Source organism: Cnephaeus nilssonii (assembly GCF_951640355.1).
Source record: "Cnephaeus nilssonii genome assembly, chromosome: 5".
Classification (NCBI taxonomy): domain Eukaryota; kingdom Metazoa; phylum Chordata; class Mammalia; order Chiroptera; family Vespertilionidae; genus Cnephaeus; species Cnephaeus nilssonii.
Genome location: NC_137076.1, coordinates 104,463,159 through 104,533,276, shown reverse-complemented (window position 1 = coordinate 104,533,276; position 70,118 = coordinate 104,463,159). Strand labels below are relative to the sequence as shown.

Genomic DNA, 70,118 nt, shown 5'->3' with positions numbered 1-70,118 from the left:
GTGTGGTTTCTGTCTCCCGAACGGGTAGTGAAGTAATGTTTGCCATTAAAAGGGTTCAGCCAAAATGAAAAAATAAAGATACACAGGTCACATACATGTAACTCTAACACACACACAGATACGCAGACGTGTATGTCTGATAATAGGGCAGCGGCAAGGAGGTGGAGAATAAGGACTCTCAGATCCTGCTGGCCGGGCTCCAAGTCGGTGGAGCTGCGGTGGAGACAGAATCCTCAGTATCTAGTGACATCTGGACACACAGGCCTACACACACGCGCGCACACACACACACACACACACACACGCACACGCACGCACGCCGCGTCTCACGCCCGCCCTCGGAGAGGCACTCCCTGCACAACAGCACGAAGAGCCTGCACGTGAAGATTCGCGGAGAGTTACCTCAGGAACAACCTGAAGACCCGGCCGCAGGGCACCAGACAAACCAGTGCGTGGCCATGCTGTGGTGCCAGCAGTGGCTACGAGAATGGAGGAGGCAGAAGCCAGGAGACCCCGTGGCGAGGACCCGGCCAGCCTGCAGACCTTGGTCCACGATGCCAGGCCCGAGAGAAGAACCCACGGTCCTTGGAGGAAGGCACGGTGCAGGCTGAGGCAGGGCGGATACGGGACGAACTCGGAGCATCCTGTAAGGCCAGGAGTAAGGGCGTCTCAAACAAGCGATGGGCACAGGTCACAAGGACACAAGAAGGGGTGTCCGCTGGCCAAAGCTGGGACAATTTGAAGGCCAAGATAACTGAGGATAGTAAACTGTAGTCACTGAAAAATCAGAACTGCTGAGTCCATAATAGCCGTAAGTGAACACACCCATTGGGGAGCAGGGGGAACCCTCGCTTCCAGCGGGGTGTCCAGCCCACTGGTACCCCTGGAGGGATGGTCGCAGCTGGCAAATCAGTGTTTGCAGCCATGTCATAAAGATCGGCTCAGGCAAACGCCTCCTGTGGCTGCTGGGTCTGGATGGGGATGCCGAGGAGGAGCAGGTATTTGCATCGTCCGACACGCTTTCCCACGGACTGCGTATTCATTGCAAGGGGAAAAGACAGTCACTTTACAGCACACAGACCAGAGCACACCTTGGCCAGGTGATCGAGGGCAGGTGGGCATTGTGAGCGTGCAGATGAGGTGCCCTGAAGGCTCGTCGCCTACGAATCCTGGCTGAAAACGCCCCAAATCTACTCATCCATCTACTAATGAGAGGACATCAGAAAACCTCAAGTAAGACACAGTCCATTTTATACAGTGATAGTATCCTTCAAAAACGCCATCACTGTAAAATACAGAAAATGACTGTGAAAAATACTCCATATTAGTAGAAAAAACAAAAGATCTGACCTTAGACGGGCTCCTAGATTGGAGGGGAGATACTACGAAGGACGCTATTCCGTTAATGACAGAAATGGAGTCCAGGTGGTGGACCGTATGTCCATATTGAACGTAGAGAAGTTGACAACTGCCACGACTATTGAGAGAATATGTTTACTTTTAGGAAACGTTCAGGGAAGTATTTAGGGACATGAACCACAGCACTCATCCTCAAATGACTCAGAAAAGAAAATTACAGTATTTGTAATAAAGCGATATTACACACATTAGATATGGACACAATATGCACACGCATATAAGCAAATCGGGCAAAATAATAAGTCTGGAGAAAGGGTATTTGAAGGTTCTTTGAATCATTCTTATTCTTGCCACTTTTCTGTTTCAAAATAAGAAGTTACTGCTTCAGAAGAAAAAGCTGGGGGATGAACGGTGTAGCTTTAGACACATGCATAGGAAGAGCTCAGAGATACCACTGAGGGACAGAGGAACGGCCACGGATAACTCGCTCCGGCCACCTTTCCCACGGCGCACCCTTGTGTCCATAGTGACGCCTACGCCCGGACCATGCGTTCTGCCTCTGGGGAGAGAAGAGGGCGCCAGGACAGCAACTGCGGAGTCCCGCAGCTCCTCAGCCGTCTTCGCACTTTCTGTGAGTATTGATGAACTGCTCACCCGAGAAGAAATAACACGTTCAAGGTCGCAATGCCCTTCCTCTCGATGCCCGTCAGTGCCCAGCCGGCGGCTCCGGCTCTCTGAGTGAGACGCGCTCATTGACGTGGCTGAGCCCACTAAGAGTGACCGTCCCCGAAACTCTCCGGCGTTGGGGTTTGGGACATCTGGCCAGACCGTGGCAGCCACACGGGGTGTTTAGGAAAACCTGGGCTCAGAGGGAGACAGAGCTGATCCGAACCGTGCCTACGACTGACACCAGACAAGAGGCAGCCGGCTCCGAATCTCAGTTCCCTCACCTGAAGGAGGGGAGACGGCAATAGGGAGCTGGACGGCCGTGAGCCTCAGCTACCGCGGACCTCAGAGGCGCCTAAGCGTGGAGCCCGCCTGGAGCTCGGGCCGCCGTGGGACAGCTGTCCACTGTTACTCATCTGCCTTAGTTAGTCATTTGCTTTAGGGACCCAGAAGGAGGGTCCTCCCTCCCGCAGTCGCTGGTCCCACTGCGCCTCCGCCCCCCGGAACGTTCTGTACGCGAGCACCTCACACGCATCAGGGGGCGGGAGGGTGAACCTTGGCACAGAAAGCCTGGGGCAGCGTGTCCGTCTGCAGCGAGGCCCCCGGGTTGCTTTGGAATTATCACGTAAGCAAACACGGCCTCTGTCACCCTGCAGAGACCTGTCAATGCCAAGAGGTGACGGGGACCCACGTGCCCCTGAGCAATGGGGTGAGAGGGCACTGGGACGTGGCTCAGAGCCAGGGGTGCTGTGGAGGAACAGGTGTTATTTAACAACCAGGCCCTGGTCAAAAATGTTTGGGAAATGCAAAGCAGGCCACACTAGGCAGGCTCATTCGCTTGCAGGACTTACCACCTCCTTTAATATGCTAATGCACCTCGTGAATTTCCCACAGACTATCCAATTTGCATAGACTCCAACCTCAGGCCTTGCTCCCCTAGAAGATGCTTTGGAAAATGCTGCTCGAAGCTGTTTCCCCGCGGTCAGTGCCTGGTGAGAACAGCACTTAGTGGAAATTCAACACTAGAACGTGTTCACTAACCCTCGGGGGCGAGGGGAGGAAGGAATCCCAGAGCGTGAGGGTCACTCTCATCCCCCTGGCTTCCCCCCTCCCTTTGCCCTGCCGGCCCAGGGCACATCCGCAGAGAACCCTGAGAAAAACCCCGGTGGTGACCCCAGACTGGAAAGACAGCCCCAAAGCCCTCACCCAGGTCCTTTCAGCTTCGCCTGGTCCCTGCATTCCTTCAGCGCTGTGCATCCCAGGTGGGACGAACGGTGGGACGAACAGCTGAAGTCCCCGGGACCCCGCCCAGGGCCGCCTCATGGGCCACAGGGAGGAACGCCCACCTCTGCCCCCGCTGACCACAGCGTTAAGCCAATGTCCCCTACGACCAGGCTGAGGAGACCAAGAGCCACATCCGTGCTGGTGATGACCTCAAAAGCAGGCCTCATCCCGAGTAAGGAAATCTGTCCTTTTAGCCCGGGCAGTAGCCACGCCCCCTTTTGGGGGGTAACCACACACTTTCTCTGGGGGCGTTTTCTGCCCCCGCCTCTCCCTCCCACAGGCCCCCACTGCACGCAGCCCCGGTGGGCCTGGCAGTCCAGGCGCCCTCGGCTCTCACGCCCGAGGAATGGGTACTGGACCCAGGTCAGCTGGGCCCTGTCTCACGCAGGAATCTGGAAGCTGGAGCAACACAGGCCAAAGGAGGCTCGGCGTGCTGTGCTTGGCGGGAAAGCTACGAGGGATGGCCTTCCGGATCCGCCACCAGGTCCCGGCACCCTGTCCCCTCCTCTGCGTGAGCGGCACGCAGCTTTTCCTCTGACCCCGGAGTGCGCTCCATGTCCCGCTGAGAAATTCCCAGAAAGCCTCTGGAATGGCAGCTGAGACCCTGCCCAACGCACTGAGCAAGACAACCTCCGCAAACTCCTCCTCGCCTTTCCCAGAACCCCTGGGCTGAGACCTGAACGTGACCTAAAGCCTCCCTAACGGCCTGACCACATGTCACAGAAAAAAAAAGACACTCTTATCGTGAACGGTCAGCCCAGTGACCTCCAGTTCACGGGCCGCGGCAGCCAGGTTCCCACCGGCCTGTATTTCCGGAGCAGATTCCCAAACAACTTCCATTTCCCACGGAGACACAGCCTGAGCTCTGGCTAGACACTCGAAATGGTGACTATTTCTCCTCCCTCCTGCGCCCAACAGGCCCTCGGCCACCATTTCTCCCCAGAGCCAGAGCGCGAGCGAGTCCAGGGGGCGTGTGCGGCCCCCAAAATGTTCCCAGCCCGCCACCCACCCCAGCCCTTCGCTCCCCTGGGAGGGCAGCTCCCATCTGGGGTGGCGCCAGCAGCTCACCAGGGAGCCCCGCGGCACGCCAAGGACATTCCTATTCCGCGTGTGGCCCCGGCATATCTCATTTCATCGGCAAAGCACCAATTTACTCCGGAGAGAGATGTTTTGGGCACATTTGTAGTAGCCAGCGAGCAATACTTCCTTATATGCAGAACACAAAGCCAGGCATCACACCCACCCCAGCGTGGGGGTTGAACACTCACTCACCCCGATCGCCTCTCTGGCTGCGAGTCTGACCTCGGAGTCACGGCTGCACCGGAACGCGGAGATGCTACCGGACACAGGGCCCTGGGCTCCCCGGGGGAGGGCGGGCCACGCCTCCATCTCTCGGGTCGCGCTGAGTCTGTGGGTCACTGCATGCACGCGAGGCTGCGCCCTGTGGACGAGGAAGGACAACGGAGTCGGTGCCGTTCTCTGCGGCTGCCTTGCATTCCAGAGCGAGGGCGGGCAGGGAGCCAGACCAGCCTCCCCTCGCCCAGGGAGCCGGAGTCCTGCTGCCCTGCCCTCCCCAGCTGGCCAGCCCCGGCCTCTGCTCAGCCTCCCCTGCGCTCCGGACTCCTTCCTCATTTCAGGAAGGAGTTATCATTTATTATCATTTAACGGCAACTGGCACTGATTTTTCTATTTATGATCGAGGTATAATTTTGCACTTCAAATGCATTTGTTGATATCACACAGTAAGTTCCCACCCCACCCCTCCTCCACCCGGCCTGAGCCAGGTGCCCACAGCCCGGCCCGGCCCACAGCGCTCCCCCTGTCACGGGCTCCCCCGCGCAGCTCTGAGACCATTTCCCAGTCTCTCCCCCACTGGACAACGGCGAGCAACTGGAGAGCAAGGCCTGCGCTTCCTCTCCATGTCCCCGGGCCGAGCACAGCGCCGCGTCCACAGCAGACGCCCGAGGAAGAGCGTGGAGCTGAAGACACAAGGGAAGCCGGGACACAGCGGCGCTCAGCCCCCGGCCCGGGGGGAGCGGCTCCGTCCGGGGGACACTGCCCCTGCCTGTGCGGTCCCACCGCCCAGGGAGAGCCGCCTGGCCTGCCTTCCACCTTCCCCGCGGCCAGCAGTCAGCGCCCGTGTCCAGAACAGAGTGTTGGACGCGTGGTGCCTTTAGAGGCTAGCGTAGCATCTGAGATCAAGGCATCCCGAAGCAGCCAGCCAGTTCAAATCCTGCCTCCCCTACTCCCCAGCGGTGTGCATGGGGGCACGTTAACATCCTAGGCCTCGACCTCACCGGTGAGGTGGGGGTCACGGTAACGTGACATCGGAAGAGGGGGGGAATCTGCGTAAAACTGCCTCCACTGTGCCAGGGCTGGTTCCCAGTACCGAAAGGGGGGTAGGCGGAAGCCAGGCATCGCCGTCAGTACCGCGGCACTGAGGAATTAGCCTCTCCTCAAACCTCCTGATTACGTCAAGGGAGAAGTCACAATTAAATGCTAACATGACTTCCACAGGTCTCTAAAGCAGGCGTCCTCAAACTACAGCCCACGGGCCACATGCGGGTGTTTTTTGCCGTTTTGTTCTTTTACTTCAAAATAAGATATGTGCAGTGTGCATAGGAATTTGTTCATAGTTTTTTTTAAACTATAGTCCGGCCCTCCAACGGTCTGAGGGACAGTGAACTGGCCCCCTGTTTAAAATGTTTGAGGACCCCTGCTCTAAAGCTTGCCCCCTCCCTTAGCACAAAGAGAAAGAAAGCTTCAAGTTCAAGTCTCTGGCGGGCAAGAAAATCTAGCCAAGATCAGGAAGCGACGTCGCCTTTCTCGTGCGATTGTTATCATTTATTATCATTTAATGGCAACTGGCACTGATTTTTCTATTTACGATTGAGGTATAATTTTGCACTTAAAATGCATTTGTTGATATCACACAGTAAGTTCAAAGGGAAAAGAATGAATGAAAAGTTATTACGAATTGTGTGTGCTGCCGAGAGATGTGTAACGAACTGAAATGGAGAATACCAGGGAAACCTATTCCGAGACGGTCGAGGGAGGCCTTTCCGAGGTGACCTACTGCGGAGCCTGAACGAGGAGGTGAAGGTGCTAGCCATGGAAAGTGAAGGGGGGTATTCCAGGCAGAGGAAGCAGTGCAAAGGCCCTGGGGTTGGACATGGAATTGTGTATTCATGGAACTGAACGATGAGACTGTCTGGAAGCAAGAGGGTCCAAGAAAAAGCATCCCTCAGAGGGAGGCTGGGGAGAGGCCCGCCCGGTGGGGTAGGGTCTTACAGGTACCTTCTAAGACCAGGCCTCAGTCCCCTCATCTGTAAAATGGGAGTAAGAGGGTGCATTGGGAAGTGGTGGGTACGCTCACTGGCTGGAGAATGGGCTGAAGATGTTCGGACATGTCGACCTGCCCCAGAATCCCGAGGCGCTTGTTACCATGGAGGCTGCTGGGCCCGACCCCGGACATTCTGATGCCATAGGCCTGGGCGAGGCCCAGATGGAGGCGCGGCAGGCAAATTCCCAGGTGGAAATGCGGCTACTGGTCCGGGACCCCACGCTGAGACCCCTGGGGTTAGAGAGAACAATAAAGAAGCGAGAGATGGGACAGGATGCTGTTGGGATGCTGCCCAATGGGTAAGAGCTGGTGGAGTGAAATGATGTCAGTGAGACAGAGAAAAGTGGTCCAGAATGGTTCGGATTTGGAGGTGCCACGGACAAGACGAGCCGATGGGCCGGATGTTGGGGAGGAGGGAAAAGGAGAAATCGAAGGGGCACTCCTAGGTCTCGGGCTTGAGCAATGAGGCAAGGAGAGTGGCGGGAACTGGGATGGGAACACTTGGGGCAGAGCGAATTTGGAGATGAGGGCTGAGACATTCTACCTTCGAGATCCCACATGGCTATGTCAGAAGGACGGCGGTCATCTCCCTCGTCCTTTCCACTGTACCCCCAGATCTGGCCCAGAGCCTCCTGGAAGGTCACAAATCTTCAGAAAACCTGTGTTAAAGGTTGAAGAATAAGTGTGGGCTGAGGACACGCACTCACCACAGACATTGGGGTGCGCATATGCCTCTGTGCGTGAGGAGGCCACGGACACTCCCTCTACTGAGCGGCACCACGGACCGGCTGAACCATGAGCTACATCCTGCCCGTGGCCTGTGCGGTGACGTGGGAGGTTGGGGGAAAGGACAGAAGATGGACGTGAGCCACCCAGTCCCTGGCCGGGCTCTTCCTTCAGATGTCAGCCATCACCCTGGAGCCCGCCTGGAGCGGGTTTTGAGATGGAAGATTTGAACCGTAAGCTTCATGCGGATGACGGCCAGAGGAATCTGGTTAACTTGGGTTTTGTATAAAATAAATCATGGGAAAATCAAGCTACGCAACTCGGGGAAACGGGAAGGATAGATGGGGACGCAGGCCGAGGAGGAACAGGACACACAGGAAAAGTGGCTGCACCGAGACCACCTACCCCCTCGGGGTAGAAGCGGCCAGCCTCCAGAACGCGACCTCCCGGGCCAGCCTCCACCCCGCACCCTCCGGCACGTGGACCCCCAGCCTCCCCACTTAGCAGCTTGTAAAGGGAAAGGCTGTCATCCCAGCCAGGGGTTCTGGTGACATCATACGCCACAGAACCACAAGCTCCAGTCACCAGAAGCCCCAAGATGGAATTACACCCTTTTTTCCTAATCCAGGCAGCTCTGGTCACTGCTTTTCTCACGATATAATAGAGGGAGCAACAGCTTAACCATTTGTGGGAGGCCTTTCCCTACCGCCATAGGCCCTGTCTCCTGGCCCGATTCTCCTCTCCCACCCGCCCGCTGTGCGCCTTCCTCGTAAGGGGTCTCCTTCAGGGACGCCCCCGCTTTGCCAGGCCACCACCCCGTTAGGCCACTCCTCTCTCCTCTTCCCCCCAGATCTCTCCTCCTCTGCCCTCTCCGCCGATGAGCCAGCAGAGCCCTGGCCTCTATCTTGAATCTGCTTTGCAAGAGAAGCCCCATCTGGGCCCAGGGCGAGGTCCTGGAGAACAGGTCCCATGCTGTGTCTAAAGTGTGTCCCCCAAAGTAGCTAGAAAGTAAAGTCATGGTTAAATGAATCAGGAAGTTTACAGCTTAGAGGAGCATCGTTCTGAAAGCAAATGATCGCTTCCCAGAGCCTCCTAATTTGCATCAAGTTTGGTTTAGCACAAAGTCTACCTGAGGATCACCTCACCTTGCCCCTGCTTAAGCCCAAGTTGTGCTTACGTTCCTGTGGGAATCTCGCCGACGGGGAAACGCCACAGAGGGCGGTGATGACAACGGCCATTATTGATGAGCGTCCCCTACGTCTCAGGTTCTTGTGTTGACCTTCATCGCGTCCACAGGGATACTATTTTCCTCATTTTAGGGGCGAGGGAAACCGAGGCTCAGCGATGTGGACCACTTTGCCCCAAGTCCTGCTAAGTAAAGCCCTTGGATTTGACCCCCATATGACTCAACAGCTTCTGTATACGTGCTCTGTGTCCCTCCGAATAACACACTTTGAGAATAAGTGTGACTGCAAAAAGACTTTAACGAGTGATCTTCAAGTAACATGATTTTTTTTTAATTTCAGAAGTGATGAAAATTCTCCACTATTTTAGGGTACAATACGAGTCAAAAACACATTCCAATGTTCCGCGTATGAGAAAAGCAAAGTGAATGATTTCAGAAGGATTGATTTCCCCAAACAAAACAACTGGGGGTCCACGTGGATATGATTCGGCAGAAGCGAGCCGAGCCTGTGGCCCTTTTTATAAAGTGTCCTCCACAAACACCAGGCCAGTTCTGGAGAGGCAGCTTCCAAATCACAAAAAATAAACGCGCACGTTCCCTTAGAGTCCGCCCCCTACATCTCGGGACACGCAGCTGTGGGGTGGAAATAACAAGACATGCACCTATCGCTGATCCGGTCACCGCGCAGCAGGCAGCCGCTATCGCCAGGGGCAGCTACCCGGCCTGGTACTTCCCGGAGGCAGCCACCACAGAGAGGAGAGGCAGCTACAGGGCCGGACTGTCACCAGCGTCTACCAGGACACGGCCACTTCAGTGACAGGGAACAATAATAATAAGGTGGGAAACACAATATGGTCTTGAATTGAGCCTAACTGGTTATTTTATTTTGTTTGTTTTTTTAAATATATTTTCATTGATTTCAGAGAGGAAGGGAGAGGGAGAGAGAACAGAAACATCAATGATGAGAGTGAATCATTGATCGGCTGCCTCCGGCATGCCCCACACGGGGGATCGAGCCCACAACCCAAACGTGACCTCCTGGTTCATAGGTCGACGCTTAACCACTGAGCCACGCCGGCCGAGCTTGCTTATACATTTTAAGGTGATCCACATCCTTTTTGGAATAAGGTGTGGAATAAATGTAAACATATACAAAATAAATAAATGAATAAATAATTTTTAAAGATGGCAGCTTCCAAAAGCGCTCACATGTATACGTCTGCCCAGGCTCATGTGGCCCGCGGTGCAAACCCTGGGCACCTGGGAGGGTCCCCGGTGGGAGGGTCGGGTGCCTGGGCCCCTAGGAGGGGACTCCTGATGGCTTGAGGGGGTGAGCTGCAGAGAATGGATCTGCAGGGGTTAGCGACTTCAGGACTTTGGACACTGTTACAGCGGAACAGGAGGCTCCCGTCAAGCGCATCAGAGTCAGCCACGTGTTCGGCGTCGCTGAGAGCCCGGCCGGCCGGAGGAAGGTTGGGCTGGAGCAGAGTGCGCTCCGCGGGGACCAGCAGGTGCCGGTGGTTTGAGGACGGGGCGTGAGGCGGCGACCCCATCTTCCTCCTCCAGATCAGGGACAGGAAACGCCAGCTTCCAGGGAGCGCCAGGGGGCCACACAGGCGGCATGTGTCCCGTGGAGTTACAGAGGGGAAAGGAGCGCCCCACCAACAAGCAGGCGTCTTGCTTCTCCCACTTCTACGTGAGATGACCAGCCCGGTGCAGCTCGGTGGTTGAGCATCAGCCAAGGATCCAAGAGGTTGCTGGTTCGATTCCCGGTCAGGGCACATGCCCAGGTTGTGGGCTCAATCCTCCATGGGGGGCGTGCAGGAGGCAGCCGATCGATGTTTCTCTCTCTCTCTTTCCCTCTCTGAAATCAATAAAAAAAATTTAAAAAACAAAGTGAGATGACATACCTCCTCGTGCTGGAGGACAGTGTGCTCATTCCCAGCACGAACATTTAACTACCAAGGTCACCCCGATCGGTGCCCCGCATGACGGAAAGTCGGCCTCCTCTCCTAAATATAGGAAGGCAATGGATTTGGGAACAGCTTGTGGGTTTTTCTCACAGACTGATCGTCCAGGACCCCACAGGCGCGGCCCACATCCACGGACCTGCGGCCCAGCCAGCCTCCATCAACGGCACAGAAAGCACCAAACCTTCGAGACTGGCACCCCAGGGGTCCCCTGAGGCAGTGGTTAGGAGTGCAGGCTCTGGGGCCAGACCGCCTAGGTCCACGCATGGCTATTGGCAAAGAGGAGGCGCCCAAGTCAGCCAGCTCATAACGAAAGAAGGAGCGTCGGCAGGGACGAGGCTAAAACAAGAGTTTCCGAAGCAGGATGACGTTAACATCACAATGCGATGGCCTCAGATGTTTTTGTCAACATCAACCTTCTTTATAATAAGTCTCCAGTTATATCTCGCACTTCCTTCTTAGGGTTTGGTTTTTTAAAAATGGCACCAAAAACATCAACACTTGACCCTTACTCCGTAGGTACGAAGCGTATTGCGCCGTTGCCACTATAAACTACATTTGGTTTTGGGTGCGGCACGTTTTCCCAATGAAGTGGGGGGAAGGGTCCTCTCACTGGGGACTTGGTCTGAATCCCCCTGAGATGAGCAAGAATTCATCAACACATGGGCCGCGCCCGTGCGTCCTGTGCTGAGCGGTGCCTGTCCCCGTCTTTGCCCGCTTTCCTATCTTCTTTCCTTACTGGTTTGTGCGTGTTCTTTTCATAGTCCAAACACTACCCCGTTGTGTGTGCATTGTAAGTATCTCCTCTGAGTAAGTTCCTTATTCACGGTATCTTTTCAGGAACGAAGCTTTGGCCACGGACTTTATGTTTGTTTTAGATTCCGTCAGAGATTTCAGCCCCTGCTTTCGGCAGGTTTGCCTGAAGAGTGGGTCTCTCCCAGCACCGATGATCTTCAGCTAAGAGTTGTGGTTCCAAGTCAAACTGCCTGCCTTCAAGTCAGGGCAAGGTGCTGGTCAGGCCCTAACCGGTGTGGCTCAGTGGATAGAGCGTCAGCCTGTGGACTCAAGGGTCCCAGGTTCGATTCCAGTCAAGGGCATGTACCTTGGTTGCAGGCACATCCCCAGTAGGGGGTGTGCAGGAGGCAGCTGATTGATGTTTTCTTTCTCATCGATGTTTCTAACTCTCCATCCCTCTCCCTTCCTCTTTGTAAAAAACCAATAAAATATATATTTTTACAAAAAAAAAAAAAGATGCTGATCAGTTTTTACGCTTCTTTCTTTCAACATTCCTAACCAGCACCAGGGAACCACCAACACCTTTTCCTGGGGTGGTCCAAGTCGGGTGTATTTAACAGGCTCGGGGTTCCCTTACGTGATATGGTTTGTCTTAAAACCTGTCACTTCTGTTCCTTTGAGTTCCTTGTTGGTAATTAGGAAACAATCTAGTTGCATCAGCAGCATACTTGAAGACCATCAATCAGGTTAGCCATGTTCTTTCTTTTTTTAATATGTTTCTTATTGATTTCAGAGAGAGGGAGAGAAAGAAACATCGATGATGAGAGAGAATCTCTGATCGGCTGCCTCCTGCACGCCCCCTACTGGGGATCAAGCCTGCAACCCGGGCATGTGCCCTGACCGGGAATCGAACCGTGTCCTCCTGGTTCATAGATCGATACTCAAACAATGAGCTACACCAGCTGGGCGGGTTAGCCATTTTCTAAGATAATATCTATCAAAAACCCCCGATCATGTCTTTAGTTCGCAGTGCAGAAAATAATGTTATCTTTATGAAAATCCTATCTACATGGAATTTCATTCACCATCGTGCATTCAAAAAATAATTTTTTTTTCCTCCATCTAAGAGAAAGCCAAAGTTAGAGCTTTACCTCCTACCATATAAAACAATTAATTCCTAACAGAGGAGTGGTGTAAGTGTAAAAATAAAATAATATCAAAGAGCGTGGTCACCAAGTCTATGAAGTCCTTCCTGGCAAACAGGCACAACTGTTAGAAACCGCGCCCCCCTCCCCCCGCCACCCCCCCCCCCCCCCCCCCGCCACAGAAATGAGGAGGCAGATCCAACCGTATAACCTTTTACCTTCTTTAGGGTGTGAGCTTCTTAACCCCATTGAAAGTGAATAGGCAAGAAGGACATGGAGCCACCAACGCCAAGAAAGGGAGGGTCCGGCTCGGTTAGCTTCATTTGCTCCTTGTCATTAGAACCAGGCTCTTCCTCTTCCACTCCGAGACCCTGAGCTCTGGCTTCCGGCCTTGGGCGCGACCCAGGATGCTCTAGCTGCTGCACCTTGTCCTTCCACAACCATGTCCGGAGGCAAAAGAAGGAAGGACAGCACTCCGTGGGCCCCGTTTTAAGATCAGGAGCCCATCCGGCGCCACCTTCCCTTCTCAGAGCCCCCAGGAGGCCCACGTCGGCAGGTGTCCACTCCCACATCTCACTGGCCGTCGTCCCATCACAAGCCTAGGCCCGAAGCGCCGATGGAGTGGGATGGGAGGGATCACCAGGGGAGATCACCATGTACCACCCGGGGAGAAGCCCAGCTCCCACCCGAGCCAATGGCTGCCCCCGTCAGCAAGGAAGAAGGGGAATGGCCATTGGACCTGCCATCGACGGTATGAAGTCTCCTCCTCAGAATAAATAATTACGAAGTTTAAAATGAGTGCCACGCCGCACTCTCGACGCTCCTGGTCTACTGCAAACGTTAGCAAGCTTTTTCTGTAAAAGGCGAGATGATAAACATCTTAGGAGTTCAAGGACATTTGTCCTCTTGCACAACGACTCGCTCTGCCCTCATGGCCCAAAGCAGCCACAGAGAGCACGTAAACGAAGGGGCGTGGCTGTGCTCCAATAACAGATTTTATTTACCAGAACAGCGGCTGGAGTTTTTAACCCCTTGTCTAGTGGAAGGAGAAACACCCTGGCCTGCAGGCACGTGTTGCTTGGCAAACATCCATTTAAGCGACTCTCACTTTCCATTTGGCCACAGTCCGCACTACTCCCTACTGTCTCACGCCACGTGCTTTTCACATTTGCTGCCACGATTCCTGAGAAAGGCAAAGGCTTTCGCCCAGAGTTCCGACAAACACCCACTGGCTTATTTGCGGCATGCTTAGAGACAGATGTTTTGGGTACGTAAGTTTCATTAATGCCACACAATGAAACCGTTTGTTCCTCTGTGGTCCTTGGGACACACTCGCATGATTTAACTAAATTATTCGGGCGCCGATTTTTCTAGGCATGTAGTCTAGAGGCGCCCTGGGATAATCCTTTCTCGGGAGTGATCCGCAGCCCGGAGTGGTCCCTGCTGACACTCCGTGGTCACCCCGTCTCCACATTCTGCTGACGGGCCGCATCCCATGGTCTATGAGCTCAGTGGAATCCCTCGATAGAATTATACCCTTTTATTGAGTCCTGAACCACATATTATCGCGAATACCAAGCCAGTTCAAATGGGCCATCCCCTCCGCCTTCACAGTCGACAGAGCCTTCGGCGCGCGCCCTTCTCTTCAAAGGATGTGTTTTCTCTGGCACCGAAACCTGATGTGCCCGGGCCTGGGGCGCACCCCCTCCAAGCCAGGCTGCCCAACCAACCTTGGTGTCTGGGGTCACTCAGACAAGGACCCCTGGGAAGCTGAATGTCTCCCTTTCCGTAAGAAAGGATTAGCAAGGAAAATGAAAAGCGTGGACTCAACTTCAGAGGGGACGCTTACACCCCTCCGAAAGAGCAGCAGCTCCCTATCACCTGACATCTTCCGGGGACGTCAATCAAGCACTGGAGAAGCGTGCTTTTCACCCCAGCGAAGCAAAGGCTCTCCAGAGGGGAGCGTCCGCCCCGGATCCTAAATAACGAAACACGCCACTTGTTTTCATTCATCCAATACCTACTCAGCACCTGCCGTGTCAGGTACTGGGCTGAGCCCCGCAGACACAGTGGAGACCGGAAAAGACCCGGATCTGGCGTGTAGTGCGGCGTGGAGGGGGCCCAGGGGTCGGTAATAACCAGGTTTCCCACTCCATGATGTGAAAGCAAGTCAGCGTAACGCATATAAACAGAAAGGGCGGGACGCAGTGTGTATGAGTTGCCCGTAGCTGCTGTAACAAATCAGGGGGCTTAAACAATAGGGATTTGTGCTCTCACAGTTCTGGAGGCTGGAAGTTCAAAATCAAGGTGTGGGCAGAGCCACATTTCTCCCGAGGAGGTTCCCGTGGCCCCGGGTGTGCCTGGCTTAGGGCCTCCTCACTCCAGTCTCGCCTCCCATCTTCGTATGGCCTTCTCCCCGTCTATTTCTCCTCTGCCTCTTACACCGACATTTGTCATTGGGTTTAGGGTCCAACCAGGTCATCCAGGATGATCTCACTTTGGAATCTTAACCTTAATTTGCAAAAGAACAAACAAAAAAAAAAAACCTTATTCAAAATAAGGTCACATTCCCAGGTTTCAGGACCTATCTTTTGGGGACCAACACTCAAACCACTATACTGTCAGAGGTAATAATGGGGCAATAACGTAGCCTCGTTTAGATCGGAGAGGGCCTCTGAGGAGGTGAAATCTTAGCTGAGACCTGAAGGATGAGGGAGAGCCCACCACGCGGAAGGGAGGGGGACTGTGGGTGGGGAGAAAGGCCTCGCTGATGAGGGCACAGCCTGTGCAGAGGCCCTGGGCGCAGCCGGCTGCACTGTCCTCCGGGAGCAGAAAGGCCCGTGTGGCCAGAGAGGGCGAGGGAAGGGGCCCGAGGTCCCTGGGAGGGGCGGGCAGGGCTTATCCTGAAGCCGCAGCAGGGAAATGGGACGTTTCTTCCAGTGCCAGGAAGGGCCTGCAGCGTCTCAAGCACAAGACTAGCAGGATGAAACGGACATTTCACCTGGAAGACATTTCCAACAGCCTCGCTGGCCGGGTGTACACGGGAGCTGCTGTTTTCATTGCAGCCTTAGCAAGAACGAAGGCTGAGCATGTGCTCATTACACCCCCCGAGGCCTTCACGCAATGAAGACACGCACATAACCGACCACGAGCCGGGCAGCCCGTGTCCAGTGTTGTCTGATGTCACAGAGAGCAGCCTGGAGATCAAGCGTAATTCAGAGGCATTCCCGTCGTTACCAGCATCTCTGCTAGAACACCGAAGGGGAGCTGAATCCGAAACCAGACCAACAGTACCCCCTCTTTCCTCATTGCTCTCCTCAGCTCCCAGCTCTCCTGACCCCCAGCTTCCCCGCCAGCTTCCTCCCCACACCCAGTCTTGACTAACTCCCCATCAAAACCCCCGCAAAGCCCCAGCCCAAGGTTCTCGATACGTCACCCCCATCCCTCCTTAATGGACCACAGTCCCCGTTAGCAGAGGGAGGAGGTAAGCCTGAGCAGCCAGGAGAGAACCAAAATCCACTATATTCTCTATAGAGAGAGAGCTGGTGTCCTATATAACAAAAGGCTAATATGCAAATCGACCGAACAGCGGAATGACCAGTCGCTATGACGTGCACTGACCACCAGGGGGCAGATGCTCAATGCAGGAGCTGCGCCCTGGTGATCAGTGCACTCCCACAGGGGGAGCGCTGCTCAGCCAGAAGCCGGGCTCACGGCTGGCAAGCACAGCGACGGTGGTGGGAGCCTCTCCCGCCTCCACGGCAGGCGGACATCCCCTGAGGGGTCCCGGACTGCGAGAGGGCGCAGGCCAGGCTGAGGGAAACCACCCCCACCCCCACCCCAGTGCACGAATGTTGTGCACCAGGCCTCTAGTAACATATAAGGACAGGTGCTGTGAGGTACAGATGCAGAGAGAGGTATCTGGACAGGGGGTGAGGGCAGGAGTGTGAATACAATTTTTATGTCTTATCTGTTTTACGTTCACACACAAATGTTTACAGTTTTCATTCCAACCTCCCTGGGGGTGGGAACTACATCTGATGCCTCTGCCCACCCCACCCTGCAGAGCGCCCTGCCTGCACAGAGCCTGCCGCCACCCTGAGCCCGAGCTCCGCGGCCCAGCACCCTCCCTCAGCACTCCCAGGTCTCTGAGCTGAAACTGCCTGGTCCTAATTAAGTTCTGGCGACATCTGTCATGAGTGATTGGTGACATTTTTCCATCCACTCATCACTCCTAAAAATGGACTCATTCCTGCAAACGAGAAATCAGGAGACTGTCAGCCGGAGCATAGGTGAGGGAGGGTGCGGGAGTCTTGGGAGGGGTGCGGGGGGGCACAGGGAAGGGGAGGAGCAGCTGCCGCACTGGGTACCCTGCTCCGGACACAGCTGGCACGGAGGCCAGAGCCCCTCCACCGGAAGCTCGTGGGTCAGTGATGCGATTCTAAAAGAGACAGAGGAAAGCAGAGGAGTGGCTCAGTAGTCGAGCATCGATCTATGAACCAGGAGGTCACGGTTCGATTCCCGATCAGGGCCCATGCCCAGGTTGCGCGCTCTATCCCCAGTGGGGGGCGTGCAGGAGGCAGATGATCAATGATTCTCTCTCATCATTGATGTTTCTATTTCTCGCTCTCTCCTTCCCTCTCTGAAATAAATAAAAAAATATTTTAAAAAATAAGTACATAATTAAAATTAAAAAATAGATCCCTCCTCAAATAGAAACATATTTTAATCACCTATGTAGGGTGCCACAGGGCAGCTGCTCTCCAATGACTCCTCGTCCTACACCTAATGGAACTTGGATGCACTGTGTGGGCCGTGCACATTTTTGGCTGACCTCTAAAAGTTTGACCATACGTTGAAATAGTACAAAGGATGCCGTCCCCACTGTATTGTAAATATTGACAGTTTATATACATACAAAGCTGTGACATCAGTCTTGGGGGTGTTTCCCACGGAATCTAAATGCCATGGAAATGTGATACCCGCCGTCAGCTGTTTTAAAAACGCACGAGCCAGACCTTCTTCATAAGACAGAAGAGCACATTTTTCCTCCTGGAAATCTTACTTGCTTTTTCTTGCAGAATTTTATTCTAATGCCATTTTTATGACAGAAAGTATTTCATTAATCACCCTACGATAATTCGATGCAGGAACTGTATATAAACGCAAATGCTGGTTTACTTTTTAATTTCTGCAACCGTTAGACTCTGAGCATTTAAATGTTTTCCTCTGGATTGAGCTACCCTCGCGATAATTATTGGCACACAGTTATTATTGATATACTAGAGTCCCGGTGCACAAAATTCGTGCACTCGGAGTGGGGGTCCCCCTCCACCTGGCCTGTGTCCTCGGGGGATGTCCGACTGATGGCTTAGGCCCACTCCCCATGAGCCTGGCTTCTGGCTGAGGAGTGCTCCCCCTGTGGGGGCGCACTGACCACCATGGGGCATCTCTGCATTGAGCATCTGCCCCCTGGTGGTCAATGCATGTCATAGCGACTGGTTGTTCCGCTGTTCAGTGAATTTGCATATTAGCCTTTTATTACATAGGATTAAAAATATTGGTGTGTACGTGTTAAATAAACACAACTTATTCAAACTGCCTTCCTCGGGCTGAGGGAGGGCATGAAGATTTCACAGACCCCACTACCCTTTTCTTCCTGAAAACTCTTGAGCGTTTTTAAAATTTCTCACATGCCTGCCAACAATAAATAATGTTAATGGTTCTGTAACACAGAAAAAAATTTTCATTGAAATGTGTCTATACGCATAATTTCTACAATCTTTTGTTTTTTAATCCTTCCTTTACTTTGTTATTATTTTTTAAATGTATTTTTATTGTTGACAGTATTACAGATATCTCGCAATTCCCCTCCCCCTAGACCCCACTATTTGAATGTCACTGTCTGACACTCCGCGGCGAGGGAGGCCTGAGTCTTTCCGGGCGAAATGAGAGAACAGCGTCGGGAAGGAGAAGGAGAGGAGAACTGGGCTCCAGGGCAGGTGCGTCAGGCAGGTGCGTCTGTGAAAAGGACCCCTCAATGGATTCCTTTGAAACTCCCTTTGCTCCCCTCACCTGGGAAACCTCCCCTACACCTGCAGGGAGGCCAGGTTGGAAGATCAAGTCGCAGGCAAGTCAGGTAAGAACAAGACGTGATTTCAGTCTTTCGGGCGTTTGCCTCCGCACCTGAGACCAGGAGCAGCAACAGGTCTAAAGGACTGCGCAGGGTCATGGCTACACTGGGCAGCAGAGGGGCCCCGGAGACCTGCCCTCCTGCCCCCCAGAACCTGTGGCCATGTCACTGTACATGGCAAAGGAGATGAAGGCTGTGAATGAGCTGACCTCCCATTAGGTCAGCCTGGATTATCCAGGGGCCCAGGGCCATCAGCAGGGTCCGTGGGGGGTGGGGGGGGGAGAGGGAGGCGGAGAGGTGCTGGCTGTATGGACGGAGGGCGGCGGCCTCCCTCTGCGGAACAGCGGGAGCTCATTCTGCTTCCGAGGCCGCCAGGTAGACCCAGCCCTGCTGCCACCCAGGTCGGATTTCTAACCCGCACAACGGCAAGTTAGCGCACTGGCGTTGTCTGGAGCCTCCAGCTTGTGGTTCTTTGTTCCAGCAGCTGCAGGGACCTCCTACCAGAGAGAAACGCTCCCCACCCGGGGGACCCGGAGTCCTGGCAGCTCAGGGAGAGGCGTGACTCCTGCGTGCGGACCCAGCGCCTTCCAGCGTGGCCTGGGGCCTCCCCAGCCGTCTGCCACTACTGTCCCCACGGCCACCCTTGTCGTCTGTGGGGCCCCAGCGTGTCTGAAGTCTAATCCGCACACAACATTGTAAGGTGTACTTATCCCCATTTCACAGCTGAGGAAACTGAGGCTCAGAGACGTGGGGGATTTGCAACTGGCCATGGCTATTCCATGCCCCATCCGACTGCATCCTCCCTGCCCCTCCTACAAGTGCCCGGCTGGGCAGCCCTCCCCGCCCCCTCTTCCCCCCCCCCCCCGCCCCGTGTGCCGCTCCAGCCCCCTGCCATCCCAGGGCCACCCTCCACTGACACCGCGTCCCCGGGAGAAGCCACATTTCACCTGACCAAAAGTATGATGTTCTTTTTAAGTCATTTTAAAACATTATGGACAGGTGAACATTGTGAAATGGGAGGGGGCTGTTTGCCAAAAGAATGTGTATAACAATTCCCTTTCCGTGTAAATCCGTACGTCTACACGTGTGTCTGATCCGGGAGAATGTACACCAAGATGCTGGGAGAGGGTGATTCTTACTCTTTCTGATGGCCTGGGTGTTCTAAGTATCCTCCTATATAATAAGAGAGGAATATGCTAATTATCCATTACGCCCTGAGGCGTAACGACCTACCGCGTAATGACCGACTGCATAACGACCAGATCACCGATCAGCAGGAGGGTGGGGCAGTGAACTACAAGTGGGCAGCAGAGACCTACAGGAGGGGGCAGGGCAGCAAGGGGGGGGGAGGGGAGAAGGGGGCAAGAGGAGCTACAGGAGGGCGGGGCAGCAGGCGGAGAGCTACAAGAGGGTGGCAGCGACCTACTGGTGCACAGATTCGTGTGCAGGGCTACTAGTCTATAATAATAAAAGCGTAACATGCTAATTAGACTGGACAGCCGAATGACCTTCCGGACGTCATTCCGGATGAAGTAATGGCGGGGGGGTGGGGGGGCCGAGGTAGAGGCAGTTAGGGGCAATCAGACAGGCAGGCAAGCAGTTAGGGGCAATCAGGCAGGCAGTCAGAGTGGTTAGGGGTGATCAAGCAGGCAGGTGAGAGGTTAGGGGTGATGAGGCAGGCAGGCGAGGGGTTAGGGGCGATGAGGCAGGCAAGTGAGCGGTTAGGGGTGATCAGTCAAGCAGACTGGTTAGGGGTGATCAGGCAGGCAGAGTGGTTAGGGGTAATCAGGCAGGCAGAGAAGTTAGAGGTGATCAGGCAGGCAGGCAGAGTGGTTAGGGTGATCAGGCAGGCAGGTGAGAGGTTAGGGGTGATGAGGCAGGCAGGCGAGTGGTTAGGAGCGATGAGGCAGGCAAGTGAGCGGTTAGGGGTGATCAGTCAAGCAGACTGGTTAGGGGTGATCAGGCAGGCAGAGTGGTTAGGGGTAATCAGGCAGGCAGAGAAGTTAGAGGTGATCAGGCAGGCAGGCAGAGTGGTTAGGGTGATCAGGCAGGCAGGTGAGCGGTTAGGGGCAATGAGGCAGGCAGGCAAGCGGTTAGGGGTGATCAGGCAGGCAGAGAAGTTAGGGGTGATCAGGCAGGCATCCGGCCTGCGGGATCAGGCCTAAACTGGCAGTCTGACATCCCCCGAGGGGTCCCGGATTGAGAGAAGGTGCAGACTGGGCTGAGGGACCCCACCCTCACCCCCGTGCATGAATTTCATGCACCGGGCCTCTAGTTTTATAATAAATCTGCATTGTTTTTGAAAAAAGGGGGAAACTGAAGTAATTATTTTTTTAAAGAAATGGTTTTTAATAAGTTAAGATGCTCGGAATTCTAACAAAAGTATTTTGGTACCTAATCCTTTATTGGCGAGGGTTGCTAAGGAACCGTGTGAAGCAAACTAGGAATAATCCGAACGAGCCCGGTAGGGTGAAGACAGAGCAGGCAGGCAGGCAACGCCGATGGCGCGGAGGAAGGACATGCGGGGCCTGGGTCTCGTCTTACTGGCTCCTGCTCCTCCCGCTCACAGGGAAAAGGAAGACGGTGTTCCCAAAAGCACAGGCCCTCGCGTCACTGAGGGCAAGAGGGTCAAGGCCAAGGAGCTGCATCTCCGGACAAGGCAGGGCCGGAGGGAACTAGTATCATCAGTGCTGACTGGATACTCAGCCTGGGCCAGGCCCTGGGCTCACTGCTGTTATTAACCCCGATTTACAGACAAGGAGACTGAGGCACAGAGGTAGGTGGCTCGCCCAGTCACACAGCCAAGAGCGTCAGAGGTGGAACTCGGAGCCAGACAGCTGGCTCTAAGGGGCCGTGAGGTGACCCCACACCCAGAGAGAGCCAGTGAGAGCTTTCAGCTGATAGGAGCCAAGAACGAGCCTCGGGGGCTGGGGGAGGCAGGAGCGGGTCAGGGGTCAGACACAGGGCAACGAAGGAGACTGGACTCTGGGCGGTGAACACACAATGCAAAACGCGGTCGTGTGTCCTAGGACTGGACATCTGAAACCTACATAATTCTATTAACCAGTGTCACCCCAACAAACCCCCTAAAAGAAAGGAAATACTAGCTAGACCCAGGGCAGCTTTCAGAGCCCAAGTGAGAGTGAGAGGAGGGAGCAGCCGCCCTCCGCAGAGCAGAGTGGGAAATGGAGAAGGGAGAGAAGACGGTTATCGTGAGCGGCCACAGAGAAAAGTGTGAGATCTTAGGTTGCCATTTATTTTACTAAGTTCTGCTCACTTTGTCATTTCTATAAATAGGGGGTTGTTTGACTTTTGCATTCGCCTGCTGGATAGAGAAGCTGCGTGGTGCATGTCCACAGGTGTGCAATGTGTGCACAAGTGTGCAACCATGTGTGAGTGTGCTCGTGCGCGTGTGATGTGTGCATGAGTGTGCATCCACATATGTGTGCTCATGCGTGTGATGTGTGCATCCATGTGTGTGTGCTCATGCATGTGCGATGTGTGCATGAGTGTGCGTCCATGTGTGCATATGCTTGTGCATGTGCATGGGTGGAGTGTGCATGCACATGTGCCCGTGTATGTGGATACGTGTGCCCATGAGTATGTGCAGGGGGCGCATGCGTACATCTGCACATGCCAGTGACACGCCTGTGTGCAATGGGTGGACGAGCCCCGTGAGGAGCCTGGCTGCGGCCATCGCCGAAGCACTTGTGTTTTCCCAGCGGCCACCTGGCCTGAATCCTCACCGGAATTAACCGGCCTCCCGGAGCCGGCCCTGCACCCGCCTCAAAGGGGCCGCGGCCGCCCCCGCCGTCTCCCCTGCGCCCACAGAGCCCGGAGGACAGAGCGGCTCAGTCCCGGGTGCTGACAAGCTGGCAGCCGGCGGGGCTGTGGCCGGCAGCGGCGGGACGGCCAGCGGCCCCTCCTTCTGGCCGGCACTCGCCTGGCCCACATTCCTCCCACTGGACAGGAGAAAAGCTCGCTTACGGCACCCGCCCTGCTGCTGCCCGGGCGTCATGCCAGCGCTGCCACACAGAGCCCAGGCGCCGGGCCGGTCCCCACGCCCCTCTCCGGACGGGCCAGACGAGTTCAGGGCATGCTCCCGAGCGGGGCTCTTCAGCCGTGACCGTGGCCGCACCGCACGCCTGTCCCTCTCCCGTACTGTACCTGACCCACGGGCAGGGTCCCACTTCGGGAGCCTTTCTCGGAACCAGGCAAGAGGCAGAAAAGCGGGCCTGGCAGAGACTTCCTGGTGAGCGGGTCCTCCTGGCCTAACCCGACACTGTCCTTCCCCTCCGAGCACACGCAGGTCCCGCAGCGAAGCGCGTGCAGCCTTCCCCAGCTCAGACCCGCGACGCCTTCCCCAGGGCAGCTCAGGGGAGAGCAAGACTCACCCCGACGACAGGCAGGCTGTCCTCAGACGTCTGTAACCCAAGTCCCCCCCCCCCCCCCCCCCGGAGGTCCCGTCCCACCTGCGCAGCCAGAGAGCTCCGGGCCACCTCCGAAGCCAGGCGAGCGGGGTGCGACCTGGAGAGGAACCGCAGGCCAGTGCGCACGGAGCATCGGGCACCCTGTAGAGCAGCCAGGAGGGAGGCTCGGCTCCCCCAGGAGGGAAAGTGCGGGTCAGAACCGGCCGGGAGGGAGAGCGGGTCGTGCAGAGCAGCCGGCGGCCCATCGTTAGAGCAGGAGGGGGCGCTGAGTGCACAGGAGTGCCGCTGAGGACCAAAGCCACCCTCCACCGCAGACACCTGATGGCGTCTGCTCTGCCCCAGGCCCCGGCTGCGCGTTTTCTGGATGTGAGCAGGTGCCGGAAGCCAGTCGGCGTCCCAAACAAAGTGGTAAGGGGGCCCCAGCCCCCTCGGACCATGTCTGTCCCCCTCTGAGCAAGCCAGCACCCCTTCTCCTCCCAGGCTTCACCCGCCCCCGGGAGACCATCAAGGCCCAGCCTCCTTGCTTCAGAGACGAGGGGCCGAGGGGCAGGCCCCACCACACGCGCGGGGCGGCGGCAGGGCAGGCACTCAGGTCTCCCTGGGCCCGGCTCTCCGGTGGCACATTGACACGCAAGGACCCATCGCGGGCACGAGTCTGGACGCAGAGAATGCTGCCTGGCTCCCGGTGCCCCTCAAACTGCGTTCGATAAGACAGACCCCACAAAGCACCCAGTCACAAGAGGGGTGCCATCCCAGGCCGGAGCTGACCCCACTTCCCATTGTACAAGGGAACGTGCTCGCTGAACCCTCACCCCCAGGCAGCCAGGGTTCCAGGGCCTCCCCCCACTTCTGGGGCCTGTGTGCCAAGTTCTGGGCCATCGAGCGTGAAGTCATCGTTTTTGTTTTGTTTGTTTTATTGATTTCAGAGAGGAAGGGAGAGGAAGAGAGAGAGAGAGAAACATCACTGAAGAGAGAGAATCAAAGGTAGGCCACCTCCTGCACGCCCCACACTGGGGATCAAGCCCCCAACCTAGGCATGTGCCCTGACCGGGAATCGAACTGTGACTTCCTGGTTCATAGGTCGACACGCAAGCCCTGAGCCACGCCGGCCGGGCGGGTGTGGAGGTTAAATGCCTGAACGCCATGCTGGTGAGGCCAGGCGTTACCCACAGGATGGTGGTACAGGAGGCGGGGGCCATAAGGGCCTGGAGGGCTGGCAGAGACCCGATGTGCATTGTGGGAGGGGCCCAGAGCCACGCCTGGAGCCGAGAGGGAGCCGAGCCGGGCCCCTGTGCGTTCAGGTGCAGGGCGTGGGCCAGACGGCGGGGTGGACAGCGGCCGCGCGTCCTAGAGATTCTTTCTGGAACAAAACGCGACGATCCTGTCGCCGGATGGGGGTGATGGCTGCACACTGTGAACGTACTTCCTGCCACTGAACCATACCCTTAAAAATGGTTAAAATGGTACGTGTTGTGTTTGTATATTTTACCACAATAAAAATATCTACCTCATCCTGGCCGGTTTGGCTCAGTGGATAGAGCGTCGGCCTGCGGACTGAAAGGTCCCAGGTTCGATTCCAGTCAAGGGCATGTACCTTGGTTGCGGGCACATCCCCAGTAGGGGGTGTGCAAGAGGCAGCTGATCGATGTTTCTCTCTCATCGATGTTTCTAACTCTCTATCCCTCTCTCTTCCTCTCTGTAAAAAATCAATAAAATATATTTTTTTTAAAAAATATCTACCTCCCCTCCCAGGTTATACTTCTCATTTGTCCAAAGGACAGAAGGCGCCCTGGCTGGTGTGGCTCAGTGGTTGGAGAGCCATCCTGGACACCAAAAGGTTGTCGGTTCGATTCCCAGGCAGGGCACCTGCCTAGGTCCAGGTTTAGTCCCCAGTCGGGGTGGGGATGGGAGGCAATCATGGCTGTTTCTCTCTCATATCTTCTCTCTCTCTCTCTCTCTCTCTCTCTCTCTCTTTCTCTCTCTCTCTCAAAAACAATGAATAAAAACATTTTTAACAAAGGACTTTTTCTTAAAAAGGACAAAAGGAATAAATTCCAGGACTGCCCTCCCTGGGTCTCAAATCCTGTGAAGAATGAAGATGGGTAACCTCATGGAGGGCATTCACTGCGTCCAGATACTGTACAAAGTCCTTGTATCAACTCCCCGCAGCCCTACCAGGTCGATGCTCTGATTACGCCCATTTCACAGATGAGAAAAAGCAGCACAGAACCTCAGTGACCACCCCTGAGACAGCGTGTGGCAACATCCAGGATCTGCACCCAGACGGGCTGACTGCAGAGCCTGCGTGCTGGCCACCACCCCTGTCCACGGAGACACTAACTCTAAACAAGAACAACAAAATGTGGTCGACGGACCAGCCACCCCCCTCCTCGACAGCTTGGCTCCCCAGGGAACAGAAATCCAGACAGCTGGCTGAATTTTTTTTTTCCATTTTCATCCAGATGTTTGGCATCACAGAAACAAGACGATGTGCCCGCGACCCGGAGCCACTAGGGAACTGGAATCTGGCCCTGATAGAAGCACCGCCATCGTGCAAGGGCGTCCTCTCATGAATTAACATCCTCCCCCAAAATGTCTGCCTGGCCGCCCAGGCCACTGGGTGCTTGAGGACCCTTTTCCGACAGTTCAGGTCAGGCAGTCGTCAGCAGACATCCTGCGTGTTCTCCATCCAGGATCTGCTGAAGTCACATCGGATTCTTTTTTTTTTTTGCATCACAAATAACAAAAGTCATGCATATTTTAACTTTCTCTCTGGGATTAAATACATAATTTTGGCAAATTACTCAGAATTACGGGCTAGCAGCATCTGGTTCAGATATCCTCGAGTCAATTATTGGCACGGCCTCTGCCGCATTTTTTAATTTTAACCAAAGCGTTCTCGGAGGAGACGTGTGTTTTCTGTCCCGTCTGCATGTAATCAGCTTGCGAGGGCCGTGGAGTTTTAAACGGGGGTTTCAGGAAGGAGTCGGCATACCTGGGCACCGCCCGCAGGCCTGGCAGCGCCGCGTCCCGCCGGGCGCTGGGGGGGGCGGCGCGTCCGTCCCTGTCTGCGGCTCCTGGGACGAGCGCGCCCGCAGGTACTGTGTGTCCACGCTCCTCGCCCCGCGCTCGGCTCCCAAATTACATGCCTCGCTTTCATGTCAAGTCCAATATAGCTTCCTTAGCAGTTTCTCTCCCTCCGTGCTCCACATCAAGAGGACCCAATTACTTTTATAAATACTTGTTTAAAAATATCCCCGTTTCCTGCTGCCTCGCATTCTGAAGGCTGTGCGGCATTTTAGACTCTTATAAACCGCTCCAACCGTTCCTGTTTTACCAACAGCGTGTGCGTTTCTGTAAACCCTCAGTACAACTCCCCATCGGGGACTGGTTCCCCTGCCCCGATAACTCCTTCCCCCGTAAAAACAACAGAAATGAGAGGAATTTGGGCCGTTTCAAAGTCCTCTGCAGCGCCCTTCTGTGCTCAAGGCCCCGCCTCGCCCACCCACCAGGGTGGCGGTTTGGGTTAGAAGAGGGAGCCTGCGGCTTGTCAATTACAAGCCACCCAGAGGAAGGTAAAGCAGTGGGTCTGGTTCTGCAGTGGGTCTTTCAGAGAAAATTCCAGAAGGGCCTTGGCTTTTGTGAACCCTGAAAAGCTCCTTCGCTCAAGGCAGGGACTTCCAGACCGAATGTCCACCGGGGTCGCCAGGCCACGTGTGCGTGGTGCAGGCTGGCCTCCGGTCGCGGCCACTGTCCTCCCCGCCACTCAGCCGTCCGCGTGCCTCAGGCGCCTGTGTGGTTCCCACTTGGGACTACGTGGAGACGCCCCCGGGGTGGCCACGTGAGAACTAAACGTTGCCCACCTCGGGGCTCCGTGGACACGTCTGCCTTGGGCTCCGCGCCGTTTGCGGGAAAGGGGAAGGGGTGACACGCCAGAGGGCACGGCCGTGGCCTGTGTCCCCACGGTCCCGGTCAGCGAGCAGCTCCTCCGAGGCCTCCTACGGAGACTCGGCCAGGGACGAACGGGCCCGGCGGGGCCCAAGGCGGGGCCCACGCGGCCACGCTCCGCATGTGCCAAGCAGATTCTGAGCGCCGCGCGAGGTTTATCTTTGCCCGTGCTTATGGAAACATTATTCAGGAACACTGTGCACGCACAAAAATAAACCTTTAAAAATACCATTTGGACGACACACAGGCGAAGGGAGATATTTCTCTTTCTGCTCCAGCAGTCCATCAAGGCTGTTTCAAAAAGCCAATGTGGTAGCGACTGGCACACGGGAGCCCGCAGGCCAACCAGTGCCCAGTTCTGACCCTCACAGCTTCCCCCAGAGGCAGCACCCCGCCCCCCACACACACACACACACCAAGGTGAGGGAGGAGGCAGCTCGCCAAGCATTCCCTGCCCTCTGAGGACCTGCCGATGCCCAAAGCAACAGCGGGTCACGGTTCTTGCTCACATGTGGCTGTGGGCCAGACAATAGCCACTGCCACACCCCCTCTGTAATCACCGAGGAAAAGAATGGCTATTCAGTGTCTGCAGGTGCCAAGCACGGAGCGAAGCATTTTGACATGCTATCTGATTTAATTCCTATGAAGTACATAGTATTATCCCCAGACTTAGGTTGAGCAGACTAGAGCTCAGAGAGGCTAAGTAACCAGGCCCCCATCACACAGCTATTCTGAGATAGCTATCAAGACTGAGATTTGAGCCAAAACCGGTTTGGCTCAGTGGATAGAGCGTCGGTCTGCGGACTGGAAGGTCCCAGGTTCGATTCCGGTCAAGGGCATGTACATTGGTTGCAGGCACATCCCCTGGTGGGGCGTGTGCAGGAGGCAGCTGGTCGATGTCTCTCTCTCATCGATGTTTCTAGCTTTCTATCCCTCTCCCTTCCTCTCTGTGAAAAATCAATAAAATATATTTTAAAAAAAAAAAAGACTGAGATTTGAACCCCAGGACATCTAGACCCAAAGCCCCTACCCTCCCCACCCACCAAAAACTGTGTCGCACACACATTCCCGAGATTAGCTCTTCTTGCCCGTCCTCATCTCCGCCATCAGCTAACTGACATCCAGGGACAGCAGCGTCCTCTTTCACGTCTCTCCTAAACACCCACCAGCAGTCGGGCCCACAGTGAAGGTCATGGCTTGGTGAGGGCACCCCCATTCTGCTCACAAGGTCTCCCCTTCCGGCCAGCCTCTGCCTTCCCCTGGGAGGGGGCTGTGTTCTTTTTTACATGTTCTTCTCCTCATCGATCACTAGCTTCTTGCTTTAGTTTTATGTGCCTAATTTATCTTGGTACCCACTTGTTTTTGTTTGTAACCTCGCCAAAAACAAGAAGAATCAGAAAATATTCTTGGGCTTTCTTTTAGATTATAATCTTATCTTTGTTCTTTCCTATTTCTTTCCTCTGAAATCTTTTTGTTTTCTCTCTTTTACTTTTCTCTCTCCTCAGTTCTTCTGCCTTTCTCAAGGTTTTAAGGTCTTAGGGAGAAAAAGTACACACACACACACTCTTAGGGAGAAAAAGTACGTACACACACACACACACACACACTTGACACTTGTGAATGAATAAGACTGAATGTGTCCCCATCCAAAATTCATATTTGAAACCCTAACCCCAATGTGATGGTATTTCAAGGTGGGTCTTTGGGAGATAATTATAGATTATGAGGGTGGGGCCCTCGTGATGGGATTAGTGCCCTTATTTAAAAAAAGAAGGTAACACAAGATTCCCTCACTCCTCCTCTCTCTTTGTGCACGTGCCAAGGAAGGCCATGTGACTATGTAACCAGGAAGCGGGCCTTCACCAAGAACCCGACCATGCTAGCCAGCACCCTGACCTCCAACTTCCAGCCTCCAGAACTGTGAGACATAAATGTTTGTTGTCTAAGCCACCCAGTCAATGATATCCGGGGATAGCAGCCCCAACAGACTTAATAGTTAAGTTCTAAAGTCTTCAAACAAAGTGAAAATCTTGGATGGTCAAAATGAACCTCAAAAGTCCCATGTATCACACACTAAATACAGTATCCAGGTCATGTGTCCTGTCCAGTAATTTGTTTCCCCTCTGAATGTTGAGAAGCACCAAGCACCACTTGGGGGGAGAATAAACAGAGGGGTTATGATGACGTCTCTCACTCAGACTTTAAAGCAATCATCTGCCCGGGTGGGTGGCTCAGTTGGTTGGAGTTTCATCCTTTAGACCCAAAGGTTGTGGGTTCAATTCCCGATCAGGGGCGTATACAAGAGACAACGGATTGATGCCTCTCTCTCTCTCTCTCCTCTCTCTCTCTCTCTCTCTCTCTCTCTCTCTCTCTCTCTCTCTCTCTCTCTCTTTCACACACACACACACCAATAAACATATCCTAGGGTGAGGATAAAAAAAATTATCTACTCTTAATGCTGAGGAAGGTGGGTGGGGAAAGGGCTGGGAATGGCTGGAGACTTCTCCGCTGATCCTCCTGAAGGGGTTACTGGGTTTTTGTTTTAATGTAACCTTAGGCCCCAGCACACTAGAAAAAGGGATCATCATCGTTTACCATTAGGAGCCTTTTCCATTTTTATGACTAACTTATAGGATAAAGGGATAGTTTAAAACCTTATTAGAAAAGTTATTAATTTAAACATAGCGGATTCTCATGGCAGATCTCCTGGGCTTTGAAGGTATACAAACCCAAAACGGGCAATGTTCTGTGAATGTAACTGGCTGTTCACCAGTGGTCATGGGTGAACCGGGGACAGAGCCATCCCATAAACCCGGCGTCCAGATCCCAGGTAAATCGCTAGCAAGCTCTAGCCGGTCATTCGTCCTGGCTCTTCTCCCACGTGCGTCGTAAAACCAGTTACTTCTGCCCCTGTGATGGCTCCTAAGGTCGTGAAAGAGAAGGCGGTCATCGTCTTCTCTCCATAACTGCAGAGCATTTTCATTTTTAAATTCATGAACACCAGTCAGAGCGGTCAGCCCGGTCATTTTGTTTTCATTTCCATGTCACCTGTTTCCTTTTGACCCCTGTGTAAGCACATCTGCCTGCATCTGAAGCTAAGAGACCACTGGCCCCATTCCTTCAGCAAAGCAGGACGGTCCAGGCTGCTGTGGTAAAATAGTAACTGGTAAAATCCTTTTTGTTGAGCTGGATGAGAAAGTCCTACTTTCTTTTTCTCCCCAGAAATATGTTGTCTATTCATCCATTCTGGAGTCCTTGAGAAAATTCAGCCTGAGACTTGACTTATGGAATCCATTTTACTCTTCTCTTCAGAGTGAGCATCGCCGCTGACTTACCTACCGACTGTCAAACATTTTCCTGTGTCACTTTCCTTCTCTTTCCCATTTTGAGCAGGAAATAAAAATGTCTATCTTCTCAGCTGTCTGCAATGAAAGCAATACTAACACTATTGATGGTGTCCTGTGTCTTCTTTGTTTTAAAGGGAGAGGGAGACAGAAACATCAGTGATGAGAACCATTGATCAGCTGCCTCCTACACGCCCCCTACTGGGGATCAAACCTGCGACCCAGGTATGTCTCTGACTGGGAATCGAACTGTGACCTCCTGGTTCATAGGTCAACGCTCACCCACGGAGCCGGGCCCTGTGTCTCCTTTTACACCTTCCTGAAAGACACCCTGGTGCTCTCAGCAACGTAACAAGAAAACTAAAGGATTCTCCAGCATTCCTCCATTTCTCATTATTTTAATGTTTTAGCATAATTGGCAATAATTGATGAATAACGAAATAATTCCCACGATGACAAAATGAAAACTGTTTCAAGATAATAAGAAAAATGAGATTACTAACACCCCATGGAAAATCTTAGATTTATAAGCGGTTCCAATGGTCCCATGTGGCAAATTCCAGATAGGATGAGTTTTACTCTGTTTTTGTTAAAAAATAAAAGGGAAATGATGAACAACATAGACTGATGAACAAGAACAGACCCAGAAACAAGGAGGAATGGATCAGACTGTCGGGCCTCAGAGGGAGGGTAGGGAAGGGTGGGGATATAGGGGAGAGATCAACCAAAGGACTTGTGTGCATGCATATGAGCCTAACCAGTGGTTAAGGACAACAGGGAGGTGGAGGCATGCGTGGGGAGGGGTGTGGGATGGGAATGGGGGGATGAGGACAAATATGTGATACCTTAATCAATAAAGAAATTTTAAAAAATAAAAATAAATGTTCTCTTTGATCTTTGGGAGATTCCTTTTTAAAAGGACAGAAGTCATCAAATCTCAACCTTTACAAATAATTAGAACTTCTCAGAAGGAAAAAATAAAACACTAAGACTGAGGTCGAAAAACAAAAAACAAAACTAAGCTTGGAGTCCACGAAGATTTGGTCAGACAGCTCCCTCCACAAGGCCGGTTAAGTCACATTCATAGATTTGGTGATTTCGCGGAAGATTTTCAAAATCGGGAAAACTGCTCTTCCTTCATCCACTTGAAATCCAACGGTTCTCAGATCAAATCTGAACCTGTCGCAGAGAGCTGCATGGCATCCCAACACCACGTGGCCCACCCCTGGGCTCCACCCGCCTCTCCCTACCCCTAACCAACCCCCACCCCCCCACCCCCACCTCCGCCGCCATGGGGACCAGGTGGCCCGCCCGGGACATGTCCCTGCTGGAGTTCCACTCCGCACACGGTGAGGAAACAAGACGTAGGACCCAGGGAGCAGGGGGAGGCCTCAGAGCAAGGCACACACACCACTCAGCCCACAGCAGACGCCCAGTGACTGCAGCTGTCCCGCTCTCTCCGGCAAATGGAAGTATGTGGAGGAGACGGCTCCCTTCCCCTGGGGTTTTTACAAATCGTCCTCATCTTCCGTGTTTTCCGTCCGTCCAGGGGTGCGGTCTGACTATCTGTCACTGGCACAGAGGAAGGGGTCCATTCACAGAAGGGGTGCGCTCCCAAACGCGGGGCGTCGGTCCTTTGGGGAAACTCAGAACAGAGCTCCCTCCCATGAGCAACACTGTAAGTGACGGCCAGGCTCTCCAGCCGCCCAGCCCCACAGAGGCCTTCCTCACTCAGAAGGCTGTCCACGCCCCGACCCGCACCGCCCCGACCCGCACCGTCAGCGCTGGCAGGAGGCGACTCTGTTGCGGCCCTGACAAACCAGCTCCCACCTGAAGGGACCCCCTTCCTCCTGAACTCCACTCCTGAACCCGCCGGTGTAACGAGAGGAGACAGAGGGGAAGATGGGGCTTCCGAGGGAGAGACCCCGGCCTTCAGGCAGCCCGGAGCGGTCACAGCAGTGTGCTGGTTGGTCTTTTCCGATTTCACAGGGATGCCTTTTCTCATTCCCTCCACACAGGCGTGATGCGAAGGAACCGTGAGGAGGTAGATGGGGGCTCACGTGGGAAGGTAGCAAAGAATGAGGAGGAAAAGCCAAGAATTGGACAGGGATTTCCCTGGTGGGCGATTACATCGTGTGGCTGTGAGAAGTTTGCCTACATCACACGGACTGGTCTGCTAAGGAAACCGAGGAGAAGGCGGGAGACGCAATATTAGTGCCCCAGGCCCTGGAGTCAGGGAGAGAGGAGAGTCCACTGTTGGTCAGACAGTTCCCTCGCTGACCATGAGGTGGTGCCATCAGCCCAGACAGTCACCCCAAGCGGGCAGGGCCTGCAGTAGGAGGAACTCACCCCACGTTACCCACCCAGGCTCTGGCACTCACAGAAAACCTGGAGTAGGTAGCACCCATTGCCCCCCCCCCACACCGCCCCCCAACAACTGTTGCATCCCCCACGGCCCCACCTGCTCACGCCTGTGCCGTCGAGCATCCCAACCCACGTGGAGTCGAAATGAAGACTTCATTCCTCTCTTCCGTATCCTTCCGACGCCAGCACGTTTCCTAATTCCAAAAGGGAAGCTGAGCTAAGAGCTCCCTGCCGTCTCCTCCTTAAATGCCGTCATCATGAGGACAAGGTCTTGCATGGTGAGCACAGATCGGTCCCAAAGGCCTTGACAACAGGGCCCCGGACGCCCTTGCCCGCCTTACCTTCCAGTTTAACACCAAACTCAACCCTAAACCAGACACAAGCCACCTCCCCTCCAGCATTGATCCCCGCTGACCCTCCCTCCTGGGATGCCCCCTCTCTTTCCCTTACACCTGCCTCCTTGTCAGCATCCTCTTCCTTTCCAAGTCCAGTCCAGGTTCCCTCTGCCCCAAGAACTGCTCGTGAAGTGCCTAGCTCCGTGGTCAGCAAACTGCGGCTCTTTGGCCCCTTGAGTGTGGCTCTTCCACAAAATACCACGGCCTGGGCGAGTCTATTTTGAAGAAGTGGCATTAGAAGAAGTTTAAGTTTAAAAAATTTGGCTCTCAAACGAAATTTCAATCGTTGTACTGTTGATATTTGGCTCTGTGGACTAATGAGTTTGCCGACCACTGGCCTCGCTGATTTTAACTGGTGAATCGGAGTTAGCGAGCCAAGTGTGGGTCCCACCCATCAGCCACAGAAGCCCTGGGGTGTCCCGAGGCAGGCCTGCCTCATCCCTCTAAGGCTGGTTGGGTCTTACACTGAGGAGGGCTGACCCCGGCAGACTCCCTGCTGAATCTCAGGGCAACCCCAGCTGGCCTGGCCCGGCTCCTCCCAAGTCTCCATTCCCGTGGAGGGCGGACACCGAAGCCGGAAGCTCCGTGTGTGGCACAGTGTCTGTTCTCAATTGGCGTTTGCTTTAGAATAACTACAGTGTTACTATGATTACTGTCCCCCTCCACTCCCACTCTCATCAGCCGCTCTCTGCCAAACCAGGCCTGGTTCTAGAGCTGACAGAATGAGGGCGCGAGATCATAACCAGTTCACCATTCTGGGCTACCCTACCCCCGCCCCCCGCCCCCAGGCCTGGGGCCTAGACTGACTCTACAGCATTTTCTCTGCTCCAATGGGACTGGCTGGGACGTATTCTCCTCTGCCTGGCAGGCCCTGGCCAAGTGGCCCGGAGAGAAAACCGCAGGAACTCGCGCCTGTACTTCCAACTCCTCACAGTCTAGCTGCCATTTGCCTTTTACTTCTCCAGGGGCGGTCGCTCAGGTGGGAGACACACATGTCCCTGGGAGGCGGGGGCACAGCCTCGGGGTGAGTGTGTTAATTCTGAGGGCAGCCCCAGGGTGTGGCGGTGGCAAAGGCAGTGCAGCGCCCAGACGGTGAGGAAGCAGGAGCCGGGAGGCCTCGGTGCCTCAGCACCTTCCATCCAGTGGACACGTGAGGGTCTGCATCCAGCAAAGGAGGCCTGGCCCCCGTCTGACCTCTCCTACTGCTGTGGCTCCAAGAACCGGGTGGCCAGACGCCTTGTTAATGCCCATAGCGCTCATGGTCTCCCTACGAAGCGGGCAAGGAAGCCTCCCCAAGCGATCCGGGGCTCCTGGAGCTGGTGAGAGGCCAGGAGGCGGTTTGTTAGGCTCTGCAGGAGCTGGTTTTTCAGGAATAAAGGAAGCCACGTTCGCTGTGCAGACAAAAGCAGGTTGGCAGACGGGAACCACCTGCGTTCATGCAGGGTGCCCACCTGCTGCCACAGCGGATCCGAGGCTGCAGGAAGGCATTGCTCTTGGAATCATGGGCGTGGTGGCCCGTTTCTTGCCACAGCTGCAGACTCGGACCTGCAAAGTGGCCGTTAACTGGGGCTCTGGCAGTCGGGCAGGGGTGGTGGGCAGTGGCCCGGGGAGAGCCCATTCGGAAGGGGCCTTCCCCCGCCCCCTCCTCTCCTTCCGCCCGATTCAGGCCGCTGGACTCGCTGGTCAGCTGCAGCCAGCGGTGGCCACACGGCTCCCCCTCGCCCTCCTCCGCCTCCGCCTCGCCTACGCCAGAGCGAGAGCAGCCGGGACTCTGGGAGGGGAGCTCCCCAAGCGGCACGGCGCCCGGAGGACGACCCGGCCGGCACGTCTCCGCACCCCCTCCCCCGCCTCGTCACATGGCGGCCCAAAGAGGCACGCAGCGCGTCCCGCCGTGGAGACCCGGGACCAGGCGCCGTGGGCGGTGGGTGATGAAACCTGCCCGGCGCATTACCGCAGAGGGAGGCGGGGAGGCGGGGAGGCGGGGAGGCGGGCGGGGGGTGGGAGCAGGGGCTCACCTGTTCTCCTGCCGGAGGGCGGGGCCGCGCCGCCCCCAGCCCTGCGCGCCCCCAGAGCCGCACCGTCGACCGCGGGGCCCCGAGCAGTTCCTGTCCCCGGCTGGCGCCGGCGCCGGGAGACGTGAGCGTGCACACGTACACACACGGAGGGGGCAGAGGCTCCCTCCGAGGCGCCCAACTTTCTCCCCGCTTCCGTGCGCCCCTGGAGGAGGCGGGGGAGGGGGGCGGGCGTGCTTGGGGAGAGAGCTCCAACAAGAAGAGAGAAGATGGGGAGATTTTCATGGGTTTCGTTGGGGGTGGGGATTGTTTTATTTTTTTAACTATTTCCACGAGATGGCTGGAGAGTCCAGGGAACCCGGAGCGGGATGGCGAGTAGCGCTCGGGGAAAATGGAAGTGTTTGTCAAGCTCCGACCTCCAGGGCGAGCGATGCTCCGCGGGGCTAACTCAGAGCCGCCGGGGCCGCCCTGCCCCCACGTGGAAGCGATGCCAGTCCCGTCTGTCACCTGGACCCCAGCAGCCGGCCCGAATCCGTCTGGATTGGGGGAGAGGCGAGAAAGGGGCGCCCTCGGTGCGGCACGACCCGCCACAGGGGCCAGGAAGAAAGGGGAAGGCGGGGCAGTTGCTCGGGCCAAGTCCTGTATCTGGTGCTTCTGCCCTTAAATAGTTGGAGGGGTTTTAATGCGAAGCGTCACAACGCCAGGAGCTCCCCTATGTGCTCAGGGTGCCCTCAGCACCCCTGTGCCCAGGAAACGCCTCCCCTCCAGTCTGTCCCGGTCCGGGGCTGGGTCCCTCTCCCCCGGCGGAGAGGAAACTTCCCCCGTCTGGGGCGGGTGCGCAGCAGGCCGGGGCCGGGGACGCTTTCCCAGGCAGACCTCCCCCTCCCGCCTCTCTTCAGTTGCAACCGGAGCTGCTTTTGTCTTTCAGCCGGTTTGGCCATTGCCCGGGAGCCCCCGCACACGCGCACGCCTCTCCGGCCGCGCTCACACACACACACACACACACACACACACGCACACACACGCACACGCGTGGCGGCCGGCGGGTCCGCAACTTTGTGGCGCGCGCCCCGCGGAGCCCGGCCGCCGCGCGGAGTAGTTGGGCGCAGGCCCCGCCCCCGCCGTGGTGTCAAACGGGCCGGGGTCTCGGATTGGTGCAGCCGCCGGGACAACACCTGCTCGACTCCTTCATTCAAGTGACACCAGAGCTTCCAGGGACCTTGGAGGCTCCATCCCCGCCGTCGCCCGGCACTCGCGGCGCTGCTCGCGGCCTGGTCACATGCTCTCCGGAGAGCTACGGGAGGGCGCTGGGTAACCTCTAGCCAGCCGCGGCCGCGAGGAGGAGGCGGCAGGCGAGCGAGGAGGAAAAGTGGGAGGAGGGGGGGGAGCGGCGCCGGAGGAGGAAGAGGGGGAGGGGAGCACGAAGATCCCAGGTCTCCCGGCGGGAGGTTTACCCCCGGGAACGATGTGTGCCGAGCGGCTGGGCCAGTTCGTGACCCTCGCTTTGGTGCTGGCCACCTTTGACCCGGCGCGCGGGACCGACGCTACCCACCCGCCCGAGGGTCCTCAGGACCGAGGCTCCCAGCAGAAAGGCCGCCTGTCCCTGCAGAACACAGGTAAGGACGCGCGCCCCCGTGGCGGGGGGCTGCTGGGGGGCCCCGCCAGGCACCCGCGCAGCGCTCCAGGGGTGCTTCGCCCGGCACGGGGCGCCCACCTAGGGCCGTGCAGAACTCTCGGGGCGGCGCGGGCCGTGCAAAGCGGAGCGTGAGGCGAGGCAGGTCGGCGCCGGGCTCCGCACGCCCGGAATCCGCACGTGCCGGCCGGGTGATGAAATCGCCGGGGCAGGACTTGTTGCTGTCTGCCCTCCCCGGGCCGAGGGTAAACGAGGCAGCGCCTGCCGCGGCCAGTGCCGACCCCGGGCTCCGCTGGCCGGTGCCGAGCTTCCTGCTCCGCCCTGGCCGCCCCGCGGGAGGCACGGAGGGTGCCCCAGCCGGGCTGCCCCCTGCACCGGGAGACCTGCTCTTCCCCTCTGGCCGGCCGGCTGCGGCAGCACCGCGTCTGCCCCTCCTCAAAAGATGCCTGACATCCCAGAACTTTGTAGGCAAGATGTTGCTTGGCGAACTTTCCTTGGGGGCGGGGAGGGGGGGGGCGCATTGCTTTCGGAACGCGGGTGGGGGTAGCGCAAAGCCTACTTCTGCGGCCACCGTCCCCCGTCGGGGGCAGGTCAGCAAGAAATGGTGCCACGGCCCCACCGTGCGCCCCCCTGCTCAGCCGGCTCCGGGCTCACCGGCGTGCAGAGCACAGGGCTGGCCCTTCCCCAGCTCCGGGAGAGAAGGGAAATCTGCCTGGTCTCCTAGGCTGTAGGCGGTCCCCCCTTCATTAGGGGACCTGCGACCCCGGCAGCTACCGGCCTGAGCTCACCGCACGAGCAGAAATGCACGGCGTGCCCGTTAGGAACTCCCGGAGCGAGCGGATCGCGGCCCTGCGCGCTCCTGCCTGGCGCGGGGGAGGGATCACCGGGGACGCACAGCCCCTCCTGGGACCCTCGCCCACCCTGCCCCCCTCACCAGCTCTTTCCCTGAAAATGGAACGTAATCTCGGGAGTTGGTGACCCTCAACAAATACACGCCCCTCCTTCTCTCCGTAGCTTTACACTGAATGCGGATTATCCACTCCTACCCCTTCCTTCTTCCAAAATACACTTTTTGGATGTAATTTTGTGGTTGAAGACCATGCCATTGAGGGGGTGGGGGGAGCAGAAGCTTGGAGCGGCAGCTTGACAGTTAACTCCCTCAGTCTGCCCTTTCAGGCGGAGGACCTGGGGCCACATGTTGCAAAGGAGGGAGCGAACTCCTGGACCCAGTCGTGGTCTCGGGAAGTCTAGGGGATTAAGTGACATCGCAGCCGGATCTCTATGTCAAAGGAGTCTCTGGCCCATGCTGCCGATCAGCGATCCCCTCTCAGCATTGATGTTTCTCTCTCCCCCTTCCTCTCTGAAATCAATAACAATATACAAAAAGTAACTAAACACAAGGAGTCTCTGGCTACTCGGTTGCGCTCCTGCAGGCTAGCCCCCATCTGACTCTGCGCCATGCTCAGCCTGCTCCCAAACCAGTTTCCCTTGCCTGGTGGTGCTGAGGCCATGGTTTGGAGGCGCTGCCTTGGTAGGAATTTGGTTTTGATTTTTCGGTGGTTGAATCATAAAGCTGAATTGAAAGTGCTCTTTGGATGCTCTCATTTGGGGGTCAGGAAGGAAATGACTGGGGTTTAATAGCAGCCGCTTCAAGCTCCCAAGCAGAGACGGGCATTTCATTGGTGGCCTGCAGAGGGGCAAGCTACTCATTTAAAATCAGACTTTGTCTGTGGCTTTAGAAAGCTGAACTACCTTCTGTCCCCAAGCTAAGAACCCCCACCAACACTTTAATGAGATGGGGAGGGTGAAAAATGAGGTGCTCAGACCCAACTTCCGGTTGTGGTCTTTGTAACATAGGTTTGGCTAATTTTTTTACAAATATTTACAACTACCGGCTATTTCTCATAAGTAGAATAAATGGTGACATTTTCTTTCCCTGCCTTTTTAGATCCTGAGATATTCATTCTAACTTTTTTTTCCCCTTAATTTTTTTTTTTTTTTTGTCGTTACTTTTATTTCAACTAACCTGTCTGCGTCCCGCAGCATGGCTGAGGATTTTGTATAGATCTGTGTGTAATTCTCATTTCAGCGGGAATCCAGCACTGCTTGGTCAGCGCTGGCGATGTGGGCTGTGGCGTGTTTGAGTGTTTCGAGAACAACTCGTGTGAAATCCGGGGCTTGCATGGGATTTGCATGACTTTTCTGCACAACGCTGGAAAATTTGACGCCCAGGTAAAAACCACATAGAGCCCCGCGAGTGTCTGGGGTTGGTGTAGCACGAATGACGTGGTGATTGGAAAGACTTGCCAAACAGATTGCCTTAGCGGCTCAGCCGTGGTGCGGTGCGTTTTATCACCTGCAAGCGGCGTTCTAGGTGAACGGCGGGGGGGGCAGTGTCTCCCACCCCTGCCCTGGACGGCTGCTCTCTGGAGCTGTCATCTAGGCCAGTGGTCGGCAAACTCATGAGTCCACAGAGCCAAAGACCAACAGGACAACGATTGAAATTTCTTTGGAGAGCCAAATTTTTTAAACTGAACCTTCTTCTAACGCCACTTCTTCAACATAGACTCGCCCAGGCCGTGGTATTTTGTGGAAGAGCCACACTCAGGGGCCAAAGAGCCGCATGTGGCTCGCGAGCCGCAGTTTGCCGACCACGGACCTAAGGCTTCTCGGCCAAGAAGACAAAGGTCGTGATAAACATCCGTAAGGCCCCCAGGGCCTGCTCTGCAAGGCCCATCACGTCAGGAGCACGAGGTTGAGGGGGGAAGGGCAGAGACGTCGATTATATATTCCAAAAGCTCTTCTACAGGAGACCCAGCACCGGGAGAAATCCATCCCCCCCCCCCCCCCCCCGCCGTGGGTGTGGGAGCAGGCAGCATGGAGAAGCCGGGGCCCCCAGAACAGCAGGCTTATCGTCCCCCTAAGCCGCAGCCCCTCCGCTCCCAACCTGAAAAGTAGAAACGCTGTGTGCGGCTGGCAGTGTTACCCGGTGTTTTGCTCTATATAATAAATATAGGCAGGGCCTGACCCACTTTGGTGGTGCCAGCTCCCAAGGGCCAACGCCGTCGCGCGGGGCCGAAAAGAACCCGCAGGCAACCTTATGGCTCCGGTGCTGACCACCCGGATGCGGTTCAGATGGCGTGAGGCTCACCTTCCTCGTGTCCTCGCCCGCCTATCGACCGGGGGTGGGGAACGTCCGGCCCGCGGGCCGTATAAGGCCCGGGAAATCATTTGGTCTGGCCCTGCCGAGGGGTGAGTTCATTAAATGTTTGACCACATACAGCAGGCTAATTTTTAAGGTGATGTTATAAATATCCGAATGGCCCTTGGCAGAAAAAAGGTTCCCCACCCCTGCTCCAGGCCCACCGTGACACCCTCTGTCATTCTCTCTCATGAACCTCCTCTCCCACTTCCCTGGAGGGTGAGGACAACGTTTGGATGAGGCCACCGGTTTCGGGTGATTTACGAACCTCGCCATCACCATCCCCTGACATCCTGTGGAGAGCCTGACAAAGCAGTGCCTGGGAGCCAGAAAGGGACGCGGCCGGCTGCAGCCTACCCCGCAGAGGATGTGGGGTGGCCGGAGGGGAAACAGAGAGAGGCCGTGCCTCTGAGCTCCTGGAGGCTCCCTGCTCACGCGTCCCTGCTGGGTTAACTGCCATTAGGCAACGCAATGGGAAATCCGGAGGAACCATCCCACGGATGTCAGGGAGGGACGCGGAGAGAGAACAGATTGCCGCAGCCCTCGGGTACATCCGTCTCCCCTCTGGTTCTCTGGCAGGAGTGTGTTCTCAGGTTAGAACCTCCCTTTCAAGTCCCTTCTCAGTGCAGAACGACTCCGTGAGCTGGCACGCCCTGCCCTCCATCCCACGTGACGCCCACCGGAGAGGCAGGGAGAGGGGGTCGGACGGGTGGTGTGCAGTGACTAGATGCTCTCTGTAGACATTTCGATGGCTTCCGAGGGAGAGAACCGGAATAAACGTGCTGGCTGGCTTCCCAATCCCAACGCCGCTCCTTCCGGGCCTGTCTAAAAACAGGGGTGACCTCTCCAAGGACAGCTCGTTTCTATAGTAAAGGGGGTGCGGCATCGCGGGGTGGGTAGCCCACAATGCCTCTCTGCCCCCGAGGTTGGTAAGGGAGCTAACTTGCGGCCCGCTCGCCTCCACACCCCCAACAGCTGTCTCCTTTCTAGGATAAGAGCACCCTCCCGGGTTGCCAGGAAAGAGCAGTGCGGGCCAGATGTACGCCTGGCTGTCCTCGCCACTCAGAGGCAGGGCGGGGGGAGGGGCTGCCGCGGGGCCAGATGCTAGCAGGCCGGGTGCCAGGCGGGCCTTTTAGAGGCCGTCATCCTCACAGTTTAAAGGAGTCGAATCGCTTTCAAGAAGGAAAAGAATGCTCCTCCTTCGACGATGGGGAGACGAGAGTGTGCGTTGGGGTGCTGGGAGGCACTGAGGCAGGACAGGCCCAGTCGGCGGCCCCCCTCGATGTCACTCCTGGGCTCGGAGGACAGAGGGACGGCGGGAGATTTGGACAAGCGGGCACCGCATACTTGGGGAAAACGCTTGCTGGGGACCACCAAGGAGTTTGGGATTTCCGTCCCCTTGTGTCCCAGAAAAGTTGCCACAAAGCAGCCAACCTGGTCCGTCTGCCTTGGGGCCAGGTGGCTCCGACAGCCCCAGCACGAGGGACGCTGGTAGGAGGAGGCAGGCCTGTGAGTCTCCCCCAAGTGACGGCCTCTTTGGCCAAATGCCAGAGGGATCCCGTCACTCTGGACACTCCTCGGGATGAAGCATCTGCCGGTCCCCTGCCAGGGGGCCTGGGGGTGCAGTTGTCAGAAAGCTCTGGGTGAGCCCCAGAGGGCCCCTGTCTGCCTACGCGTGTAACCAGGACTCCTGTCTTCCGCCCCCTCTTCCCTCCTCCGTTCTCCGTCCTCAGGGCAAGTCCTTCATCAAAGACGCCCTGCGGTGTAAGGCCCACGCCCTGCGGCACAGGTTCGGCTGCATCAGCCGGAAGTGCCCGGCCATCAGGGAGATGGTGCTCCAGCTGCAGCGGGAATGCTACCTCAAGCACGACCTGTGCGCGGCCGCGCGCGACAACACGCGCGTGATGGTGGAGATGATCCACTTCAAGGACCTGCTGCTGCGAGAGTGAGTGTCCCTGGGGCCTGGGCCGTGTGTAGGGCCGGCCTCTCCCACCGGATGGGGGCGGGGGGGGGGATTGCGTTTACCTCTGAAAGCTGCCCGGCTCCCCTGGGACTGCCTTTCCTGTTGACCTTCAGGAAAAGCGCAAGAAATTGGCACCATCGGTTTCAGAATCATAAGCAATAGAAACAGGAAGCTCTCTTCCTAAGCACGAAATGGGTGGGATTCAGAAATGCCCTTGGCCTTCCCCTCGGCCAAGACCCACCCGGTCTCTGAGCATCCCCGGTAGCTCCGTGGGTGCCCCGGCAGCCCGCCGGCAGCCAGTACCACCTGCCCAGCTTTTACCGAGGGCCAGGCACGGGGCTCAGTGCTTTCCGTGAACTTCTCACTTGATCCTCACAAAAGCCCGGTTCTGCTACCATTCTCGTGCCCATTTTACAGATGAGGAAACTGAGATTCACGGAGGGAAAGGTCACAGGCAGTGGGAGGCAAAGCCAGCATTCGAGCCAGGTAGTCCGGCTCCAAAAACAACGCTCTTCCAGGCCACGTGCCGAGAGCAGCCGCTTTCTTTTCCTGCCTCCACAGCCCTCCTTGCCCTTACAAAGTCCAGCTCACCTTCTCTAGCGCATGAATGCCCTCCCGGGGAAAATGCAAAACAAGGTCAGAAACTCTCAGCAGCCAAACACCTCTCTGCCGGAGCCAGGAAATACAGACTGACTTATTCAAAGGCTTGGGATTCAGTAATAAACCCCGGAAATCTCACTCCTTAGAAAGCACGCCATTGCTAGGGTCCGAACTCTTGCAGAGCGGTGAGGCCGGGGCGACACAGCTGTGCTGGCCCGAAGCGCGGTCCGTGGCCAGCTCCTAGCTGAGCAGCCCAAGGCCAGTGGGTGCCAGCCTGACGGCGCCGCTGCTCCTCACACGGCGACGCGCTGGGCCGAGTCAGTAGGGCTTTATGAACTCTTGCTCCTTCGTTCGTTCGTGGCATGCCTTCCCCCCCGGCTATGTCTCTCCACAGGCTGCTCCCCACCCCACCCACACCCCTTAGATCTGGGGGGCAACACCCTCCTGTCGCTTTCCGCGTGGTCACGAGGGTCTAGGGATCTTGCCACGCCCCGGTGAGTGTGCGAATGGTAAGAGTCACCTTGGATCTCTCCACGGGCTGCTCCCGACAAGAGCAAAGCAACGATGCGTTTTCTCTGAGTTACACTAATGCCTGATAAATCCTTTCTATTCCTCCAAATACCTGTGCGGAAGGCAAGCGACCGCGGCATCCACAAGTCAGTTCTGAGTGGGCCAGGCCCCGGGCCAGGGACTTTCCCTGGATCTCTCAGTTATCTTTCCCAACAAGACAGAGTCCCCATTTAGCTGCGGAGGAGTGAGGCCAAGAGTTTAAAGACCTCCCTCTGAGGTTAGATTCCTCCTTTCCAACTGGGGACTTGGTGAGATGCATGCCTGAAGCCAGCTGTCAGAACAGACCCGCAAACCTCCTTGCTCCTGGCCCGCTCTCCTCCCCCCTCTCCCCCCCCTCCCGCCCCCGGACCTGTTAGAGGTTCACTGGTCCCCCTTGTGGCCAGGGTTTCCCCTTTTCTCAAATGCATCCCCGGGACCCAAGGAAAGCGCTGTGAACGGCCCTGCCTTAGACGTCCCGGGAGATGCCGGCACCGTGTGGCTGAGAAACTCAGGGAGGTCATTTGTCCTAAACCCACGTTCCATAGAGACAGCATGTTGGCCCTGGAATGGATGGCGGGGAGCTAGTCTGTAAATCTGTCATATATTCCCAGAGCCGAGAAGGCTGTCTTTTGGGAGAAATGTCTTGTTTCAGAAAACTACAGGGTTTTTTTTTGTTGGTTTGTTTTTGTTGTGTTGTGTTTTTTTAAATATATTTTTATTGTTTTCAGAGAGGAAGGGAGAGGGAGAGAGAGAGAGAAACATCAATGATGCGAGAGAATCATTGATCAGCTGCCTCCTGCACGCCCCACACCTGGGGATTGAGTTCGCAACCTGGGCATGTGCCCTAACCAGGAATCGAACCATGACCTCCTGGTTCATAGGTCGACACCCAACCACTGAGCCATACTGGCCTGGCAGAAAACTGCAGGTTTTAAAGCCCCTCCCCCCCCCCCCCCCCCCCCCACACACACACACCTGCCTTCACATTAAGAAGCAGCAAAGCACTGTGGCTCTCCGGAGTCCCCTCCAGGGAAACATGGCCCGTGGGGCCCGGGGACCCTTACTTCCGAAGGGCTCCTCACATCATTAAGAACGACCTCGTGACCCCCCCCCCACCCCGCCCCAGCCCGCTGTGGGAATGCAGGCGGTGCACCCCGAAAGGAAGCCTGGGCCTCCTTTAAGAACACTCGCTGCCCGGGACCAGGTCCCCCGCCTCCTGCTAAGCCCGCTCCCCCCTGACCCCCACTGCCTCCCCTCCCGAAGCCATGACTGTGCAGCCTATTCACCTGAATGAGCTTCTCAGGTTCTGTAACCATCTTAACTGATTGGGGCGCAGAGGATCTCAGTCCCCCCAAAGCAAGAAGACATTGAAGAATGTGTGGCATTGGCCACAGACATGAGAAATGAGCGCTGAATTTGCTTTCCACTTTACAGGGGGCGAAATCGCAGTCACCCCAGTATCTACGTCACCCCCATTCTTCCACCCCATCCCTATCACCCCCAAACACTGTCATGTTTAGTTAAAGTGGTCCTCTCACCCCCTCACCTCACTTTCTCCATGGCAACCACCTCAGCCACCACTCACCCCGTCGCTGGGTGCTGGCGGCCTCCAGGCCAATCCCCGCTCAGTATTTTTAACCCTCCTTCGCCTCGCTGACACCAGATCAGAGCGCTGGGCTTTGTCATTAGACACGGCGAGGGGGCACCACGCCAGCTCGGAGCGCAGCTTAGATTAGCACACACACACCCCCACCCCTCCCCACCCACTGTTCACAGCTCAGGGCGGGGAGGAGCACGCGGGCCGGTCCAGCCTTCGCGGGTCCACCTCGGGTTCTGAGAGCATCTGGCCGGCCGGCCCCCCTGGCGAAGGAGGCCAAGAGGCAGTGCGTCCGTTCCCAAGAGAGCCGGCCCCTTACTCCGGGGAAAGAAACTTGAAGAGGAGCCTTGGTGTAGTGTCCCCAAAGGCCAGACACTCCCAGCCCTGCAGGTTGCTCCTGGAGCCCCAGAGAAGCGGCGGGGACGGTCAGGGCTGCCGGAGCAGACGGGCTCGGTGAACTTGAGCTCCCTGAGGCGGTCAGGAGCTGGTTTTCCAGAGGCGGAAGGAAACTAGCACGAGTTGACCATTTCCCCTGTGCCGCCCCGTGCCCTCCTTGCTCGGCCCACGAAGACCAGTGTCATCACTGTCCTCACCACCCTGAGGGGCCTCCCAGAGAGAGCGCCAGCCCCCGCCCGTCAGCCATGCACACAGGCACAGAGGAGGCCTTAAAGGAACATCTCCCCTCCACTCTCAGCCCAGCCCCAGGCTTCCCAGGCCCAGAAACTTCCAGAAGCCACCTCTCCCCACCTCGAACCCATGTTTCCATCTATGAAATGAGGACCGTTCACTCAGTTACAACTTGAGGACTAACTCATAAAAATGGCAATAAACTGCTTCCCAAGCCTTCACACAGCCTGCCCAGCCACCACGGCCAGCTCGCAGAGAAGACAGTAAGTGGCTGTCATACAGCCACCAGGTGGTCCAGGCTCCCAGGGAGAAAGTCTTGGTCCTCCGAAGTGACCTCACAGTCCAGAGTGCTTTCCCTGCCCGAGGGGACGGCCCAGAGCTGTGATGCTCATGGGCAGAGAGATCCAGAAACTGCCGGCCGAGGGCTGGCTCGCTCAGGAATGCTGGTGAGCCACATGCAACACTCCATACCACCACCCCCCACTTGGGGATGTAAGAGGCCAGTGAGATGTAAGAAAAGCTTCATGTGACTGTGCCAGGAGAGCCCATCGCTGGGACACCTGCTCCCAGCCGGGCCATGAAGAGCAGGCACACTGCCCCCCCCTCCTGCACGCAGCGCCCAGCCCCGGGAGGAAGGCTTGCCTGAGGCGGTCATTCCTCCTGCCTTTCCCGCAAGAAAGACCCTCGGCTGCCGGAATGGGAATGGCCCAGCGGCCGGCTCTTCCCTCCTGAGCTGAGCCTGTTTCTTTCGCAGACAGCTGGCTCTCATTCCAAACCCTCCGGCCCCTCGAGGCCAGCCCTCACCTCCAGTCCTGGGAAAGCCAGGTGGGAAGAAGCTCAGGTCGCCAGCCCTGCTCCTCAGCCTCTCCTCCCAGCACAGGGCAGCCCTCCGGGGACGTGACCGCCCAGGAAGTGGCCTGCCCCCGCCCTCCCCACGGGGTCAGACTCCTCCAGGTGCTCAGGGGGGTGCATCCAGTAACTTCCCATCCCCCTTCTTCACCAGGGCCCACACAGACATGGGGAAATGTGTCTTGGGAGCTGGGCTGAGGGAAGGCTTGTCTGGAAGAGCGACCCCCAGAGCAAGGCCAGCTGGCCCTGCGAGGCCATGTGCCGGGGCCGGCCTGCGGTCCCCCCCCCCCCCCCCCCCCCCCGCCTTACCAAAAAGGCTCCCGGTTTGTTTGTTTGTTTGTTTAATTATTTTTATTTTTTTGTTAATCCTCACCAGAGGATATTTTTCCATTGGTTTTTAGAGAGTGGAAGACAGAGGGAAAGACAGAAATATTGATGTGAGAGAGACACATCTATTGGTTGCCGGGATCAGGGCCCTGGCTGGGGAGGGCCTGCAACAGAGGTACGTGCTCTTGACCGGAACTGAACCCGGGACCCTTCAGTCTGCAGGGCGACGCTCTATCCACTGAGCCAAACCGGCTGGGGCCCCAGCTCGGTATTTAAGGCCCTTTACCACTTGCCTAATTGTCACTCCTCTGACCTCCCCCACCTCCTCTGACCTCCCCCACCCCAGACCCATGGCCACGCCCACCAGAGCCTCCTGCTTAGCAAACTCCCAACATGCCCAGCGCTGCCCGCCCTCCCGTCCCTGTTTGCACAGCTGCCACCTGCATCCTCACCCACCTTCCCCAGAGGCGCCTCCCTCTGTCGTGCGCACCTGTGCACTGTTAGTGCCCGTGTCCTGGTGGTGGCTTCTGTCTCGGCCTCTCGTTCCCTCCGATGCCTGCCCGGGGGGCCTGGTACGTCCTGGGCACCCAGGAACAGGTGGTTGCGACCAGTACTCCAGGGAATATGGGTAGAGGCAGGAGGTAATGCCAGAAAGCTCTTCCACCAAACCCAAGCCAAGCCGTGCGGTTCCCACCTCCGTCTCCCCTGCCGTGGTCACGGCCCCCGGAGGCCGCGGGGCTGGTGGCATTCGCGTCTCTCTGCTCTGCCCTCTAGGCCCTACGTGGACCTGGTGAGCCTGCTGCTGACCTGCGGGGAGGAGGTGAAGGAGGCCGTCACCCACAGCGTGCAGGCGCAGTGCGAGCAGAACTGGGGCAGCCTGTGCTCCATCCTCAGCTTCTGCACCTCGGCCCTGCAGAGGCCGCCCACCGCGCCTCCCGAGCGCCACCTGCAGGCGGACAGGGCCAAGCCCTCCCGCGCGCACCACGCGGACGCCGGCGCCCGCCTCTCGGAGCCCAGCAGCAGGGAGACCGGCCGAGGCGCCAAGGGCGAGCGAGGCAGCAAGAGCCCCCCGAACGCCCACGCCCGGGGCCGAGCGGCAGCCCACGGGGCCCAGGGAACTTCGGGGAGCCGCGAGTGGGAGGACGAGCAGGCGGAGTATTCCGACATCCGGAGGTGAAACCGGAGGCCTGGCCAGAAGACCGTTCCTCCAGGCCGTCCGTTTCCCTCTGTGGACATTCCGGAACATTTGCCATGACGGACGGGGATGCCACACGCAGGACCCGGAGGGGACTGCCGACTGGATGCAGGAGGCGTTAGCGGCAGGAGCAGGCGGCGGCTCCCCGGCGGCAGCGCGGTCTCGGCGGGGGCCCACACTTGCGCCTTGAGAAGTGATCGTGCCACGTGCGCTCCCGTAGCTTTTTCTGTCCGTCCGTCCGTCCGTCCGCGGAGCACCGGGCGCGCCCTGCGGTTTCCTCGGCCGGGGGTGGCGGTGGCCCCCGGGGCTGGACCCGGCGGGAGGCGGCGGGTTCCAGCGCAGGAATGGGCCTGGAGACCTCGCTGGGGATGAGCAGGGTGGAGAGGAGGCAGGGGCCCTGCGGGTGCCGGGTGCCACATGGAAATGGAGTGTCTTGCATGGGACCTGGAGGTTTGGAGCTGCTTTCCAGGGGGGGGAAGGCGGGAGGGCGAGGGTTTTCAGTGTAACTTCTGAGCCATTGTTCTGACGGGGGCACCCTGTCCGAGGGCGTGGCCCCCGAGTGTGTGTATTTTAACCACTGCTTCGAGTCTCGATTTCACATTTTATTTATCTAGTTACATCTACATATCTGTCATCTAAATAAATGGCTTTCAAACCAAGCAGCTGGCTCGTTCAAACCAGCTCAGAGGAGAAACAGACAAAAGCCACAGCCCATCTTTGGGGCCGATGGGTGTGTTTTTAAGTGCTATTGTAAAAGGGATTCCAGAGCCACGTCACTGTACATCTTACCTCCTGGTGGGGCTCGTAACCGCTTAGGGCGAACCCCACACACGGAGAAACTGCCCTCAGCATCTCGGCGTCTCACCGGGACCCCCGCCAGCCTGGGTCCCGGGAGGCCGCCCTGCGAGGCTGGCCTCTCCACGCTGGAGGATGGACAAGTGGGGAGAGAAGCAGCTCGGTAATTCCCATCGGGGAGCGGGGCCTTTCACACACCGGAGGGGACGGCCAACATCGGCAGGGCCAGGACTCCCCAGATCCGGGCTGGCCGTTCAGCAGCGAGGAGAGGAGGCAGCGTGGGCCGAAGACAGGCAGGGAGGAGGGACAGGACCGAAACTCCCCGGAGGAACGGATCAGAACCGTTTCTTGCAGTTGCTTCCAGTGTTGCAGACAGAGGCCTTTCCCTTCCTCTGCGGACGGGCGAGAGCGAACGGCTGTCCCTTCAGCCGCCAGCACTCCACGGGGGCCCCCGCTGGCGGGCAGGGCAGGGCTCGGGGCCGGTCGCAGGCTTTTTCTGCACAGATCCCGAGAGTCAATGCCCTGATCTCAGCTTGGCCGGGCTTAGGGTTCCTGTCGCGGCCACTCGGCTCTGCCATGTGGCAGGAAAGCACACAAGCCCGGGCCACTCGGCGCAGGCCTGGCTCCGCGCCGATACAACTGGAACAGGCGCCCGGCTGGATCCGGCTCGTGGGCCTGGGTTGGCTGACCCCTGGTCCAGTGAACGGGCAAAAAAATATGCATCCCCCATTTCTATCAGCTCCCAGCTCGCCCTGAAAGCAGCTAAGGCCAGAGATAAGCAAACGGAATGGATCCACTCCAAAATGACTGGCTGCAGGGAACGCCCTGACCCGGAGTTCAGCCGGTGTTCCTGTACCCCGATCCCTGCTGCCGGGACACGGTGCCGGAGGGTCAAAACCCCCCCCCCCCAATCTTTTAGGACCCGTGTTGGGTGTTGGGGGGCGGGGGACGAGTTGCTGGAGAAGCACCGAGAAAGAGCTGGAGCTGCAGAGAGCAGAGGCAATGGAGCACTTAATGCGGCTCTGCCCACGGGCGGGGGGAGGATCGGTGTGTCAGGCTCTGCCCTGGGAACCGAGCATAAACCGTGGCCGGCTCATGCCACGGGCCACGGCAGCACGCTGACTGCGCTCCTTGCGTCGCCGGGAGCGGAGGCAGCGCATTCTCCCTCGCTGCTGGGCCAGCTGCGCATCTGCTCGCCGGCGGCCGGGCTGGGCCTGTGAAGGCATCACTTGGCCATTTCCCTCGGTGTCGATGTGTCACGTGCTGCTCCTCTTGCGAACATCTGTCATTTTATGAATGGTCTCGGTGTCTTCCCCCGAAGGCGTGACCTCGCTCACGTGTTCCCCTCGGCCCCTGCCGTCTGTTCGTCCTGCCGCTGCTGTCTTCCTGCTCCACGGTCAGACAGCTAGCCTCTCACTCTGCTCCTCAGGCTCCGAGGCCGCCCATAGTCTCCATGGCGAAGGTTCTTCTGCTCAAAACCGAGGAAAGTCCGCATCCCCGTGCACGCTGGCAGGCAGGCGTGGGTACAACGGAAACGCCAGCGAAGCCGTCATTAAAAATAGAGCCGGCGCCCGGACGCCGGACGTCAGACCCGTCTTCTCCTGAGCCCCCGGGAGGAAGGATGTGACTTCCAAATAAAGACACGATGTTTATTTTGAGCTCTGCACCCTAACGAGAGGACCTGAACACCTCTCCTTTGTATCGACAAGGAGCCCGTTCTGAAAGGAGACGGCTGAATCGACTGGAAGGCTGACACCTAAGGCTGAAGAAATGGCACCCCGGCCCCGACCTGCCGACCTTTCCGCACAGGGACACGCAAAGGCCGCCAGCGGGAGCTCCGCCAGCACAACTGGGCAAGCCGTGCCCCGGCCGAGCCGCAGAGCCGGCCCCGCGCCCGCCGAGTCCTCCGTCCGTGTCGGCAGCGGGGCCTGGCCGGGGTCACCCAGCTGATCTCCTCGGAGCAGCAATGAAGGCTTTAAATAAATGGCTTCCACTCGCGCAGCGTCATTGTCTGCGAGGGCTTTGGGCGTCCCAGCGAAGGGGGCGGGCTGCGAACAAGTGGGCCTCGGAGTCCCTTGGAAATGCCGGACACTCGGTTTATGGGGAGGGGGGCCGGGTGAAGGAGCCCCCGGGGCGTCTCCTTCCATCAGGGGGGCTCTGTCCAAAGCCGCCCCCTCTCCCCCCGGGGTCACCCGGGCCCAGGGGAGACCGAGTGCCCTGCAGCCGGCCCGTGGCCATTAGGAGGCCCCACGCTCTCTCTGGTCTCACCTTTGAGGCTCCTCGGGGCCTGGCCCCCTGTTCTTCCAGACTGAGTCTGCAGAGGCCTCTGGCCTGAGAGCTCAGCGGCCTGGCCGGGCAGGGAAGCTCGCCGCCGCCGCCCCCCTCTCCCTGGCTCGTTTAGACTGGCTCGCCGACTCCGTGCAAGGCCTTTTGCATACATGATCTCATCCTATGTCCCTCAAGCCACAGGTATGATCCCATTTTACAGGTGAAGAAACCGAGGTATAGGAAGGTCGAGTGACTTGTCCCCAACCGTGTGCCTAGCAAGTGGGGGGTCTGAACTCAAACCCAGGTCGGCGACTCTAAGCCCACATACTTCTCCTCTCCACAGGCCCAGATTCGCTGTGCTCAGTTTATTTTTAATTTAAACGATCCGTATTGCTCCTATTTTACACGAGGCCTCGAGAAAGAATAATTATACTCTCCTATGTATAGTGCCGGCCTCCGAGGAGTCCTGCCACAGGACAGAGAGGAAAACGGAGGCTCATCATCCTCTGCAAAGACGCGGATGAGGGAGAGCAGGGGAATCGAGCGTCTCCCCGCCTTCCATGCGCATGGGCAGTCTTTCCCAGGCGCTGCCTGTGCCGCTGAGGGAAGCATTTGGGGAGCAGCTGGCTTTGTGGCCCCGCAGCGAGGCTTTCTGCGCTACGCCCACCTGTGGCCAGCCCCGTCGTAGAGGCCAGCTCCCCTGGCGTCACCCCGTCACCATCCTCGCCATGACAGAGCCATCACGTGCCCCAGGTGCTGCTGTGCTTGGCAGATGTTATTTCTGGGCCCCATTTTACACAGGAAGAAACTGAGGCTCAAGGGCATCTTAATACGCCTGGAAGGGGCGCACTCTGCCCATGACTCAGCATCCTGCACCCCAGGCGTGAGAGCCAGGGCCTCCCCCCGCCCTTCCCGCTCCGTCCGCCGGGAAAGAGCAGGCTGAGGGAGCAGAGCACAGAGGGCGTCCGATCGATCGGCCGCCTCTAAGCCAAGCCTCCAAAGGGGGCTGCAGCCGCGCACCCCGAAGCCTGGAGACAGCAATCTGAATGTGTTCTAACGCCCCTGCCAAGGAGGGGGCGCCCTGGCCCCGAAGCGGGTTCGTGTGAAATTCCTTTTTGGGGGCGGAGCAGAGCAGCACGGGCCTCGGGCGGGGAGTCAGGCGTTGCTGCTGCACAAGCAGTTGGGTTTTCCTCACTCCCCACAAAGCACACACAGAAAAGCCGCTCCCTAAAGAGAACGGGGGGCGGGGGGGATAGGGGGCACGGGCGTGTCCTAGAATCGGTGAGTGGGCGTCAAACTTTAAAATCACTGGGAAGGTCTGGCTGGTGTGGTTCAGTGGCTGAGCATCGACCTATGAACCAGGAGGTCACTGATTCAATTCCCGGCCAGGGCACGTGCCTGGGCTTCGGGCTCCATCCAGAATTATTAAATATAAATAAATATATATTTAAAAATCACTGGGAAGGCTGCCGTTTTGGAGTCAGGAGACATAGACGGAAACACCAACCCAGACACTTAACTTGCACCAGGTAAATCAATCTCTCTTTCTCTCTCTCTCTCTCTCTCTCTCTCTCTCTCTCTCTCTCTCTCTCTCTCCCCCCTATCTTCTTTCAATAATGAATGAAAATAAATAAATCAGGGTTGGCCCTGAGACCTTGGCAAATTAAGTTTTCCAAACCTGTGTCCTCAGCCACAGAATAAAGACGCGCACAGCTAGCCCGCTTCCCGCCCCGGGCGCGGAGGAGCCAATGGCTGAAGCTACGAGCGCGTCACAATGCCAGGCAGCCCCCGAGGCCCCAGATGCCACCGCCACCGCGGGCACCTTCCTCCTGGCCGTTCTGCACGGCTGCCGCCTCGGCCCGAGCGCCGCCGGGACCAGCTGCGCATCCCTTCCCGGTCCCGCGGGAAGTCTGATGGCCAGGACGGAGGGCGGGGGGGGGGGGGGGGGGGGCGGGCGGGGGGACCCTCGCGAGCTGGAGGAGGGGCCCCATGCGGCTCCCTGATGCCCTGGCTCTTGCCAGGCGTGAGTTCCAACAGGACTCCGGTGGCCAGCAGGCCGGACAGCGATGGGCCCCGGGGAAGCACAGGGCCCTCCCACAGGCTCGGCACCCCTCAGGGCGAGGCACCCGCAGAACGGCCAGTTCACAGCCCTCCTTCATGAGGGAGGAACACAGAGACCGAGGAGCCAGAGCCACGCCGCTGCCAGCGCCTCGGAGCCTGCCATTTGGCAAGAGCTGGCCTGGGGGAGCCAAGCGCTCGGGACAGGGCTCCTTCCGGCTCCGGGAGTGTGCCGAGGGGAGCCGGAGGAGGCGGAGAGTGACTCAGCTGAAACGAAGAGAAATGTGTTTTTCAAGAGCGCCAGGATGAAAGGCACGAAGCGCGGCCCCAGGATGGGGTCCAAGTGCCGTCTCAGCGGACGTGGGCGAGTTCGCCAACAGCCAGAGCGCCCGCTGGGGCTCCGAGACCAAGAATAACACGTGGAAACCAAGAGCCCCTTCTGGCCTGCCAGGCTGCGGCGGGGCCCTGCACACGCGGCGCCGGTCGGCTCTGCAGATGGAGCGCGTGCTGACGCCGGAGGCGGGTGGAAACCCCTCCCCGTCAGGCTCACGGTTCGCCCAGCTGGGCCGGGCTAGGAGCGGGCCACACGGCCCCCTTGCTCCTCCCGCCCCAGAGATGCTCGGGGACCAGAGGGAAGGGAGGCCGGAGGAGGCGCCCCTCCCAGGAGCTGGCACAACTCTGTCCCCTCCAGCAGCCAAGGTCAGGTGACCCCGATTGTAAAAGCATCATTTCGAAATCTTCAGTGGAGAACAAGCATGATAATGAGGAGAAATAGGATCAGGGAGTGAAGACACCTCATGGCAGCTCTGCCCGCCCCTTCCCTGGTCACCATCAAGCTTTGGGGTCACACTGGGGTCCCACCTCCTCCCCCCCCCCCCCGACATGCACTGCGTGGAGAGTCACATTTCTAGAAAAGGGGGCGTTGGGAGGAAGAGGTCAGCTCAGCATGACCCACAAACCGTGGCCTCTTTCGGGTCGTGTCAACCCTGCTGGCCTTTGTACAAATCTCCCAGCATTCGCCCAGGGTTGTTGTGAGAAACAAGTGAGAGAAGGAATGCAAGGGGGATTGGCCAACTAGAAGGCGCCCACTAGAGGCTCAGGGAATGATGGCTGGCAGGTCTCACCTGTGTGTTTTGTTTGACTCAAATGTTGATGTTTTTTAAAAGCCAGTATGTACAAGCCACGAAAACCCAGATTTCCAACTTCTCTTCAAGAATGAAAACATCTACCAGCCCTGAGCCCACATCCCAGTTCACCACAGTCCCCACCACTCCCTATTGCCTTACACCCAACCAGCCACTCACATACTTGGCCAGAGTGGTCCCTGGTGGGCCTCCTGCCTCCTCTCACGGATGCATCTAGGCCAGTGGTTGGCAAACTGCGGCTCGTGAGCCACATGCAGCTCTTTGGCCCTTGAGTGTGACTCTTCCACAAAATACCATGGCCTGGGCGAGTCTATTTTGAAGAAGTGGCATTAGAAGAAGTTTAAGTTTTAAAAATTTGGCTCTCAAAAGAAATTTCAATTGCTATACTGTTGATATTTGGCTCTGTTGACTAATGAGTTTGCCAATCACTGATCTAGGCCACTCATGGTCCTTCCGTTGCTAAGGGGGATATAATGAAGAACATTCAGAAAAACATCAAGAGTTTCAGGAAATCCTATCTAATAAAAGAGAAACATGCAAATTGACCGTTCCTCTGCTATGCCCACCAGCCAATCAGGAGCGAGTATGCAAATTAACCCAACCAAGATGGCAGCGGCCATGGAGCTGGAGCAAACAGGAGGCTTGGGTTGCCTCCGGTGATGGAGGAAGCCAAGCTTCCCACTGCTCTGGCCTGGCCTGGCCTCTGCTCAAGGCTACAAAGTTTCAATTATAGAAGATAAATAAATCCAAGATACCAGGGCCTCCACTTGGGTCACCAGGGGGCGTGGACGGCCTGCAAACCACCACAGGCCCCTCACCCAGGCCACCCCACACCCCAAGGGAGCCCCCACCCTGATCCGGCACACCCTTCAGGGCAAACCAGCCAGCCCCCACCCATGCACCAGGCCTCTATCCTATCTAATAAAAGAGTAATATGCAAATTGACTGTCACTCCAACACACAAGATGGCTGCCCCCATGTGGTCAAAGATGGCTGTCCCCATGTGGACACAAGATGGCTGCCACAAGATGGCCAGCAGGGAAGGGCAGTTGGGAGGGACCCAGGCCTGCAGGGGAGAGCAGTTGGGGGGGACCAGGCCTGCAGGACAGGGCAGTTGGGGAGGACCAGGCCTGCAGGGGAGGGCAGTTAGGGGCAAACAGGCTGGCAGAGGAGCAGTTAGGCATCAATCAGGCTGGCAGGGGAGTGGTTAGGGGGTGATCAGGCTGGCAGGCAGAAGCGGTTAGGGGCAATCAGGAAGGCAGGCAGGCGAGCAGTTGGGAGCCAGCAGTCCTGAATTGTGAGAGGGTTGTCCAACTGCCCATTTAGGCCCGATCCTGGTAGGGCAGTCGGACATTCATCGAGGGGTCCCAGATTGGAGAGGGTGCAGGCTGGGCTGAGGGACACACACCCCCGTGCACAAATTTCATGCACCGGGCCTCTAGTTAAAAGATAAGAGAGAAAAATGAAAAATTCAGTGAAACAACTGGGAGGTCAATTTGAGAAAATCCCTCATGAAGAGCTGGATGATGGGAGAGAAAAGAGAAGAACGAGGACCAGTCCAGGAGATTTAATATCTGACCAGCAGGCGTTCTGGCACAAGGCAACAGAGAAAACTGTGTGTGTGTGGGGCGGGGGGGGGGGGGGGCCTAAGAAATTGGAAGTGAAGAACAAGAGTTTTCAGACTGAAAAAGCCTTAACAAGAACCCAGGACAGTGAGGAAAACACCCCCCAACAAGATGCATTCTTGTGAAATTTCGAAACTCCTAGGGAACAAGAGGAAAATTCCAAAAGCTTCCAAAGAGGGGGAAAAGTTACAGGAAAGAATCAAGAATCACTTTGGCCTTGAACTTCTCCCAGCCACTGTGGGAACCGGATGAGAGAACGATGCTTGGCACTCCAGAGAAAGGAGCCCTCCACCAGGCAGGCCATTCACTCAGCGAGTGCCGCTCAGCTGTGTCCTTTTTTAAAAACCCTCACCCGAGGATGTTTTCCCATGGATTTATTAGAGAAAGTGGAAGGGAGCGGGAGGGAGGGAGAGAGAGACACATCGATTGGTTGCCTCCCACACCTGCCCTGACTGGGGCCAGGGATGGAGCCTGCAGCTGAGGTACTTGCCCTTGACCCTTGACCGGAATCAAACTCAGAACCTTCAGTCCACGGGCTGATGCTCTATCCACTGAGCCAAACCGGCTAGGACCAGATATTTCCTAAACATGCACGGTCTCAAAAAATCTCCTTCTCAAATATCCTTTCACAGGCAGCTCCTCAGCGCTGTGTTCCACCAAAATGAGGGAGTAACGGAGAACGAAGACATGACCGGGTCCAGGAGGCAGAGACCGAGCGCAGGAGAGAGGGAGGGACTTCCCGGGATGGCGGGCGTGGCGTCAGGGTGACAGCTGAGCAAGCAGCCAGCGGGGAGCAGGGGACAGGGAAGACGACAGGGGATCACTTCATGTCAGAGGGCCGGCGAGGGGGTCGGGTGGGTGGGGGGGGGGGGGCGTGCTTCGTTATAGGAAACCAAACAAACCAAAAGTGAGCAAGGGACTTGAATGGGCATTTCACACAATAAGGTGGGCAGCCCGGCCGGCGTGCTCAGTGGTTGAGTGTTGACCTATGAACCAGGAGGTCAGGGTTCAATTCCCGGTCAGGGCACATGCCCAGGTTGCAGGCTCGATCCTCCGCGTGGAGTCTCTCTCATCATGGATGTTTGTATCTCTCTCTCCTTCAACCTTCCTCTCTGAAACCAATAAAAATACATTTTAAAAAATAAGATGTGCAAATGGCCAGTGAGCACGTGGAAAAGGCCTTGACCTCATTAGTCACTAGGTAAGTGCACTAAGACGACAGTGAGTTTCGCTCTCCGCCCGGCCGCGTGGACCAGATGAAGAACGAGAGACAATCCCAAGTGCAGGTGAGGCAGGGACCCGCTGGACCTCAAGTACGTTGCCAGGGGGACACAGCCGCTACCCACCACTGCTTTGCAACACTTTTTGGCCGTTTCTTAATAAAGTTAAGACGTTAACCCATCCTATGGCCCAGCAAACCTACTCCCAGGAATATGTCCGGAGAAATGAGCACATACAGACTCAAGAATACTGAGGGTTCAGAGCAGCTTTATGGCTCCTAGCCCCAAGCTGGAGCCAGCCCAAATGTCCATCGCCTCGGGAATGGTAACCAAAGGGTGCTATTTCCGTCCACAGACTACGACTCTGCATTAAAAAGGCCTGAACAGCTCACAGCCACGTGGGCACATCTTAAAAACATGATGAGCTGCACCAAAAGGTTGTTGGTTCGATTCCCGGTTGGGGCACATACCCGGGTTTGGGGCTCCATCCCCAGGAGGGAGCGTGCAGGAGGCAGCCCGTTGATGTTTCTCTCTTTCCCTCTCCCTTCCTCTCTCTCTAAAAATCAATAAAAACATATTTTAAAAAAACAAAACAAAACACGATGAGGGTTAGAAGCCAGAGGGAAAAAAAAATGCACGTGGTATGAGTCTATATACATAAGTCTATTTACAAAAACAGGAAAGACTAATCTAGAATGCGAAGTAGTGGTGATCTCGGTGCGGGGAGGGGAGTGGCGGGGAGAGGCAGATGTTAACCCACAGGGACCCCAGGGAGGCCTCCAGGTGACAGACAGGTGCTGGAGTCACAGGGCTGTTGTATGTAAATACCATTAAAGCAGGGCCCTCAGTACCTGTAGTTTATTCCTCAACAAGGTACTGAACACACAGGAAACTCAGCAAACCCCCAGAGATGCCTTGTCCATTCCATGGAACCTAGGAAGTTCTGTGAGAAAAGACAATGGAATCCTGGGGCACTCCGCATACTATGGACTTCGCTCGGCTGTGAAAATAACTCCAATAATGGATGTTGTAATAATGGATCAATACACTACAGACGGGTTCAACCAGAAATCTCTCCTGGCAGGAGGAGCAGGAGGGCAGTGGCTGAGTGTAGCAGTGGGTTCGGGGAACGAGCCAAGAGAGCTAAACCCTAATATTTTGCTGTAGGAAGTTAACCGATAATGTATAAATCAAGTAAACAAGAAAAATGCAGAGAGGCGTGCGATTCAGACACCTGGAGGAAAATCCTAGGAGAAACCGCTAAAGGGAAGCAAGGGGTTGCCTCTGGGGAGTAGACGTCAGTGGCAGAATGGTGTGGGGCAGCTTTCGGTTCTGTTCGAATTAGATTTGGCGGAAAGAAACAGAAACCCAAAATAAAATCCCTCCCTTAAGACAGAAAAGCATTTCCATTTCAGGGAAGAGTCTGGAGGCAGGCAACTCAGGATTGCTCCATGACGTTCTCAAAGCCTTGTGCTCCCTTTTCTCACTGCTGTGCCATACACGGCCTCCGGTCCCAAGGTCCCCTGAAGGTGCAATGTGGCTGCCCCAGATCCAGCCATCAAGTCCACATTCCAGCCAGTAGGGACAAAGACGGAAAAGGGTGCACACCAGCGGTCCTTTTAGGATGCCTCCCCAAAGCTACAACACTTCTGATTTCATCTCCTTGGCCCAAACTGAGTCCCGTGGTGACCCCTAGCTGCAAGGGAAGCGGGAAGAAACCATTGCTCTTCTGGAGAGCCATGTGAGGAGAGCCTCTGACAAAGCAAAAAGAAATAGCATTGAGTAGCCAACAAACAGAGTGAAGGGCAGTTCTGCTCTGTGGATTCGCCCCGCAGGCTGCGCTGGTCCTGGGCGCGCACCTGGGCGGGCAGGAGGAAACACCTGCTGAGAGCAGTTATCCGCACCTCAGGCCTCCCCCCACAGCTGGGAACCACAAGTGGGACCACGGAAGGAAGACTGAGACGCGGACGGTACGCGATGGATGTATGGGTGACGCACAAGGACAATAACCCATCAAGGGCCAGTGACCCCGCGACAACCGCCTTGCAGGCAGCCCCGAGCTCAGAGACCGTCCCTGGACATCCAAACGGAGGCCAGTCTGTGAGCGGAGAGTGTTGCGCAATGCCCCGGAAAGGTGGAAGCCATGGTTCCTCTTCTGCAGATAAGGCAGCAGGCTCCCAGAGGTGAGGTAACTCCCCCAGGTCATAACCGAGGGGCCGAGGCCAAGCCCACGTCGCTCCTCCACTGGACAGGCATTCCTCCAAGGGATCTGGGCGGCCACCCGCGGCCTCTGGATCCTCTGCAGGGCCACATCGGGCCTGTCAGTAAGTCACAAGAAGCCGTGAGTCATCGGGAGACAAGATAAACAACAGGGAGGCCGACGGGGAGGCGAGGTCCTGCTTCCTAGGAAGGCGCCTTCTGCAGGGCCGAGCACACAGTGAGCGGGCAGGAGCCCCCTCAGCAAACACCAGCGCAGCAGTTTGCAGACAAAGAGAAAGCGCTGCTCTACTAGAAATGGGCGGCGAGCTCAGCTGCCGAGTTATTTCCAGCCTGAAAGGGCTTTTGTCAAGCCTGGACCAGGAGCCCGGCATCAAGGATTCCAAACGTTTCCCTCCCGGTCCCTCCAAAGCCAAAAGGGAAAGTCACTCTCAGCTGCCATAATAACATTGATTTGCTGCCTCCTGTCTGAACATCGCAAACGCTTCCCCGATGTTTCCGGATAAAACCGCGGACACTCCGGGTGATGTTGGGGCTGTCCTTTCTTCTCCCTGCACCCCGGTTCTCGGGGGAGAAGCAGATGGCTCTCAGGGAGACGGGGGAGATGTGGCAGAGGGCAGAGGGCGTGGCCTGCCCCCAGGACCGTCCTCGCCAGGTCTGTCCGGATGCAGTGAGCTCATGGGGACCAGCCAGAACCCAGACAGCCCGACAGGAAAGTGGCAGGCGGATCGGGGAGAGCCAGGCAGGCAGACATAAGTGAAGGGCAGGGCAGGGCAGAACGTGGGGAGGCGGCCAGAGAGACCCCGCCCCAGGGCTCAGGGGCAGGGCCCCGGCACCTGCAAAGACTGGGGTCAAGGTGGGACCCCGCCCCCAGAAAGAATCCACCCTCAGGCAAAGGATTCAGGTAGAGCTCTGTCAAGGCTTGGTCACTGGGAAGCAAGACGGGAGACAGGCCTCTGGGCTCCAGGTCAGAGCAGGTGACGTCATGCTGACTCAGCCGGAGAGGCCTCAGAGGAACTCTCCTGCTCCCCGCCTGGACCGACTGGACCGGCACGGAACACGGAACGGGTGCCTCCATCTGCCGTTAAGGCCGCTTCGAAAGTTTGGGGACTGGGCACCTTGGAGGCAAATGGGAAGCAGCAAGTGCAAGGGGTAGGCTGCCTGCTTCGTGCCCCTCCCCCGCCCCTGCTTACAAGGTCCTTCTTCTCCAAATCGCTAAAGGTGACCTTCACACCAGCCCTGAGACCCTGTGGCTACACCCCAGGACAAAACCCTGGTCACCGGTGACCCTGTCCTGGGTATTTCCAGCCCGAACGGCCTTCCTAATGTGAGTTCCACCTCTGACCCAATTCAAAGCTTCTGTTGTTATTTTAAAATGACTTACTCTCACTCCACCCAGCACCCAGCACAGTGCTGTTCAGTCAGAAGAGCTCAATAAATATCTTTGTTTTTTACTTGACTTGGAAAGAATCTGGTTAAGGAGAGTAAAAAAGAGCTATTTGAAAAAATGAAAATACACGAATAAGCACAAAATTATGCCATCCAAACACAAGTCATAAATCCCAAGGGAGCAATGAACAAATAAGTGAACCAGAGAGAGGGAGCATTGGTCCGGGAAGGCTACTTGGAGGAGGTGAGTTTTGAACCAGTTACAAGGAGAAATAGAGTTTGGGCTTATATATTAGAATTATTTTTGTTTCAAGCAACAGCAATCTAGAAAAAGGAAGAAAGGAAGGAAGGAGAAAAAACACAGGGCACTGTACTGGCTCAGACAATGGGATGTAGGCATGGCTGGATCCAGGGCCTCAAATGATGACATCATCAGGAATCTGTCTCTCTCCATTCTGCTTTCCTCTGTGATAGCTCCATTCCAAGACAGGCTCCCTCTAGGGTGGCGTCCTGAACTTAGATCCTAAAGCTTTGCAGTTCCACCAGGAAGAGCATGCTTCTCTTTTTCAGTAGGTTTTTTTTGTTTTGTGTTTTTTTGGGTTTTTTTTTGGGGGGGGGGGGGTAGTAAAAAAAACAAAACTGTTAATGTAAAGAAATTCTGGAGGGATTAATTTGCTACTGCAGCTTAACCTGGCCTATCCTGACTGATACATGTTTCCTTGGTCTATCTTGGGACAAAAGCTTACACCACCACCACCACCCCCTCCACCCGCCCCCCCACCCGCAGCCAGCAAGGTATGGTGTTCTGATTGGCTAGGCTGAGTCGGGGGTATGGTGTTCTGATTGGCCAGGCTGAGTCGGGGGTATGGTGTTCTGATTGGCTAGGCTGAGTCATGGGTATGGTGTTCTGATTGGCTAGGCTGAGTCATGGGTATGGTGTTCTGATTGGCTAGGCTGAGTCATGGGTATGGTGTTCTGATTGGCCAGGCTGAGTCGGGGGTATGGTGTTCTGATTGGCTAGGCTGAGTCATGGGTATGGTGTTCTGATTGGCCAGGCTGAGTCGGGGGTATGGTGTTCTGATTGGCTAGGCTGAGTCATGGGTATGGCATTCTGATTGGCCAGGCTGAGTCAAAATCTGATGCTCTGATTGGCTGGGCTGAGTCACAGGCTCATACCTGGAGCCAGGGCCTGAGGCCGCTCCCCCACCCCCAATCTTACGATGTCCCCAGAGGAAAATCAAGACGCGCTACCAAAGAGAACCAAGGGAATGGGCACTGGGCGGCAAACACCAGCAGCGCGCAGCAGGCTCTGGGCAGAGGGCGGCGGGGCTGGGCTCTTCATCCCAAGCCTTTCCGCTCCCAGGGCCACTTTTCCGTCTAAGGCGCTGACACCAAGGCACCCAGCTCCCGGCCTCCCCAGGGGAGATTCCCGAATGGAAGCTGGGGCTCCCGGCAGGAATCCGTGTGCACCTCCCTCCGTGCGGCCCCCCACCTGCTCTGGCCCAGACCCCAGGCTGTGACACCCCCAGCCCTGCCAGAGGCCTGCAGGTGTCCAGCCGTGACCCGGAGGCCCAGTGCGCACACCTGGGCCCCCGAGGGCCAGCACCCCCAGCAGCCGCGCGGATGCGCACACGGCACACACACACACACCCCAGCAGGCCGCGTCCCCGGGAGCCGAGGGAAGCCCGTGTCCATTACATGTGTTTAACCTCCTGGACGGAAGAACTCAATCCGGCTGTCAGCCTCTCCCCACGGACCTGGAACCCAGCCGGAGCCCTACGTCACACTTCCTGCGGCAGCCGGGGTCAGGAGGTCACGGAGCCCCGGGCCTGGGAGCGGGAGGCCAAGGAGCCCACATCCTCCCACCGCCCCAGCCCGCAGCTGTGGGAGGGGGAGGCGAATGGGGCGAATGAAGAGGGAGGACGTGGGGTCCCGGGTCCCAGGGTCAGACTCTCGCTCACGCTGCCCAGCAGGTCGGTGTGGGTTTCTGCCTCAGTTTACCCACTGGCGAAATGGGGCTGCAAGGGATCGATCGGTTCAGGGCCGCGAGCCTGTTTGCTGGAGGAGGAGTTTCCCCACCCAGACAACACAGGGTCCAGTCGCAGTCCCAAAGCAAGCCAACCCTTTCTGTAGGGAACTTTCTAGACTCCCCACCTTAGGAGAGAGAACAGCAGTCGAGCTGAGCTTGGATGTTGTTGTCTGTCCAAACGGAGCCCTGAGGAAAGCGAACACGTGGAGGACGGAGCCCCAGCAGGAGGCTCCGGGTCCCCTGGCACCTCTCAGGGTGGCCGGAGGCTGCAGAAACAGGACCTCCGCAGTGTCCCCAAAACCCCGGGAGCGCCGAGGTAAATGCCCCTCCCCACACCCTCGAGGACTCACGACCCACCGGCCACTCCTGTAGCTATAAATGTAGCTATAAATGCAACAAGAACAGAGCGATGGGAGTGGCCAGGTTTGGGGAGGGGTTTGAAGAGAACGAAATGTATAACCAGTCAGAACAGGCGAGAGAGGGGGGTCTCCTGGCGGTTGGTCTGGAACTCAAAGTTATGCATCGGGAGCCCAGCCAGCCTGGCCCAGTGCCTGAGCATCAACCTATGAACCAGGAGTCCCGGTTCGATTCCCGGTCAGGGCACACGTCCGGGTTGTGGGCTCCATCCCCAGTGTGGGGTGTGCAGGAGGCAGCCGATCGATGATTCTCTCTCATCATTGATGTTTCTTTCTCTCCCTCTCTGAAATCAATAAAAATATTTGTTTAAAAAAAGAAAATATTGCAAAGCTCCCCTTTTAAAAAAAAAAAGTTATTCATTGGGGGGAAAAAAACAAAAAAGGTAGAAAATTAAAAGAAAAAAGCACACTGGATAAAGCACCTACGCATGAGGCTGGGGAGCAGACCGCTAAATGCAAAACACGAGCCCCCCCCCCCCCCGGGCGAGAGGGGCCGAAGGCCTGTGTGTAGAAGGTGCTTCCGGAGAGCAGATCGCACCGACCCCCCCCCCGACCCCCCGTGGGGCGCAGGGCCGGTCCTGGCAGTCATGTGAGGCGTTTCGGTTGCCGGTGGCAGCGGCCCCACTCAAACTGGCTCCAGCCAGCACAAGGGGTGTTTTTGGCTCACTCATCTAACAAGGGCAGGGGCTCCAGCTTCAGGCACAGTTGGATCCAGGCTCAGTCAGTACCAGGAGGCAGCAGCCACCTCCTCTCATCTCTCCGCCCTGCCTTCCCGAGCCCTCCCCCCCACACTCCTCCTCCCCATGCCAGCTTCATTGCGAGGTGCCATGTGGCACCCCCTAGAGGCTGCGGGTTTACAGTCTTCTTACTGGCACTCACAGAGGGAGAAGGAGCCTCTTGCTGAGCCAGGTGGCGTCATCTCGCGGTGGCCGGGGAGCAGAGGTGGCTGGCTGCGCAGGCCAGGGTCTCGGGTTCGTCTGAGACTTGGGGCAAGGCGTAGGCTGGAGATGTTTGAAGCGGGGAGGCGGGACTAATTGGGATAGTTGCCGCTGCTCAGGTGGAGCCTGGGGGAGGCCCCCTGTGCACCTCTGCTTCCTCATCTGTACACGGGGTGACAGTGCTTACTGGAGACCAAACCAGAGGATGTATGCCAAGTGCCTAGGACAGAGCACTCGGACTCCTATTTGCTCCGTTTTTCCCCTCTTTAGTTTCCCTTTCCCCTGTTCCCACCTTAAGAATGCCAGAGGCCCACCCCCCACACCGCTCAGTGTCCTGGGAAGAGCTGAGCCGGAGAGACCGGTGGGGGCAGGGGGACGGGACCTCTTCCCTCCATCTGGACTGGGCATGCCAGGTGTCCCCGTGGGGCCGAGGCTGGGCTGGAGCAGGGGGTTCTACCAAGACATCATGAGCCACCAAGAGCCAGGGGGCCTTGGCCGTTTGGCAGTGGACAGAGCGTCGGCCCACGGACCGAAGGGTCCCGGGTTCAATTCTGGTCAAGGGCACATGCCTCGGTTGCAGACTCAATCCCTGGCCCTGCGTGTGTCTCTCCCACCTCGAGGTGTCTCTCTGTCTCTCCCCCTCCCTCCCACTCTCTCTAAAAATCAATGGGAAAATACCCTCGGGTGCGGAGTAACAGCAACAAGAGCGACGGGGCCCAGGGAAGGGCCACAGGAAAGCCAATGCCAAGCCTCTAAGAGCGCCCCCTCCGTTCAGAGCGTGAAGGCGGGAGTGGGACTGGGCTGCGGGTGGGAAGGCGGGGACAGGAAAGGGAAGCAAAGGAAGGGCGGAGAGACGTGACCCTCGGCGTCCGATCGCTCAGTGGGCCAAGGCCATCCCTGAGTTCCACAAAACTGGAGACAGTCTTTGAATTCAGAAAAACGTCAGAATAATCCCACCCACCCCCTCCCCGTTCCTGGAGAGGGTGACAGGATGACACCAGCAGTCATGGCCCAGATTCTGGGGGGGGGGTGGGGGGGGGAGTCCAGTGAGGAGGGGTCAGAAGGAAGAAAGAGCAAGCTGCTCTCCACCCGCCCACCGGGGGGCCCCACAGAGCAAGGACACCCAGCCTAGGGCTGGGGAGCAAGTCTTAAGACCTCGCGCTCCTCCCCGGCAGGTCCACGCCTGGCAGCAGACTGCGCATCACCGGGCTTTTCCGAGTCAGAATTCCTGGTCAGAGTGGCGGGACCGCGTGCTGGGAGGGGCCGTGCAGCCCAGTTCAGCACCTGCCTTTCCGAGCCACCTGGCTGGCCTCAAATTCTGGCTCCAACTCCGATGAGCAGTGTGACTTGGGGCATACATTTCCCCTCCCCCGGCCTCAGTTTTGCCATCTGTAAAATGGTGACAACAATAGTTTCTACCATGTATGTTAAATGAGTTCAGCCACTGGCACATGAGCAAATCACTCGGAGACGGTGGCTGCTGTGTTTGGTGTTGTTACTGTTACTGTCAGGCTCAGGGGATGAACACGGGTCTTCAGCAAAACATTTCTAAAGCCACGGGTTCGAGAGCAGCCGCTCTCAGCCTCAGATTTGGTTTGATCGCCCTTCCCCTCTCTGCTTTCTTCCCTCCTGGGCGCCTTCTTCACAAGCTTACCCCACCACCTGCCCCCCATCGATCAGCAGAACGGAAACGGGTGTTAAAAACTCACACAAGAAAACAGAAAAAGCTAACAACAGAAAGGAGGTGGCAGGGAGGGGGCTCCGGGTCCAGGCTTGGGGTAGAGGGGGCGCAGGTACCTGCAGCCTCCCCGGGAGCAGGAGCCCAGCCTGCCTCTGCCTGGGGTCAGTGACCCCAGAACCCCCAGGAAGGCCCTCTGCCTCACGCTGCCTCTCATGTCGGGCCTTAATGATAACATATTGCCCGGCTCCTGCTGCCTCTCTCTTCCCAGTGAGTGTCCGCTTCTGCCTGGGACCTCGCCTCCCCTCCTCGCCCTCAGTATTCAGCCCTGTTTCCGCTGGCTCTCCTCCCTCGAACCATCTCATCCCCGCTCTGCCCTCATCGCTCCCAGAGCCGCGCTGTGGTTCGTTTCCTATTCCATAGCGCCACCTGCTGGTCATGGCGGGTACGGCGCGTTTTTTATCCAGGGGGCAGAGGGAGACCATCTGGATGTCACAGCAACAGCCAGGCCAGTGCTCGGGGCACAGCCCGCTCCGCCTCCCCTCGCTCCACCTCCCCTCGGACTCCCATTGGCACTGATTCCACTATGGCCCGCCTTGCAGTCGTTGGAAACAGACACAGAGACCATCCCTTCATCACAGGTGGTCTCTGGTCGGTTCCGGCAGCTGCTGGCACAGTCCAGTCCAAAGCAGGGACAGGGAAGGGCCACCCCAGCAGCAGAGGGGCCATGCGCGCGGCTCTCAAGCAGCTGGTGGAGGTCAGCCCTAGGGTACCCCAAAGCCTCCGCGAGCCGCCTCTTCCCTCCAACTCGGGCGGGGGGGGGGGGCGGGGGGACTCATTCTGATGACATCATTTTAAGTGATGAATGCAGAATAGCAAATTGTACATACTGGGTGTGCTTTATACTTTTCACATAAACCTCATATGTTACAGCATTGCACATTTGTTCAAATGGTAGTTGTGAGCGGGGTTTTTAATATTTTTTTTATATATTCCACTTTCCCACAATTATCCTGGAGCGCTTTTATCATGGAGGGGAGGCAGAAGGCAAGATTGCACTCTTTGGAAAATTGAAAACATTTCCCATGATGCACCGGGAGGCTGTGATGGAGGAACTAGCCTTCAACGTGAGTTTGAAAGCCCAGGTCATCCACTGACAGGCTGAGTGTCCTGGGGTACGTCACCTCCCTAACCACCCTCACGCTGTCCTCCATAAACTAGAATCAGAGCTCCCTCCCGCCCAGCACCACGGTGAGGGCTAAAGGAGATGGGGTATGTGACGCACGGCATGGGGTAAGCGCTCAGCAGATGTTCTCGGAGTAACGGTGTTTTCTATACGTAGGATGGAGCCACTCAATGCAAGTGACAGACACCCAGCTCAATCCGGTTCAGGAAGAGAGAGAGGGCCACTATTTCTTAAGTTATAACACTGAAGACTGGGGTTTCAGGCACAGCTGTATCAGGGTGCTCACATGACGTCCTTGGGGATCTGCTCTCTCCATCCCTCTGCTCCTCTTTCCCTTGTGCTGCCTCGGACCTCAGGCAGCTCTTCCTGGGAGTGGCGGGACGGCCCTCGGCAGGCTCGGTCCCTCTCGCCGTCTCAGGCCTCTGGCCGCAGGAGTCTCAGCAGGAAGAGCTGCGCGTCCCAGGAATCCCAGCAGCAATCTCAGCCCTCACCCACACACCAGCACAGGAGTCTGCCGGCCACGCCTGGGGAGTCACAGCACCCCCGGGAAGGGGGTCAGGGCCGGCTCTATCCACACCATGTCATTATCGGGGGGTTTTCCCCAAAGGAAACTTGGGGTACAGGTACCGGAGGAAGGAAGAAGCGGCCAACATCCCCAACATGAACATGAATGGCATAGTGCCGAGGCTGTCCACACACAGGGCCACGCCGCCTCAGGGGCTGTGCAGGGAGCCCGGGTGGGAGAGGTGCGCCCGCCCGCTGGGAGAGGGCAGTGTGCGTTCTACTCGCAGCCCGTCCTGCGCGCCCCCCCCCCCCCTGAGTCGGCAGGGTGGCCCCAGGGGACGCAGCTTCTTCTTCTGTCCCCCAGGGAGCTGGGCCGGGACCCAGGCTCACACACTCACACGCCCCCAGGCCCAGGCGGGTAGCAAGGGAGTGAGTGACAGACGTGGCCTGTTCGGCACAGCAGGGAGTGGTGCGCCCGTCATAACCTCGTTTTTCGGTGAAGAACTGATTTAACTGGCAACGGCCACACAACGCTGGATTGTGAAAGCCGCCGCACTGTCTACTTCAGCAGGTGAATCGGGCTGTGTCTCCATAAGGCTGCTACACACTGACTCAAAGCTTCCTAAAGGGATTCAGCCTGAAAGAGGAACGGAGAGCAGCCCTGGCCGGTGTGCTCAGTGGTTAGTGTGTCTGCCTGTGCACCGAAGGGTCTTGAGTCGATTCCCGGTCAAGGGCACGGGCACATATCTGGGCTGCAGGTTCGATCCCAGGCCCCTGTCAGGGCGCATGTGGGAGGCAACCAATCCATGTGTCTCTCTCCCATCGATGTTTCTCTCTCTCTCCCACTCTCTCTAAAAATCAATGGAAAAAATATCCTCGGGTGAGGATTAAAGAAAAAGAGGAATGGAGTACTGAGGTGTGCTGTGGCATGGATGGACCCCAACAAGCCTGCGAAGTGAAAGCCAGTCCCCCAAGGCCCCCTAGGGTATGATTCCATTTGTACAAGTCACCCAGAACAGGCGAAAGCAGACGGGGGTGACGGGGTCTGGGGTGACAGGGAGTGACTGAAGTTTGCTGGTGGCGAATGAAAATGTCTGGAACCGAGAGCAGCGATGGCTACTCAACATTCCATACCAAATGCCACTGAAGTGCACACTTCAGAATGGCTAACTATGTCCTGAGAATTTCACCTCCACTTTTTAGAAGCGTTTCTTAACCGCCCTGCTCACCCAATGAAACGTATCTGCGGGCCGCACTGGACCCAGTGGCTGCTGGGTTTCCGTGTCCCTCACGCCCCTCTCACACTCAGATCCCCCAGTTCCGGGGAGGGGAGCAGGTCCAGGCAGACTGCGACTCACGGCCAAGGGAAGGGGGCGTCTGTCTCCTCGACACAGAGCCGCCCCGAGATAATCTGAGGCCAGAAAAGAAAAGTCTGCTGGGCTGGAAGCCGGCCAGCCTTTGCCTTTTTTTCTCGCTGCCCTTTGCCACGAGGAAGGCCCCGGATTGCATCTGGGTGACAGCGGATGGACGCTGTTGACACGGGCCAACTTTAATTTTTGTGAAGTTAATAATGAGGCTGTCATCCCCCAGCTCCAGAGCAATTAGTGGCCTGCGGGCGGGATGAATGGGCCCCATTATCGGGGGGAATTATAAATAGAAGGGCAGGGGGGCGGGCCCTGCATAGCATCACCCCTGCCTCGCGCGCGCTTGCCCTCGGCTCCCAGCCCCACAGCGCCGACGGCCTCGGTTGACAGCTTGAGTCCCAGCTGCCCTCCGAAAGGGCTCCGAGTTCTGCCTGTCACCCGAGCCGGGCTTTACGCTGTCCAGAGCAGCCGCGGCCCAGCTGCGCAGCGGGAGGGCGGGCGAGATAACGCCTTTGTTTTGCTTGCCTCCCGGCTCCAGGGCCTGAAGGTGTCTGGTGCTGAGCAGGAGGAGCCGGGCCGGCCTGACAGGCAGGGGTGTTGGGGACACTGAGTGACAGCCTGCCCGGTGGTTCCCCCGGTCACAGCAGGTTCCTGGCCGGCAGCAGCGGCACCCACACCACGGCCGTGGGAGGAGACGGCCTCGGCTGGAACTGGTCTCCTGTCTCCCCTGGCCTTGCTCCGACCAACACCTCGGGCAAGTTCATCGCGCCCTCTGCAAACTCCTCTATCCGCTCAGAGGGAGACCGCGGGAAGGAAAGGCAGCTGTCACTGTAAGGGAGCAGCAGCAACCCCCCAAAATGCAAACGCTGACACCAGAAAACAGTTACAATGGTAGCTAACATTTGCATAATGCTGTCCACGCACCAGGCGCTTGTTATATGTTAAGTCACGTACGCCTCCCCAACGTCCCTGTGAGGGAGGTAGTATTTTTTATTGTCCCCATTTCACAGATTTGCAAACTAAGGCAGCAAACAGCTAACTTGTCCAAGTCACACAGCCAGTGGGTGAAATTCAAACCCAGACACTCTGGCTCAAGTCCATGTCTTACCTACTCTCTCTATGGCTTATCCTTCAACCCACGAGCCACGCCAGCCAGGGGTGGGAGACAAGAAAGAGGGGTGGGGACTGCTCCTTAGCACCCAGAGTAGGCACACAGCAGGGACTCAATCACTGTCACACCGTCCCAAACATGCAGGACCAGACAGGCATCTTTGTTCCCAACAGTTTCCACAGCCACCGCCCCAAGGCCTGGTGCTGGGTGCACAGGCAGGGAGAGCCAGGAGGAGAGAAGCCAGGATTCCGCTCCCTCTGGCACACCAAGGACGGGCTGGGGAGCTGAGCTTGGGTGCGGAGGATTGGGGATTCTGGCTTACTGGACACACCGGCCAGAGGCTTCCCTCGCCAGGCCACAAGGGGGCAGCAGCTCAGCATCTCCCGGTACCCGCCCACACCACGGCTGGGTAAGGAAGTCAGGAGGCTGCTGCCAGGTGCCCAGCTGGCGAGGGGGAGAGGGGGGGAGGCGGGGGAGGGGCATTCCTGCAACCCCTGTCGAGGTGGAGGGCCCACGGCTGGGGGTGCTTAAGAAAACACTGGAGCCACCAAACCTCAGTGCCCACCGCCAGGGGGCGCTTAAAGCAATCCCGC

General features: G+C 57.0%; 1 protein-coding gene across 1 annotated transcript; it reads left to right on the top strand.

Annotated features, from left to right (window-relative positions):
• Positions 1–35,498: 35,498 nt before the first annotated feature.
• Positions 35,499–48,232, top strand: STC2 (stanniocalcin 2). The gene is made up of 4 exons (XM_079773300.1): positions 35,499–36,656; positions 38,763–38,905; positions 41,609–41,820; positions 47,162–48,232. The coding sequence occupies exons 1-4, from the start codon at positions 36,506–36,508 to the stop codon at positions 47,562–47,564; spliced, it is 909 nt and encodes a 302-aa protein (XP_079629426.1). The 5' UTR covers positions 35,499–36,505; the 3' UTR covers positions 47,565–48,232.
• The last annotated feature ends 21,886 nt before the right edge of the window (positions 48,233–70,118 follow it).

Excerpts from the sequence above, each read along its gene's own strand:
- STC2 (XM_079773300.1), top strand. The coding sequence starts at position 36,506 with ATGTGTGCCGAGCGGCTGGGCCAGTTCGTGACCCTCGCTTTGGTGCTG. Across the intron at positions 38,906-41,608 it reads CTGGAAAATTTGACGCCCAG|GGCAAGTCCTTCATCAAAGA; the intron begins GTAAAAACCACA and ends CTCCGTCCTCAG. Across the intron at positions 41,821-47,161 it reads AAGGACCTGCTGCTGCGAGA|GCCCTACGTGGACCTGGTGA; the intron begins GTGAGTGTCCCT and ends TCTGCCCTCTAG.